The sequence below is a fragment of the Canis aureus genome, chromosome 30 (assembly GCF_053574225.1).
Source record: "Canis aureus isolate CA01 chromosome 30, VMU_Caureus_v.1.0, whole genome shotgun sequence".
Taxonomy (NCBI): Eukaryota; Metazoa; Chordata; class Mammalia; order Carnivora; family Canidae; genus Canis; species Canis aureus.
Genome location: NC_135640.1, coordinates 36992932 through 37065020, shown reverse-complemented (window position 1 = coordinate 37065020; position 72089 = coordinate 36992932). Strand labels below are relative to the sequence as shown.

At 41.4% G+C, this 72089-nt stretch overlaps 1 protein-coding gene and 2 long non-coding RNA genes across 4 annotated transcripts; 2 read left to right on the top strand and 1 right to left on the bottom strand.

The window, feature by feature from the left end:
* Window positions 1-541: 541 nt before the first annotated feature.
* On the top strand, window positions 542-3051 carry LOC144301943 (uncharacterized). The gene is made up of 2 exons (XM_077879195.1): window positions 542-1428; window positions 1495-3051. The coding sequence occupies exons 1-2, from the start codon at window positions 597-599 to the stop codon at window positions 2187-2189; spliced, it is 1527 nt and encodes a 508-aa protein (XP_077735321.1). The 5' UTR covers window positions 542-596; the 3' UTR covers window positions 2190-3051.
* A 26658-nt stretch (window positions 3052-29709) lies between these two features.
* Window positions 29710-41967, bottom strand: LOC144301664 (uncharacterized). 2 transcript variants are annotated; one of them, XR_013368403.1, is made up of 4 exons: window positions 41869-41967; window positions 32683-32844; window positions 32248-32305; window positions 29710-29938 (listed from the first exon to the last, which is right to left on the bottom strand). It is a non-coding gene; the product is annotated as an uncharacterized LOC144301664 (long non-coding RNA). The 2 variants fall into 2 exon arrangements; XR_013368402.1 differs by lacking the exon at window positions 29710-29938 and having other exon boundaries at window positions 31676-32305.
* A 1147-nt stretch (window positions 41968-43114) lies between these two features.
* LOC144301663 (uncharacterized) lies at window positions 43115-63254 on the top strand. The gene is made up of 2 exons (XR_013368401.1): window positions 43115-43911; window positions 62962-63254. It is a non-coding gene; the product is annotated as an uncharacterized LOC144301663 (long non-coding RNA).
* The last annotated feature ends 8835 nt before the right edge of the window (window positions 63255-72089 follow it).

Below are 72089 nucleotides of genomic sequence, written 5' to 3'. Positions count from 1 at the left end.
CCCCACAGAGTCCATGAAATTCTAGACCCTGCCAGTTCCTAAGAGTTTTTAGGATGGGAATCCTGGAGTCTTAATAGCTCTAGAGACACCTGGTTCTCAGCCCTGCAGTGACCAGCTTGCCCACAGGAACCACACCAATAAGGGAGGAAGCCTCAGGGGAGGGAGATCCCTGGGACCTTTGCAGACAGGACCAGGAGTCCCAGCCTCAGAAAGAGGAGTGGGGTTGCCTGGAGGAGGAGGCCCTAACACTCTGCCCTGACTTCTCTTATCCCCAGAAAGGAATAGGGCCTGGCCTTGCCTTGACCCCCTAGATTCCCTGGAGGGAATGGATGCCTCAGGTCCCAGGGGACGTGGGTGCCTCAGCTCCAGGCTGGGATCCATCCTCGCACCTCCCCCAACGCATGTGTGACTGAGATCACGTTCTCCTTCAGAGCAGTTAGGGAGAACTGTTTTCAAGATCCTGCTGGGCTCCCCTCCCCCAACCAACTGACATGCCCTGGTTGCCTGGAACTTGTTTACTTTAGAGATGGAACTCTCCACAGGGTTCTGAGTGGGCAGTTGTGGCCCACAGGACGCTGGCACTCGGAGCCAGAGCTATGGAGCTCTACACAGCCTTGGAGGGCCTGGCTTCGGCCACCGGATCCACTTTCCAGCTGGTCCTGGAGTGCCTGTGGCAAGCGCTGCTGGTGATTACTGGCAGCTGGGGACACAGCCCATGTGGCCCTGTGTTTCCCTGGGCCATGCTGCTGTGTACCGTGGGGCTGGTTTTCCTCGTGAAGAGACGACTCACTCCCCGAAGAGGGAAGGCCCTGGGCAGAAGCTGCTCTGCCCCCCATGGAGTCTGTGGAGCCCCCAGTGAGAAGAGAGCGGCCACCACACAGACAGATGACGCCCACAGGCCTCCCAGGGGGGAGGTCAGTCCGCCCAGGTTACAAATCCTGTGCTTGTTGGCATTTAATAGAAACCTGGACACGCTGTTACTTTGGAACACTCTCAACTTTGTGAAGATGGCACGGAAGAGACAACGTCTTCAAGGTCCCCAAGTTCCTGGGGACAAACCCATCCTAAGATCCTCAGAGGAGGCTGGGGACCAACTGCCGAGCGAAGCCCAGAAGGACGTGAGGGAGAACGTTCACTTTCCAGAAAGTCCAGATCTGCTCCACAGTGAAATTTCGAGATGCAGGCAGAGAGGACAGGACAAGGAGCGAGAAGAAAGGCTGGAGCAGGGGGAGGCAGGCATGGAGCCGGTCCCGAGAGGTCCAGCCAGCCGGTCCCCACCCAGTGTAGACCCGGGCCTGCAGGCCGTCCCCTCGCCCCACCTCCCTGCGAAACTAGGGGGGGCCGAGAACAGGAGGGTCCAGCCAAAGAGAGAAGCAGGACGTGGTGATCACCCCGTCCAGCGGGCAGCCGTTGACCTGAAGGCTGGCCCTGACGGTGGCGGCCTCAGTGTGTCCCCTCGACGACCCAAAGGGGAGCCTGGGGACACAGCCACACAGCCCCGGGCAGAAAGGCCAGAGATCCCAGAGCTCGTCCGACAAATACACAGTCTCCAAACCCAGGAGGCATCTTTGCAGGCACAAAATTCCCAGCTTGAGAGTCAGATTCAGCAGCTGAAGCTCACCCTTCAGAAGCAGGAGGACGAACAGGACCAACACACCCGGCAACTTCACCGCCAATTGTTTCAAGAGGAAGCTCAGTGCCTGGCGATAGAGAAGCGCCTGGCCGGCCTGTATAGAGACCTCAACTGCACCTACCAGGTTCGCAACCTCCACAAGAAGATCGCCCAGGACCTGGCTCAGGAGCTGGAGAGAACCACGGCCCACTATCACCAGGAGGTCCTCTTCCATCGGAACAGGGCCGCCAAAGGCTGGGAGGCAGCTGTGTCCAGGGAGAGAAAGTTCCAGCAGCTGAGGCAAGAGAATGCCCGCGAGAGGCAGAGGCTGGCCGTGTTGGAGAGGACCTGCCGGCCTTTCCCGACTGGCCCCCCTGCTCCTCCCGCAGCCCCCAGAGGCTGGCAAGTGTGCGGGGGGGCCCCGGGGTGGTCAGGCCCCCAGGAAGGAGGAAGGTCGCACTGGGAGGGCACAGGGATCCCGGGCCCCTGCGGGTGGGACGGGGCTCGGGGCAGCTGGGTCCTGAACAGCCACCCCCCCGGCACAGCCCGGGCCTGGAGTTCTGCGCACCAGGCCTGATGCCCTCTCTCCAGCGAGGCTGCTCTTGCTCAGCTCGGGCCACAGTCACGCTGAGCACGACAGCATTATGACCTTCCTGCTGTGCTGTGGACCAGAGCTTGGTTACTAGTCTCCTAAGTACGTAGGTTCCCCATCGGATGCTTTAGAGTTCTATACTATAGGTGTGATATTTTGATTTTAATTAATCCACTATGACTTACCACATCCCTTAAGGTTGACGAGGAGAGAGATGTTCAAAACAAGACCACTTCTGGGTGCTAGGACGGGTTCATGTACAGAAGTAACTCAATATTTATGTGAATCAAATGTGGTTGGTTTTAAAAAAAGAGAGAGAGAGAGTAAAAAAAACAACATACCACTGAAACTACGTATAATTGTTAATGTAGTCCTAAATTTGTATTTTAGTCCTAAATTCAAATTTTAGTCCTAGATTCAAATTCTAGTCCTAAATTCATATTTTAGTGTTAAATCTATATTTTAGTCCTAAACTCATATTGCAGCCCTATTCATATTTTAGTACTAAATTCAAATGTAGACCAAAATTCATACTTTAGTCTTAAATTCAAGTTTTAGTCACAAATTCGTATCTTAGTTCTAAATTACTATTATAGTCCTAAATTCATATTTTAGTCTTCAATCACATTTTATTCCTAAAATCTTATTGTTTAGTTATAAATCATAGGATTAATTCAGTCCTAATTGTATAGATAAAAAACTTAAGAGTTTGCAATAATTTCTTGTTCTATAATTTCTTTTCGTAAACTTTGTTTAGCTTAAGATAGTTTGTTGTAAAAAAAAAAAAAAAAAAAAGATACCATTTGTTGTTTCACATTGGTGAATTGGATGCAGTCCCAATTGCTAAGCTTTCTCCTCGTGGCAAACACACACTCCCCTGCCCCTGGGTGTGCACGTACACACCCCCGATGCAGAATCTAGACACCCTCATCTGCTCTGTGAGTCCCAGAAAATGTAAAACCAGAGTGGAAAATTGTAAACATTGCTTATTGATAAATAAATAACAGGAAAGAAAAACCGTGTGTGTTTACTGTGTGAATAGAGGACAGACTCCCGGATCTTATTCCCAGGGAGCAGAGGCCCTCGTGTCCCAGCACAGACCCCAGGCAGGGGCTCTCCCCCCACAAGGAGCAGAGGAGACAGAGGCCAGGGGACAGTCCCGAGCTGTGGCAGGGAGGAGGCCAGGACCCGGGAGGGGGCCCCCGGCCTCCAGGAGCAGGGGTGCTGGTCCCAGCCCTGGGCCTGCAGGGAGGAGAGGGAGGTGGCCCCGCTGAGCCCCATGGGGGGCTGTCCCAGGAACGGGGAGATGTGCCCCTCTGTCATCCAGTCCCCCTGGGACGGCGGGAGCAGGGCAGCCACCCTGGGGCCGGGGAGAGCAGCAGGAGAGTCAGCCTCGGGCACAAAGCAGGCACACAGGGGTCCAGACTGATTTGGAGAAGGACCAGCGCCCGGGACTCCGTGGATCCAACGTGTGTGTGTGTGTCACTGTCTCATCTGCGCCCACATATGCAGTGAGCATCCAGCAGCTTCTCCGATGGCTTTGGTGCTGGTGGAGTGGGTGGGGTGCGTGTGGGATGGAAGCCACAACCCAGGGAGGCCAGTGGACCCCCGAGCTTTCCTCCTAGTGACTGGCGAGGCCGAGAATCAAGAACAAAGTGACAAGGAGAATTGTCTGCCCTGCAGAGAATTCCCAAAGGGTGGTGGCTAGCGGGGTCAGGGGCCACACCCGGAGGGACATTCAGGCTGAGATGCAGGAGACAGGAGGTGGGGGGGAGGGGCAGAGGTTCCAGGCAGAGAGCCCAGGAGTAGAGAGGCTGAGGGCTGTGCTCCTGGGGCGGGGAAACAAGGCAGTGGGGACAGGGCAGGGGGCAGGGGGCAGGGAGCAGGGCCACTGCACACACTTCTCCCCAATGCAGGGTAGAGACACCAGGGGAGGGTGTAGACCTGGGACAGGGGGTGCTGGCTGGGCACGTGTGTGATGTGTGTTCTACAGAGATCTCCCTAGATGTCAGGCCAGGGGAACCTGGGGAGCGGGAGGGAGGGCTAGATTGTGGGAGGGGACTCTCAGGGTCTTCATGGAGCCCTGGAGGTTGGCACTATGGTGAACTCAGGGACAAGATCCAGGCCTTTCTGACCCAGCAATGACTGCCTGCATTTGTGACCCAGGCTTCCTCCTGGTCCTTGGAATCCTGGTCCTGGGGCCACAGATGCCCTGAGAGTCCTAGGGCTGAGTCCTGAAGGGGCTGCACATGCCTGGCAATCCTCTGCCCTAGGCATCTCTGCAGGGCCCGGAGGGAAGAGGGAAACTGGTCCTGACTGAATCCCCCAACCTCAGACTCCCAGAAATAACATCCAGGTCTGTAGGGGAGGGTCCTCATGGATGCTCACATTCTTCCTGACGGCACTTCTGTGCCAGCGCCCCCATACCAGCCTCTGATCAACTACCTTTGCACCTACTCCCTGGTGCAGTTTTATCGTTCGTTTCAATGGTGAGTGTTTTGGGGCTGGTTTCATATTTGAATCCTAAAGTCAGAGAAACAAAATCTGGTAATGAGAATATTTGTAAGACTAAAGCAAATGAGAGATAAAAGGAAGATGGTGTGAGAATAGGGACCCTCATTTCATCTGGTTCCTTGAATTCAGGTGGATAGCTTTCAAATCATTCTGAACACATGTGAATACATTCTGAGGTGTAAGAAAAGAATTGCTGCACACCTACAAATAGAAAAGTGACCACTTTCTGCAAGGCAGAGGGAGCAGAGAAGTGAATCCAAGACAATACATTGGGAGACAAACCCCAGGGGGAAGGACCTCCATCAGCCAGTTTCAGGAGAGTGATAGAGCAGGAAACTAAAAATCTGAACTTTTAGAAGTCTAGTCTGGTGAGGGACCTTCTGGCCTGAGAGGCACTCAGGAGGCAAAGTGGGTAGAATTCTAGGTGGCACAGTGTGGTCTCAGGATCCTTGTGGTCACAGAAGACTGTGGGTACCCAAGTGTAGCAGGGAAACAGACTGCAGTCAGCAAGCCCAGGAGTGGGCTTTCAGCTTGGGATTATCATAAACCAAATCAGTTTATGATCAGGTGACTGCTCTGACAGCAGGGCCCCAGCAAGTGCAAGAACCACAGGGAGACCCTCCTGCTTCTTCCTGTGAGGAAAGGCGTGGGTATGAGCCCCAGGAGTCTGCAACTGTGGAGCCTCAAAGCGGGGATCATGTGTCTTAGATAAAAAGACTTGGTCATAGGCTTGGTGAACACAGAGTGCACCTGGATACCAGGGAGACAAAGTGTTTGAATGCCTTTCCTTGAGGGTGCACTGAAGAGTGGGTCAGGCAATCTTTCAGGTCTGGGACTGGCGATCAGGGTGCTAATGTTTTTATTTCCATCCTCTATATCGGCAAGGAAAGTTTTCAATAAACAAAACCCACATAGAGTAACCAAGAGTCACTTACATTGAGCCTGGCACCCTGGCAAGGATGGTGCAGTTCCATCCAGGCAAAGACACCTGAGAATCAATGAAACAGGCCCTTCCGCCAGAAGACCAGCAGGAACATCCAGCTAATACCAAATTTATTGGTTGCACAGAATTGAAAAACTCCAATACTAAGGGAATATAGTATATTGAAATTGAGGGTTTTTTTTTTCTTCTGGTTGTTCAGTCATAGTTTAAAATTTCCTTTTTCTTTTTTTCTTTTTTCCTTTTCAACTAGTATCTTCTTATGTCAATTCTTTTTTTAAAGATGTTTTTAATTTTTACATTTTCATTATATATACATATATTCTTCATGTTTGGCTTCCTTTCATTGTATTCTATTTTATTTTGGTATATATATAAATTTTTCTTTCTTTTCAGTTTTGGAATCTAGTGTCTTCTAACAACCAGACCAAAATACACCCAGGACTTGGAGTATCACCCTGTTTTGCCCACCTGCTTAATTATATTCTCTCGTTTTCCTTTTTTGTTTTTTTTTTTTTATTTCTGACCTTTTCTAATTTGTCTAGTGTATATTTCATTGTAGTCTTGGTTGATATTTTTGTATTTTGTTCAACTATTCTTCTCTAGACAAAAAGAAAATCCCCATAAAAAAGAATAAGATGCAGTGCTGACTGTCAGAGACTTAATAAATAGGGATATTAGTAAAATGTCAGAGCTAGAATTCAGAATAATGATGATAAAGATACTAGCTGGGCTTGAAAAATGCATAGAAGACACTAGAGAATTCTTTTCTGGAGGAAAAAAGAATTAAAATCTCATCAGGTTGAAATCAAATGAGCTATGAATGAGATGCAATTAAAAAAGGAGGCTATTACTGCTAGGATATATAAAAGAGAAGAGAGAATCAGTGATATGGAAGATAAATTTATGGAGAATAGAGAACCTGAGGAAAAGAGAGATACTGGATCACATGGGTAGGATTCAAGAGATCAGTGATACCATAAAATGAAACAGTATTAAAATATTTGGGGTCCCAGAAAAGGAGAAAGGGAGGAGCAGAGGTCATACTGGAACAAATTATAGCTATGAACTTCCTAAATCTGGGAGAGGAAATAGACATTCAAGTCAAGGAGCCACAGAGACTGCTCTCAAAATCAATAAAAATACATCAACACCCTGACATATACCACTGAAGATTGCAAATCTTAGATACAAAGAGAAAACCTTGAAAGTAGCTCAGGACAAGAGGTCCTTAACCTACAAGGGTAGTAACACAGAGTGGGCAGCAGACCTGTCCACAGACACCTGGCAGGCCAGAGAGGACTGACAGGACATATTCAGGGTTCTAAATGAGAAAAATATACAACAAAGAATACTTTATCCAGTAAGGCTGTCATTCAAAATAAGGGGGGGAGGGATAAAAAGAGTTTCCAGGATAAATAGAAATTAAAGAATTTGTGATCACCAAAAAACAAGAAATATCAAAAGGAATCCTTCAAGCAAAGGGAGGGCCTAAAACAGACCAGAAAGGAACAGAGATAGTATGCAGAAACAGTGACTTTATAGGTAATACGAGGGCATAGAATTCATATCTATCAATAGTTATTCTGAATGCAAATGGGCCAAAAGACCCAATCAAAAGACACTGGGTATCAGATTGGATAAAAAAGCAAGACCTGTACATATGCTGTCTGCAAGAGATACATCTTAGACCCCAAGATACCTCCAGATTTAAAGTGAGGGGTGTGGAAAACGATTTCTCATGCTAATGCACCCCAAAAGAAAGCTGGGCTGGCAATCCTTCTTCTCAGACAAATTAGATTATAAAATGAAGAACATAATATGAGATGAGGAGGACACTATATCATAATTAAAGGGTCTGTGCAACAAGAAGATCGAAAAATTGCAAATATTTATGCCAACATGGGAGCAGCCAACAATATAAACCAATTAATAACAACATTAAAGAAACACATTGATAATAATACAATAAGGGTAGGGGATGTTAACACTCCACTCCCCACAATGAACAGATCAGCTAAACAAAAGATCAACAAGGAAACAAGGGCTTCTAATGACACACTGGACCAGATTGACATCACAGATATATTCAGATCATTCCATCCTAAAGCAATGGAATCCACATTCTTCTCAAGTGCACATGTAACATTCTCCAGAAGAGATCACATGCTGGGTCACAAGTAGAGTCCCAACTGGTACCAAAAGATTGGGATCATTCTTTGCATATTTTCAGGTCACAATGCTTTGAAACAGGAACTCAATCACATAAGGAAATTTGGAAGGAACTCAAATACATGGAGGTTTAAGAGCATCCTACTAAGGAATGAATGGGTCAACTAGGTAATTAAAGCATTAAAAAATTATGCAAACAAATGAAAAGGATAACACAACTGTTCAAAATCTTTGGGATGCAGCAAAGGCAGTCCTAAGAGAGTAGTATATAGCAATACGACCTTTCTTATAAAACAAGAAAGGTCTCCAAAATACAACACCTAAAGGAGTTGGGGAAAGAACAGCAAATAAAGGCTAAATCCACCAGGAGAAGAGAATTCATAAAGATGAGAGCAGAAATCAATGAAATAGAAACCAAAAGAACTGTAGAACAGATCAACAAAATAGCAGCTTGTTCTTTTGAAGAATTAATAAGATTCATAGACCCCAGGCCAGATTTATCAAAAAGAAAAGAGGGGCAGCCCAGGTGGCTCAGCAGTTTGGCACTGTCTTCGGCCCAGGACATGACCCGGGAGACCCGGGATTGAGTCCTGCATCGGGCTCCCTGCATGGAGCCTGCTTTTCCCCTGCTTGCGTCTCTGCTTCTCTTTCTCTCTGTATCTCCTATGAATAAAAAAACAAAACAAAAAAGAAAAGAAAAGAAAAGAAAAGAAAAGAAAAGAAAAGAAAAGAAAAGAAAAAGAAAAAAGACACAAAAGAATAAAATCATGAATAAAAGAGGAGAGATCTCAACCAAAACTAAAGAAATACAAACAATTATAAGAACATACCATGAGCAACTTTATGCCAACAAATTTGTCAATCTGGAAGAAATGGATGCATTCCTAGAGATGCATAAACTATAAAAATTAAAACAGGAAGAAATAGAAAACCTAAAGGACCCATAACCATCAAGAAAACTGAAGTAGTCATCAAAAATCCCCCAACAAACAAGAATCCAGGACCAGATGACTTCCAAGGGGAATTCTAGCAAACCTTTAAGGAAGAATTAATTTCTATTCTTCTGACTCTGTTTCAAAACTTAGAAATGGAAGGAAAACTTCCAAACCCATTCTATGAGGCCAGCATTACCTTGATTCCAAAACCAGACCAAGACTCCACCAAAAAGGAGAATTACTGACCGATATCCCTGATGAAGATGGATGCAAAAATTCTCACCAAAATACCAACCAATAGGATCCAAAGAGACATTAAAAGTGGGATTTATTCCTGGGCTGCAAGGGTGGTTCAAGATCCACAAATCAGTCAATGTGATACACTACATATATAAAATAACAGACAAAAAAAATTATAATCCTCTCATAAGATGCTGAAAAAGCATTTGACAATGCACAACATTCCTTCTTGATTACAACTCTTCACAGTGTAGGAAACATACCTTAATATCACAAAGCCATATATGAAAATCCCACAGCAAATACCATTTTCAATGGAGAAAAACTGAGACTTACTCCCCTAAGGTCATGAACATGGCAGGGATGTCCATTGTCACTTCTATTCAGTATAGTACTAGTAGTCCTAGCCTCAGGAATCAGACAACAAAAAGAAAAAGAAGACATCTGAATTGTAAAGAAGAAGTCTAGCTCTCATTCTTCACAGATGACAGACTAGTCTATGTAGAACACCCAAAAGACTCCACCCCAAAATTGTTTGAACTTATCCAGGAATTCAGCAAAGTGGCAGGATATAAAATCAGTGCGCAGAAATCAGTTGCATTTATATATAGTAACAAAGAGGCAGAAGAAAGAGAAATTAAGGAATCAATCCCACCTAAAACTGCATGAAAAAAACCATAAGATACCTAGGAATAAACCTAACAAAAGATGTAAAGTATCTGTGCTTGAAAAAATCCAGAACACTTATGAAAGAAATTGAGGAAGACACAAAAAAATGGAAAAATGTCTCATGCTCATGGACTGGGAGAACAAATATTATTAAAATGTCTATGCCTCATACATTGTATAGAATGTACAATCTAGACTTTCGATGCAATCCCTGCTAAACTGCCATTGACAGTTTTCACAGAGCTGGAACAAATAATCCTAAAATTTGTATGGAACCAGAAAAGACCCTGAATAGCCCAAGGAACGTTGAAAACGAAAAACAAGGCTGGTGCCATCACAATACTGGACTCAACTTTCGTTGGACACGGAGGCTCCTTCCACAGTTTGGCTATCGTGGCCATTGCTGCTATAAACATCGGGGTGCAGGTGTCCTGGCGTTTCATTGCATTTGTATCTTTGGGGTAAATCCTCAACAGTGCAATTGCTGGGTCGTAGGGCAGGTATATTTTTAACTCTTTGAGGAACCTCCACAATGGAATATTACTCAGCTATTAGAAATGACAGATACCCACCATTTGCTTCAACGTGGATGGAACTGGAGGGTATTATGCTGAGTGAAGTAAGTCAGTTGGAGAAGGACAAACATTATATGTTCTCATTCATTTGGGGAATATAAATAATAGTGAAAGGGAATATAAGGGAAGGGAGAAGAAATGTGTGGGAAATATCAGAAAGGGAGACAGAACGTAAAGACTGCTAACTCTGGGAAACGAACTAGGGGTGGTAGAAGGGGAGGAGGGCGGGGGGTGGGAGTGAATGGGTGACGGGCACTGGGGGTTATTCTGTATGTTAGTAAATTGAACACCAATAAAAAATAAATTAAAATAAATAAATAAATAAATAAATAAATAAATAAAAAAAACAATACTGGACTCAAGCTTTATGACAAAGGCTTAATTATCAAGACAGTACGGTACTGGCAGAAAAACACACACATAAATCAGTGGAACAGAATAGGGAATCCAGAAATGGACCCTCAAGTCTATGGTATTGTAATCTTTGACAAATCAGGATTGACTATCCAATGGAAAAGAGTAGTCTCTTCAACACATGGTGTTGGGAAATGGACAGCCACATGCAGAAGAATAAAACTGAACCATTCCTTACACCACACCCAAAAATAGACTCAAAATGGATAAAAGATCTAAATGTGAGAAAAGAATTCATAGAAATCCTAGAGGAAAACACAGACAGCAACCTCTGTGGCCTTGGCCTCAGAAACTGCTTCCTAGACACATCTCCAATGACAAGGGAAACATAGGCAAAAATCAACTCTTGGGACTTCATCAAGATAAAAAGCTTTTGCACAGAAAAGGAAACAGTGGACAAAGCCAAAAGACAACTCACAGAATGGTAGAAGATATTTGCAAATGTCTTATCAGATAAAGGGCTAGTAACCAAAATCTATGAAGAACTTTTCAAACTCAACAACCAAGGGACAAATAATCCAGCTAAGAAATGGGCAGAATATGTGAACAGACATTTCTCCAAAGAAGACAGAAATGACCAACAGACACATGAAAAAAAAAATGTTCAATATCACTCAGCATCAGGGAAATACAAATCAAAACCACAATTAGATACTACCTCACACCAGCCAGAATGGCTAAGCCTAACAAGTCAGGAAACGACAAATGTTGGCAAGGATGGGAAGAGAGGAGAAGCCTCTTACACTGTTGGTGGGACTGAAAACTGATACTGGCACTCTGGAAAACAGTATGGAGGTTCCTCAAGAAACTGAAAATAGAGCCATCCTAATACCCAGCAATTGCATTACTGGATATTTACCCCAAAGATACAAATGTAGTAATCTGAAGGGGCACCAGCACCCTAGTGTCTATAGTAGCAATGTCCACAATAGACAAACTATGGAAAGAGCCCGGATGTCTATCAATCTATGAATTGACAAAGAACATGTGACATACACACACATTCACACCCACAGTGGAATACTACTCAGCCACCAAAAATGAAATATTTTCATTTGCAACAATGTGGTTGGAACTAGAGGATATTTTGCTACAGGAAATAAGTCAGTCAGAGAAAGAATTATCATATGGTCTCACTTATATGTGAAATTTAAGAAACAAATAGAGGATCATGGGAAGCAGTGGGGGGGGGATAAAACAAGACTTAAACAGAGGGAGGAAAAACATAAGAATCTTAATCATAGGAAACTGAGGGTTACCGGAGGGGGACTGTGGGTGGGTTGATGGGGTAACTGATTGATGGACATTAAGGAAGGCACATTATGTAATGATCACTGGGTATTACATAAGATTGTTTAATCATAGACCTTTACCTCTGAAACTAATACATTATATGTTAATTAATTGAATTTAAACAAAAAAGGTATAAATAAGTTATGAATAAATTAAAGAACAAAAGAATCAGGTGTTAATGTAGGAAAGAGATTCAATTTTAAGTACTAACTATTGTCAACTATTTTCCACATATAATTTTTATTCCTCTAATCATATCCTGAGTTATCAGGCAAATTGATACTTACTGATTAAGAAGAATAAGCTACCACATTTGACAAAATGTCATGGCCCACTATCTTGAAAAGAATATGCATTTGAAAAGAAAAGAATATGCATTTGATTAATAAATAACGATTAATGATCTTTGTTTAAAAAATCAGTGTACTTCCTCTATATTCAAAACATTTTATATAAATCAGGAATTTCTTTCCTCAACACCTTACAACGTTTGACATTGGACAAAACATGCAAATAAGTCAAAGCAGGTCTATATGCCTAATTTCTGGACCTCAGGACCCCACCCAGGATTTCAAATCACCCTTGGACCTCCTTTTGCAGCAGATCAAGTGCTTCAGTGTTCTCCGAGCAGATAGGAAATGGACCATTACCATGGGCAACCGTCAGATGGGCACCTGAAACAATTGCATCTTGGACTCTTACTCCATGCTCTCCCTTTTGACACTTACTTCATTAATTCTATAAATACTTATTGAACACTATGGCCAAATTGACTGACTTACCATGGCACATATGCAAAACAAGTAGTTTTTGTATGTTTCCAAGTGGTTGTTGTTGGGAGTGACAGGTACTTTGGCATTTATTTTAAATTTCATACTCTCCCTTCCCTTCCCCTGAGATCAGCCCCTTCCTCTGCCCAGTAAAGAATCAAGCACCTGGCATAGTAATTGAGGAGGAATCTAGCAATGAATTTTCTTGACTGATTTTTGTCGTTGAGTAGAACTCCAAGACATTTGTGTGGGGTAAGCACTGCTGTTTTACACACAGAGATGTTGAATAAAGATAGATTCCCTTAGCTCACTAGACATGCTAGCTTAATAAATGCTCAAAATTGTCTCTTATTCTAAATGCTAACTTCACATTTCCCTCTTCTACATATACATTAGTTTACAAGAATGAATCCCAAAGATGAAACAAATGTACTTCCCTGAATGGTGAGAATCAATAGTCATTCTACTACATTTAGATGTCTGTTTGGCCATTTTTATTTGATATGAAAAGATCAATATTAATATCCCATAAACATGTGTAATTCTGTACCCAGTGGCATTTATTTTCAGTATGAAGAGCATGCTTCTGCAAAAAGCTGGCATGTTCATGAATAAACTCCTCTCAAGAGCTGCACCCAACCTCTCCACTAACCTGCAGACAGCCTTCCATCCCAGCGCGCTCTCTGGAAAGGCCTTTAATACTGCAGATAAGTGGAGTAGAAGAATGCCTGGAAATGCTCAAGGCTGCATCAGGCAAATAGTTTTGTGCTGGCTTAATAGCTGGAAGACAAGTAGCTGATGTACAATTCTTTGGCCACAACAACAAAGTGTAACTAGAAGGTCCATTGACTTCTATGCTTCCAAGAGACACAAAAAAGGGAGAGGGACATTTTTAAATAATAAATGCAAGTTATGTGTAAATAACATAATGAGCACATTTTTTAAATTGAAGGAACTAAAAGCTGGCACCAGGATCTTCTCAATAATAGAGTGATGACATTAACTTACTTTTTCAGTCCTTTGCATTCCTTGTAGACCCACTCTCATTCTTACAACAACCATATGAGGATAGTACAGGCTTTATTATCCACAAACATAGATGAAGAATCTTGGATTTCAGACATAGTAAATGATGTCTGTGGCTATAATGTTAGTAAGCCATTGTGCATGAGCCCTAAAGCCCCAACATTTTCCTTTAGGTAGGAGTTTGAGATAGCCGGCCCTGGAGAAGTTGTTTCATTCTCTCTCCCTGCGAATGACAGCTTTGCTCAATTACAGTTCATTAACACCAAGTAGTGTTTAAAAAGGCAGACCTGGCCAGTAGTAAGATGAAAGATGCCATCAGCAGAGGGTAGGAAGTAGCAGCCCACTTGGACTGAGGATACACAGACTGCGAGGTATTCAGAGTCATCAGAAATCAGAGGAGTCAGTGGGTAGGAAATGCAGACTGCCAGCAAGGCTATATGAGATAATGAGGGGCTGGAGAAAGCAGTCCACCAATAACCAGAGTTGTGATTGTTAGGTGACAACAAAGATTGAAACGTGATGAGTGGGTCTCGCATTTTACTGGGGTGAAGTAAGGATTTTGTGATGGCTGTTGCTATTGTGTCTGCCCATGTCCAATGCAGAAAAGACAGGGATGAATCTGGCTCATGGGATTCCAGGTGGTACTACTGACCTTACTGTACATGCTGGGAAGAGGCTGGCAGCACATGCCCAGCTCAAGGAAGCACACTCTTCCAGAAGCTTGGGTAGTGAAGTGTGTCTCTGAACACCATCAGGATTGAGTCACCTGGACCCCCTCTGGATGGGTAAATCAGCGCTCAGGCACAGTGGCCTCATTCCCTTTCCTAGAAGGGAGTTTTGCCAAGGCTTGGAAGCCACCAAACTTTCCTTAGGGAAACAAGGCTCATGGGAGAAGTTGTCCAAAACTGGGGATGTGGACTCCCTTGGGGGCTGAAGTCATGTTAGGCTAGGGCAGGCACATTTGGGGAGGTGGTGGTGTATGGAGATGATCACATCACAAAACCTGTGACCCTGGGAAGCTAAGTGAAAGAGACGAAGAAAGCATCCATGGGTGAAACTGGCACTGAGGGGGTGGGGTGGTCTGTTCTTGCAGATCCAGGAGGCCCACACTGCAGAAGTCACCTTCCTTGACCCTTTTCACGGGAAAGCATTGTTCCCATTTTCATGACCTACTGCTTACAGTTCCGCCTGTTTCCCACTCGGTCCACTACTAACCTTCTCTTTTGACTGGGGCTGCTGGTAATGGACCCAGAACATCCACTTAGCAATTACTTAGCACGTGCTCAGCAAATAGTTCTCCTCCATTGTTTTCTGTTTCCTTGAGAAGGAAAGTTTTTAATCCCTCTTCTTTGCCCCTATTAGGCAGGATCATGCCAAATAGAATCTTCTAGCTATCATTCCTAACTATAATTTGCAGAAATGATCTTGAAACAGAACTTAATCAAAACATAAACATGGGCATATCCTTCACCTTCTTCCTTTTTTGGTTAATCTCTTAGCTAACATTATTGACGAGCCTACTGATTGAGATCCACATCCATGTGGATGTGGCAACAGATCTTGATTATCTAGAAAATCTCTTAAAAGACACCATTATTAACTAGATGTTTTTCTCTTCCATCTTAGGATCAAGAAGGAAATGACAAAACAAGATGATACATCACATTTTGGTTAAATATGGGTTTTCTGCCATCGTGGTTTTAGCTGTGGTCTCCAGAGTACGGCAGACACACATGAATTGATCTATTCAAGTTGGCAATAGAAATATTTGTATTTTTTTGTACTGGAAAAAAAATATGCTTTATTAATATTATATATATATGGATTGAAATGTGGCATTTTTAATCCCACCAAATGCCTGTAGGCTTCTCCGTAATTCCCAGCCTCCCTTGCAGTTACATTGGAGTCATGTGACTAGCATCTGGCAGATGGGACTGGCCAGGGAGGCCTGATCACAGTCTTCTCTTGACTATTACAGTGATCCCAGAGGCAAAGCAATAGCATAGGAAAGGTCTGCCTGAACCACAGTAGTCTTTCTGCAAAGTGAGAAGCAAACTTTCATTTTGTGAGACCCAGAGGCTACTTGTTAACATGGCATAGCCTGCCTCCCTGACTAGCACAGCCTGCCTTCTGAGTGAAAGCCAGATTCTCATGTGTCACATGCAGTACGCAAGATGTCCTGAGGGCACAAGCATGTTGTACTAAAACACCAAAGGTCTTCTTTCATTACCTTTATTTTATTTTTTTTAAGTGGGCTCAATGCCTAGTGTGGAGCCCAACACGGGGCTTGAACTCATGACCCTGAGATCAAGACCTGAGCTTACACCAAGAGTCAGACAGTTAATATCTGAGCCACCCAGGCGCCCCTCTTTCATTACTTTAATACCATATATCACACGATATTGCATTTATACATAGCTAGGTGAAGACAGGGACTATATTATCTCATTTAAACTGAACTCTTCCTGACAAAGTGAGTAACTGTCTTCAAAACCAATCTTAAATACAAAAAAAGAATATTAAAAATGCAATCATGAAAGAACCACAACACAATGACACTTAACATGGTCTATTCCTAGTATAAGCTCTTTGTCACCCCATTACAAGATAAAAAACAATGACAGCCTAATCCAGGTTGAGATGAGAACCATTGGGAAAGAATCAATATTATCAAGAAGGCTACTTGAATGTACTTTTGCAATTAATAAACATTTATTGAGCACCTTCTCCAAGCCAAACACAATCTAGGTACTGGTGATAAAACAGGGACAAAACAGCTCCACTCCTACATAGAGACAATGAGCATGTATATAAATCATCAGGTGAGAGAGGTACTATAGGGAAAACAGAGCAGCAGGGATAGGAGAGTCTGGGGAATGGTTATGTGTGTAGATATGGTGCTAGGGGAGGCCTCTCTGCCAAGGAGAACCTTGAACAGACCCTGAAGGAAGTGACAAAATTATCTTAGAAGGAAAAGAGTAATTACAAAGGCCTGGGTTGATGAAGTCCAAGCACTGAGGCTGATGAGGATGAAGGTCTTCTTTGTACTGGAAAAGGGTCTGTAAGGACTTGTGCTTGTTACTGTGAACAGAATGAGAGGCACCAGGCTGTCTGCACAGGGATGTAACAGAGTGTATTTTTAAATAATCCTCTGGCTGAATGGGACACCTGGGTGGCTCAGTTGATTGAACAGCCTACTTTTGATTTTGGGTCAGGTCATGATCATGGTCCTGGGATGGAGCCCCGTGTCAGACTCTGCATTCAGCAGGGAGTCTGCTTCAGGATTCTCTCTCTCCCTCTGCCCCTTATCCCCCACACCCCCCCAAAAATAAATCTTTAAAAAATAAATTAAAAAGGGATGCCTAGGTGGCTCAGTGGTTGAGTGTCTGCCTTTGGTTCAGGTCATGATCCCGGGGTCCTGGGAAGGAGTCTTGCATCAGGCTCCCTGCAGGGAGCCTGCTTCTCCCTCTGCCTGTGTCTCTGCCTCTCTCTCTGTGTCTCTCATGAATAAATAAATAAAATCTTTAAAATTAAATAAATAGATAGATGATAGATAGATAGATAGATAGATAGATAGATAGATAGATAGATAGTAAATCTATCCACTAGCAGAAATTAACAAAGGGGAGTGGGGAACAGAAGTAGGGAGACCAGACAGGATATTTGCAACCTGGATGTAAATCCACTTTCCTTTACTAGTGCCACTCATCTAAGTATATAATTGAGACTTGAGCTGGTAATTATTAATGCCATCACAATTAACAAAACACTTAAAAACTAGAATTCTAAGACAGTTAAAAACCAGAACGTAAAAGCAGCTGCCTAATTTTTTCTTTGTTGTGTTTAAAGTTACTGGATATGCAATACCTTGAAATTCCCACTAAAATTAATGATAATTGTTTGGAAGTTGCTTTGGAGTCTCTCACTCAGTAGCAAAACTCTCATTAGGGAAATATTCTTCCCCTCCAGGAAAAATGGCTACACTGATACATAGGAACCAATTTACATCAACAGATTAAACCACTTTTCCCTTGCCAGCAGACCTGAGAGGGACTTAGGAAGCATCATTAAATCATAAAGATAAAAGTGTTAGAATAAATTATGTGATGGGGAATATTAGTTATATAGTTGGGTGAAAGCACAAATGTTTCTAATACCTCAGCTTATGTATCTGCTAGATTCCATTCCAGTAAGGAGTTGTATGATAAATGACATCTTTTTAATGAGTCACCAATTGATTTATTGGAGAAGATATTTTCACAAGAGTAATTTTTAAAATAAAAATGTCTAATAGAGAAAGAGTGCTGTGGAGACCCTGATGGAAAGGCTGCTTGGACCAGAATTGTAATAACAATTTTTAGGTGAAGATTATGGAGGTAGCCCCACCCGTGAAATTCATGCACTACCGTCTTCAAAAGCTAGCTACTGTTGCAAGGACTGGTTGCATTTATAAAGGCAGATCCTGTGCATTTGTCGTTTGATAGCTGCATAACAAGTTACCACAAATTTATTGGCTTAAAACGGCACATATGCCTTATCTCATAGTTTTGGAGTCAAGAGTCCAGGCACAGTTTAGCTGGGTCTGATGCATCTGTGTCTCTCTCAAGGCTGCAGTCAAGGGGAAGGTGGGGACCAGCTCTCCTCAGAGGCTAGCCAGGGAAGGGTCTGTGGTTGGCAGGGTTCAGCTCTTCACTGGCTTTGAGACTGAGGGCCTTAGCAACTTGCTGGCTGCCAGCTGGAGGCAGCCCTTGGTTCCTGGCAGCAAAGTCCTCTCCACATGTCAGTTCATCCCAAGACCATCAAGGGAGAGTCAGCAAAGACAGTCTATAGCTGGACAAAAGTTACAGTTCTATGTAACATCATCATGGACTGGATATCCCATCACCTGTGCCATATTCTATTGATTAGAAGCAAGTCACAGGTCCTTCCCACACTCCAGGGGAGGGAATGCACAGGGCAGTGTGTACCAGGAGGCCAGGGTCACATAGGGTCCACCTTTTTTTTTATAAAGATTTTTATTTATTCATGAGAGACACAGAGAGAGAGAGAAGCAGCCTCCATGCAGGGAGCCCGACGTGGGACTCGATCCCAGGTCTCCAGGATCATGCCCTGGGCTGAAGATGGCACTAAACTACTGAGCCACCCAGGCTGCCTTAGGGTCCACCTTAAAGTCTATCTGCCACAACCAGTCAAATGTAGTACAATCTGTAGAGCATGCTGTAACGATTCTGGAATGACCAATAAAATTGTTCTTTCTGATAGTTTTTCTTTTCTTAAGATTTTATTTATTTATTCATGAGAGACACAGAAAGAGAGAGGCAGAGACACAGGCAGAGGGAGAAGCAGGCTCCATGCAGGGAGCCCAATGTGGGACTCGATCCCGGGACCCCAGGATCAGACCCTGGGCCGAAATAGGGGCCAAACAGTTAAGCCACCCAGGGATCCCCTCTGATAGGTGTTCAATGGCTATTTTATGGCAAAATACTTCAAAGGGTGGCCAAAATTAAAAACCAATCAAATGTGTTTTCTTTATGAAGATAATGAGGAAAACAAAGGCAGGAGAAATGTAGCTTAAGTTGAAATCTCCTTACAGCTGCAGCCCACTGATGGATCCCTGAGACATGCGGAGTGTAGCCTTCTTCGAGGAACTCATGGCTGCCTTACAGCTGATGTTTTGCTAGAGACCAAAAGTAACCTTATCTTGACAGCAGCTAACCCCACAAGGTCCTGAAAATCTTGCTTCAAAATTCCTTAGAAACTTACTTTATCTCTATCCTCCACTCCCTCCACAAGCTTAAAAGTATATAATCAATCACTCACAATCCCCATGCAGCTCTCTCTGCCCACAGGTCCTGTCCCTGTGCTATAATAAAAACACCATTTTGCACTGTAAAATGTCTCAAGAATTCTTTCTTGACCATTGGGCTCGAGGATCCCTCATCGTATTTTGGTGGCCCTGGTACAGGAATTCTTCATCTTCCGTTATCTGACTTTGAGTTTCAGTGCAAACTTAGTGAGTTACTCTCGTCTCTTTTTTTATTTCAGAGACTTTTTAAGGGACATGGTCTTATTAAAACACTTTTCTGTCCATTGCTCAGGCTCAGATCCTCTGGCTCGTGGCCCCTTTCCAGGGAGGAGAAAGCCTAGCTTTTGGCTGGAAGTTAGTACCATGGCTAGAATAATAAGACCCAGAAACTTGATGTCCTCTCTTTATTCCTGTTCTTACACAAAGTTGTCTGTCTTGGGCAAAGGACATCCTAAGTGACTATGACTACTATGGCTACCAATCTTAAGACTCCCCTATGAGGTTTCCTCCTTAGTGGTCTAATATGATACCCTTCCCATCCCTGGTCCAGCTGCTTCTAGCTGCGGGACCTCCACTCAGAACCACCTGACACCAGTACCAGATTAAATGAAAACCCAACCAAGACATTTTCTAGGGAAGTTGGCTATAAGGACTATATGTGATGGAATGTCCCTTAGATCATGATGGATTTCTCTTTTTTTTTAAGATTTTATTTATTTATTCATGAGAGACATACAGAGAGAGAGAGGCAGAGACACAGGCAGAGGGAGAACCAGGCTCCACGAGGGAGCCTGATGTGGGACTCGATCTCGGGACTCAGGGATCACATCCCGGGCCAAAGGCAGGTGCCAAACCGCTGAGCCACCCAGGGATCCCCCCATGATGGATTTCTATCTTCATTATCTTTTATTAGTGCCCCCCTACTGATTACTTAAGTTACAAAATTGGGTAATTTCCGGTTGAAAAAATTTTCTAATGTTTTCCATAGGTTAGAAATGGTAGGTTCTTCATGGCACAGCATGGTATTTCCGTCCATTCACCGACACCCATTTGTAGTCTAGGATGCAAAGGGGAGTTGTGGGGGAGAACGGAAAGCATCCTTCCTCTGGGGCTATATGGCAAGATGGTGATCAATAGGGATATCATTCACAGGATACCTCCAGTCATTTTGGCACCCAGAACCTCTGACATATCTGCATAGGATGCCACCTGGGAGTTAGGAGGATTTTTGGTCATGGACCTTCTGTAGGCTTCTTCAGTTCCCAAGGACTCTCCCTTGGCATGCCTTTTAACCCACTGGAATCAATTCGGATTGCAAAATTAAAAAAAAAATAATCTTCTGTAACGTTGCATGGCCTCAGTACTCCTTAGGAGCTGAGGAAAAATGGCCCATTCATGGGTCATTAAACTTCATTCTGGCCTTTCAGTTAGATCTAAGAAACAGAGCAAATGGATGGTGGTGCCCTCTGTCCAGCCCTGAATGGCCTTAAATCAGGACCCCAATCTAAGGGTTCCTTGAAGAATGTTTGGCCACTAACCAGGCTGATAAACTCCCTCCTGATATATTGGATGATTGTCTACACAGGCCTCCTCCAAACAAACCAAGGTTGCTGGAGGAAACATGCTCCATCCCTGACAAAGAGGACGCTGACTCTCTCTCTCTCTCACTGCTCCTCCTAATAGACTCTGGTTACTCTAGTTGTATGTGGATTTTTGGCCATGGACTCACTTCCTTGGGGTTAATGAGTATAATAATTGGACCCAAGTGTCTCTGGTTAGTCTATCTCAATACAGGGACTTTATGGAATACTCCCAAGCAGTTGCCAAAACTCATTTTGTTTCAGGGAAGTTCCCGGTCTTCTCCACCTGACATGAACTATATATTTCCACTTGTTGGTGGAAAAACAAACAAACCTGTCTTTTCAACTGTCCAAGCTGATGGGCTTTGGGACTGGGAAACCTCTTTCTCTGCTCTCTGAGCTTTCATCAACTGCAGTCTTCTAAATGGCACCTCATCTCTTATGCCCTCCCCTCCCCCTTGTGTTTCTGCACCACCTTGGACAACAGCCTGCATAACTAACTGGCTCCTGTACCATCTTGGCTGCCTCCAGTACCAATGGGTCACCCTCCTCCTCCCCTTGCCGTCAAGGAGTGAAGAGTATCCCCTTGGACTACACGGCCCACTTCAGAGGTCCCCACCAGTGTCCCTGGTAAAAACTGACAATGGGTAGAGAACTGAATGACTTTTAAGTGGAACATATTCGGTATTTAAACTAATTTAAGTTTATTGGTTTAATTAAGATAGACTTGTCCTGGATGTGAGGATGACCTGGCTGCGACATCTGTCACCCCACCGATCGCCAGGGTTGATTTGGCTGATCTGGCTGGCTAGATAGGTGTCCCCCTCCTCCCTCACCACTCTATGTGTGTCCCTCCTGACGCTGCATGCTTGGTTGAAGAGGACGACCTTCCCTGATGGAGCAGGACCATTCTTCGGTCAAGGGTATACAAGCAGCTGTGCTCCCCTCCAAGAACCTCTAAACAAGCTCTCAAGATAGACATGTCCTTAAAGTTGTCATCATTAAATATAAAAGTTTTATTCTACCAAGGTTTGCTGATGGGCAAAGAAGTTCTATGATCTCTGTTGCAATGTCTCTGCAAAAAGATGACTTAAAAAGATGGTTAATTGTGTCTTTCTTAGAGTTTTCATAGGTAGCTGTTAAAATCGTTTTCAAAGTCTTTGGTAACCTAAAACTTTAAAGTTTTGCTTAGATGATAAATTGGATTGAATTCATTAGACATCTAAGTCTTTTCCAAATGAGATAAGATACTGAAGCATTGATTGCTAAACATAAGATTTATCTGCTTTTGGCTTCCTAATTGCAGAGAAGCTGAATATACTTGGGTCTGTTGGCAAATATACTTTGTGCTTTATTATAAGATTGTACTAGAGAAGATATGGATTTTTTAAAATTATAAAATGTATTTATAAATTTCATATCTAAGGAATTCTGGTATAATAGACCATTCACAATTGGTTATTAGTTTTCACTGGAGACAGATTTCTAAGAGTTAAAATTCTGCTAAATGTAATTAAGACTGGTGTGGGGGGGAAGGCTTAGGTTAAAATCTGAATGAACAAAAAATAGTTATCGAAGGTTTATAAAGGGATATCTTTGGAAAGGAATTTTATGTGCAGTCAGGATGGATCAAGATTGAAATGTATGAATTTAAAAAATAATTGGTATAAGATTGAAATTCTGCTTTTCTGTCTTAGAAAAAAAACAAAGACAAAGTTTCCCTGTATTGTTGGTCTGCTCTTAATGAGAAAATGTAAACAGAAGTTTTTTTCTCTTTTGTCTGCCCAGACAACCCAGATTAGTTCTATGTTTTGTCCTTATCAAGTCTTTAATTACTTAAGATAGTTAAAACTTCTCAATATTAAAGAAGCTAAACTGCTAACAATATAACGCTACATATTTGCCTTTGGAATCTCTTAATGCCACCACGGTTAAATAAATAAATTTTAAGTTTTACAATGATCCATAATTCTATTTAGGCATGTGCTTTAAAACTTTCTGAGAGTTTTTTTTTTTAATTTTTATTTATTTATGATAGTCACAGAAAGAGAGAGAGGCAGAGACACAGGCAGAGGGAGAAGCAGGCTCCATGCACCGGGAGCCCGACGTGGGACTCGATCCCGGGTCTCCAGGATCCCGCCCTGGGCCAAAGGCAGGCGCTAAACCACTGCGCCACCCAGGGATCCCCTTTCTGAGAGTTTTAACAGACTTCCCCAAGATTTAAATTGTAATTGAAGTCTTTTTGACCAACTAGATTTATTTTTTTGGTATTTTGAGTTACTTAGAAAGTACTGTCAAACAAATAATGATTAGCCTTGGGTTGTATTGCTTGGGTAAATGCTATAACCGCATAAATATATAAACTGTATAAAAATATAAAATAAATGAAATTTTTTTTAAAGATTTTATTTATTTATTCATGATAGTCACACACAGAGAGACAGAGAGGCAGAGACACAGGCAGAGGGAGAAGCAGGCTCCATGCAGGGAGCCTGACGTGGGATTCGATCCCGGGTCTCCAGGATCGCGTCCCGGGCCAAAGGCAGGCGCCAAACCGCTGCACCACCCAGGGATCCCTGAAATTTTATTTTCATAAAATAAATATAAAAATGAAATAAGGTCATTACTTGATATTCTGATTATTGAAGTGTTACGCGTTACAGAAATAACTGAATTTCCTTGTCAATTACAATATATTCTTTTGTCATTTACAAAATGAGTTTCATCTTCAAGGAGATTCATAAAAAGGACTTTGTTAATGCATGTAGGTTTTTGATATCTTTAAAACCATGAAACTAAAATTGACAAGAATTTCCACAACTAAAAGCTGCCTTCAAACTAAACAAGAATTAGTAATATGGAACTAAATGAACTGAAGAAGATAATTATAGTTTTCTGACTCTTGTTAAAACATTGCTGGTTCTCTAATGTTTGTTCTTGCAGAATGAGAAAGCTTTCTCTTAAGATATCCATGATATACAGAAATAAAAGTATAATAAAGTATTCCTTTGTAAACAAACTGAAGCATTTAACTTTTCTCTTTACCTGAACCTTCTAAAACTCAGAAACTCTCAGTAAATATTCTTTCCTTCATGGCAATTATAATCATTTGTATAAGTTCAATAAGTATCTGTTCTTCTCCTAACAGGACCCCATTAGAAACATTGGTTATTGTACCAAGGTTTCAGCAGTAATGTCATATTTGAGAGACTTTGTATAGACTCATATATGACCAGAGAGCTTTAAGGAACTAAAAGGTTGACTTTATGAAGAAGCATGGAGCCAAAAATACCATTTGAAATGTTGGCCTGATACCTTGCTTCGGAGTTCTCAGCTGCCTTACCAGATGAGTAAAGAATGTCACTTCCTGGCAAGTACAGAGACTTCAGTATATGGGGGACCTTGAGGACAGGAATTCACTCAAATCTACAGGTATTGCAGGCATATCAGGTGGCAAGTATTTGGCTTGGCTTCTGGCCTGGAGAGGCTACTAAAAGTTCAATCTAGATTCCTTATAAAAATAAACAATCCAGGACTATAAGCAAAGCAGATTTTAAAAGATCTGTATGGGGATCCCTGGGTGGCGCAGCGGTTTGGCGCCTGCCTTTGGCCCAGGGCGCGATCCTGGAGACCCGGAATCGAATCCCACATCAGGCTCCCGGTGCATGGAGCCTGCTTCTCCCTCTGCCTATGTCTCTGCCTCTCTCTCTCTCTCTGTGACTATCATAAATAAATAAAAATTAAAAAAAAATTTAAAAGATCTGTATGATCAATCACTATTCTTGCTGAGCTTATGTAAATAATTAGGCCAAGTTTGTTAAAATTAAACTTGCTTTTCAAATGAATTAGTCTTGACTTGACTGTCTCTGAAAATAAGGATGATTTCAGAGAGAAAAAATGTTTCAATAATACATCTCTGCAGATGTTAAATTCTAGTTCTGATTGTCTTTAAATGTTTGTTGTTTGCCTAAACTAGACAACTTGAGGTAAACGTCAGAGAAATTGCCACAGTAGCTCATGTATAGACAGCCTTCTTGCTTGTTATTCTGTGGGACTAACAGGACTCCATGGGCCATATGATTATTAAAACAGCTGGAAAATTGAATGGATTCCCCAACAATTGTATAATTCAACTATCATCTTAACCAGTTCTGTGTGGCTGGAATGACAAAACTGCTCCTTAAAAGCCAGAGTGTACCCTGTTCCATGGGGTTAACTATGGATTTGTGGAGATAATGGATGGCCCCATTTTCCTTATGATTGGATTGCATGATGCAGTTAGGCACACCCATATTCCCAGACAAGCCTTCTACCATTTGCCAATGATTCCTTACAATCAGGGTATTGTTTAAGTTAGACATTAGACAAAAAGAGTTCTTTGATAGTTTTATCCCTTAGCCATATTTGCCCCAGGAGCTACCTGTATTGATATAAAATTGCAAACAGAGGTTTAGCCAAGCATACAGCGGCCACCTTTAACCAGTCCCAACTTGTAGTTACTCACAAATTCAAAAGGTAGCCCTCCAGAGCCAAATGGCTTCTGATATCCTGACTTCCGCTCAAGGAGGAATCTATGCTTTATTAAAACAGAGTGTTATGGGAATGCCTGAGTGGCTCAATGGGTTGAGTGTTTGCCTTTGGCTCAGGGAGAGATCCTGGGGATTTGGGATTAAGTCCTGCATCAAGCTCCCCACAGGGAGCCTGCTTCTCCCTCTCCCTATGTCTCTGCCTCTATGTGTCTCTCATGAATAAATAAATAAAATGTTCAAAAAAAAGAGACCAGAGTGTTATGTATGTACTCCAGATTACCACAAAAATGTCGCAGGGCTATTAAAAGATATGAATACCCAAACTGAGGCTCTGCAAAATCCTTCCCTCTCTTTCAAGGGCTGGCTAAATTCCTGGTTCCAGGGAGAACTATGGTCAACTATTAAGGGTCTTTTTGTTGGACTTCTCATTCTTATAGCCATCCTAATTCTAAGAGGTTGCTTTTTCCAATATTTCTCCACTTGGTGCTGAGACTCCATCACTACAATAATTCATGTCAATAGATGGTCCTTACCACCCACAGAGATACTTCTTTGCTGTCCACATTGGACTTGACTGCTCTGCCTTCCCAGACTCTATGTTTCCAGACTGACCAATTTTGACCCAGAGGTAGGGACACCTCTACACCCTTATTCAGCAGGAAGAAGCTACAGAAGATGAAACCTTCCACGTTCAACAACCTTAAAGATTTAAGGGTCAAAATAGTTCAGGCAGAAAAATGATGAGGAAAACAAGGGCAAGAGAAATGTAGCTTAAATTGAAATCTCCTTACAGTTTGCAGTCCACTAATAGATCCCTGAGACATGCAGAACATGGCCTTCTGGAGGAATTCATGGCTGTCTTAATGCTGATGTTTTGCTGGAGACCTTATCTTAACAGCAACCTTATCTTAACAGCATCTAATCCCTCAAGGTCCTGAAGAATTACTTCAAAATTCCTTAGAAACCTACTTTATCTCTACCCACCTCTCACTCCACAAGCTTAAAAGTATATAATCAGTCACTCCTCACAATCCCAGTGCAGCTCGCTCTGCCTATGGGTCCTGTCCCTGGGTCCTGTCCCTGTGCTATAATAAAAACACCTTTAAAAAAAAAAACAAACAAACAAAAAAACCCCACCTTTTTGCACTGTAAAACATCTCAAGAATTCTTTCTTGACCATTGTGCTTCAGAATCCCATGGCAAAGTGACAAGCGGTCCAGACTTAGAACACTATTTAACATATGGTTTGAAAAGGAAAAGTTAACATTCCCTTTGAAAATGAAGGTGATGTTTTAATGACAATTCAGAAAGAAATCTAGGGAGGGTCAACTGGTAAACAGGAAGGCTGATTGCTCACAAGGTGTAGAGGAAGTAGGACAAAGGCAGTTAGAAAGGAGTAGCTCTTCCCTAATTTTACTTAAGGCATACTTTTGACTTCTAGTGACATACTAATGTTCAATATATTTTTTAAAATAAAATTAAACCTATAAGAATGAGAAGTGGAAAATAAAAGGTAAAACTGAAAGTAAACTGAAAAATAAAAGAGAAAGCCCTCCTCTCCCTCCAATACAACCCACACAGCAACATATGACCATGCTCAAAGGGCAAACTATGAAAAGAACTGTTGTTGTTCTGAATCCACATTTCCTTATGTTTTGAGAGGGATAGGAATAGAAAATTTCTTTCCAAACCTACTTTTGTGGTAGAGACTTAAAAAAAAAAAAAAAAAAACAAAGTAAAAGAAAGAAAGAGGAAGGAAAGAAGGAAGGAAGCAAGGAAGGAAGGACTACTTATAGAAAAAGCATTTTAAAAATGGATGTTTGCAATGTTGCTTAAAATTATGCAACTGTGTGATTTATAAAAACCATAATATCTTCAAAGAAAATAAAGTTGGAAAGATTTCTTAAAAATATTTTACATGAAGAAGTTTTGTGAGCTTTAAATCCATTTGTTATGTTTAAATATATATGTGTACTTAATTTGGTTTTTAGGTATGATTTGAGGGAGGCTGCTCTCTTAGAAGAGAGATGTGGAGTGGGGAAGGGGAGGAAGGAGAGAGGGAAGGATGGAAAGAGGGAGGTGGGAAGAGAGAGAGAAACACACACAAACACATATACTGGTCCCCCTAATAAATAATAGTTGAAGGTTAAACTTGACCTGTAGATCCAACAGTTTGCTCTCTTGGTTGGAGCATCAGGGGTGGAGGTAAATTCTGTGAAGCCATTGAAAAACACTACCCCTCCTCCCCAGAGGTTTTGGAATATCAGACCTATGCTGAGGCTCACCTTGGATACTAAATAAGTTGCCCCTGTTTAGCCCCTGGGAAAGGCAAGGGTCTTGAAACAGAAAATAGATTTGCTGTGGGGGTTTAAATGAACCTAATTTCAAGTCCACTTAAGTCTCCAAGTATTTACCATGCTAAATTAGTTCTAGTTCATGCTCTGTTATGATTTGTCCCCTTAATAATGAAAAAGTGAATTGTCTAAGGACCTATTTGTAACTAGATTAATTGGGAGGGCAGAGCTACCAGCATGAATCTCCAAATGCATTTTCTCATTCTCAGAGAACAATCAGAACTGCTTAATTAAGCATTGAGCAAGACTCTGTTATCGACTGTTCCATGAGTACGCCAGTCCTGGCCAGCTTGCCTTCCGGTCCATTCCCCAGGTGCTTTGGTTTCGTGGTGATCCATAATGCACAGTAAGCACTGCTCATTAACTTGTCCACTGCTTCTTGAAAATACGTCCATGCTTTTAGTATTTGTGTGCCTTTGAATTAATGAGTTTTATACATTTTGTGTGAAATTGTACTAGAAAAGGGAACTAAAAAAATCCCTAAACCATGTTCTTCCCAAATATCTGGTTCAGTTACCACATCACAGCTGTTCTTAAGCTGTGTCATGGATGCCAGTGCATGCATGTGCTGTATTCCACACTAACACATTACCAAGTAACTTGGATAGTCTGTCCACTTCCCATCCCTGGAGATTCACTAAGTAAATTAACATAGATGTGTTTTGAAGTCCTACAGTATAGGAAACCTCTTCACTTTTGTTGAGCCTAGCAGTTCCTAAACATATTTGGTCATGAGACATCTTTTCTCCATAGAACACTATCTTAGCTTGGGTTCCCCTGATATTCTACTGCAAGATGTTTATTGGGAAATGATCAGAGGAAACGCCCATAACAGAATGGGCAGTGAGACAGGGAAGGGAAAGCATCCAACGAGGAGTCATTGAGCAAGTCACTAGCAGGTTTCCTGTGGTGAAGAAACTGAAGCATGAGCCTCTCCTCAGGCTTGTCTGGCCCACAATACACATAGACAGAGAGCTTAGAGGCAAGAAGAAGCTCTCTGGCAAAGATGCAGATGTTGGCAATTGGAAACCAGACTGCTACAATGATAGGACCCAAAGGGCTACTGGCTGGCACCAGCATCTGCTACAAATGCCTTTTTACCTTGCAGAATGTGCAGGTTGTTTCAGGTCATGGGAAACACTGGTATCTGTTGGGCATTGCATAGATAAATAATGCTAACAATCTGGATAGACATGGCCCTGGAAGAGGAGACAGGAACAAGTAAAGTTCTATGGAAGAAAAGGCCTGAGCACTGACTGGACAACAGATCAAAAACTGGATCTCAAGTCCAGTGCTCACAAGGGTTTCATTTTGAGTTTTGACCAAGCTGGGAAAGAAGACAGTAAGGTTGATGAAAGATTCTGAAAACTAAAGGAAAAGTATCTCCAGTTTTTTCCATGAAACTGATGGCTAAAGGTACACGGTGTTCTTCTCACATAGAGCAATTGGAAATAGGTAACCTATACCCAATGGCAAAACCGATGGGCAGCATCTGGATATTGAATGTGTTTCAAGAGCTGAATGTAACATCGGAGACAACATCCCTTTCAAGAGCTCCAAATTAGAGTCGCCTCTGGAGGACACCAGAAAGATGTGCTACCAGCCTTGTGCCGGCAGAGCTGGGAGCTTAGAAGAGCTTCCCACTGATAAGGAGTGAGAAGAAATGAAAGAAGCAGTGGTTGCTCAGCTGATGTGGGCATTTTAATGTAAGAAGGCTTCTCAGAAGTTTCATGTGGCGAAAAGATGAGGATGCATTTCATAGAAATTAATACTCGCAGAAGCAAGCACTTTCTTCAGTTTGGGTCTGCCACACAGCCAATGCAAAGACAAGATTCAACATGCAAGAGATGTCTTAGGGGAAAGAACAGGAGGAGATGGAGATGCGACAGACTTCACACCATGTTGTAGGTTTGACACCTGTGGAAAAAGAGAAAAAAGGAGGACAGATTGGATAAGGAAGAGTTTTGGAGTGCAGCAGAGTTCCAAAAATTTTGGAGTAGGCCACTAGGGCCCTAACACCCTGCCATACTCTGCTTTTGGCTGGTGCTGTCCACAAAAAAGTTTGGCATTGGTGTGCACAGTGCTCTCAACTGCACTCCCACAAGCAGGAGATCTCAACAGTGCGTTTCTGTGCTCATCACATGCTCATACGATGCTTACTATGTGCTAGGCTGTTAATCCTCACTCAGTGCTCACATCAAACCTGTGCCATGGCACTAGTGTTAAGTTGTTTTTTTTTTAATTTATTTTTTATTGGTGTTCAATTTACTAACATACAGAATAACCCCCAGTGCCCGTCACCCATTCACTCCCACCCCCCGCCCTTCTCCCCTTCCACCACCCCTAGTTATTTTTTCAAATGATTTTATAACAGAGAATACTAGTGGACTCTGTCCTAGTAGTTATAGTGTCTATATCAATTCTGTTCCAACATTATTCTTTACTGCCATTTTTTACTATTATTGTTTTATTTATATGTTTCCAATTCCCATTTTAAAGTGTGTATTTTCTAGATCATTATTGTGCAATAGAACTTTCTGAGATGATGGGGAAAATTCTATATCGGTATTGTTCAGTACAATAGACACTGGCCACATGAGGCTACCAAGTAGTTGAAAGGAGGCTAGGGAGACAATAGAACTGATTTCTTCATTTTTAAAAAATTTTCATTAATTTCATTTTAATTTGAAAGGCTAGTTTTAAAGCCATATGTGGCTAGTGGCTACTGTACTGGATAGTGCAGCTTTTAACCAAGAAAACATGGAGCACCATGACTGTCTCCCCAAAACCTCAGAGAGTGTCTTTCACCACAAGGAGGAATAAATAGTGATCTGGGTGTAGACCCCTGCCTCATACATTCAGAATAATTTGTCAGGAGATCAAGAGCAAAGCCATGTCTTGGGCATAAAGTCCCATTAGCCAGGCTGAGAAGACTGAAGTACAAAGCCACAGGGAGATTTCAATTCATAATAGAAATAACTGCCATGCCAAGCTTCTGGAGTCAACGTGACCAACACAGTCTTTCTCAACACCAGGTTGCCCAGGAATTGGGTAACCAAAGAACTTACACAAATTTACATTATGAAATTATATCATTCAACCCAATTTTAAAAAGTAGGCAAAGGGCTTGAATAGGCATTTCCCCAGAGAGGATACATAAATGGCCAATAAGCACATGAAAAGATGTTCATTATCAGGAATCATTCCTGAAATATAAGTCAAGACTACAATTGGATGCCACTTCACATGCATTAGAATGGCTATTATCCCCGCTCCAAAAAAAAAAAAAAAAGAAAGAAAGAAAAGAAAAGGAAAGAAGTGTTGGTAAGGATGTGTAGAAATTGGTTTCCTTCTGGGAACGCAAAATGGTGCAGCCACTATGAAAGGCATGTTGGCAGTTGCTCAAAAGTTAAATATAGAATTACCACATGATCCAGCAATTCCCTTTCTAAGTATATACCGAAACAAATCAAAACCAGGGACTCAAACACATGTTCACTCATGTTCACAGCAGCATTACTCACAAGGTGGAAACAACCCAAATGCCCAACAAAAGATTGATGAATAAACAAAATGTAGTATAGATACAGTAGAATATAATCCACCCTTAAAATGGAATAAAACTCTAGGGGCGCCGGAATGGCCCAGTTGTTTAAGTATCTGCCTTTGACTCAGGCCATGATCTCAGGGTCCTGGGATCGAGCCCTGAATCAGGCTCTCTGCTTAGCAGGAAGTCTGCTTTTCCCTCTCCCTCTGCTCCTCCCTCTTACTCTCTCTGTTTCTCTCTCTCAAATAAATAAATTAAAAGAAATATTTTTAAAAAGGAATAAAACTCTGATGCATGCTGCAACATGAGTGAACATTGAAAACATTATCCCAAATGAAAGGAGACAAAGGGACAAGTACTGCATTTTCCACTCATTTTAGGTATCTAGAATAGGTAAATTCAGAAAAGCAAAGAGTAGTCCTTGTCAGGGGCTAAAAGGAGAAGAAATGGGGAGTTAGTATTTAAAGGAGACAGTTTCCGTTTGAGATGATGAGAAAGTTCTAGAAATGGATAGTAGTGATAGTAATTGTGAATACAACTAATGCCACTGGACTGTACACTTGGAAATGGTTAAAATTGTAAATAATAGGCTATATGTATATTTACCACAATAAAATTGTTTTTAAAATAAGAAATTATATGCAAAAAACACTAAAATTCAAAAGGTATATGGCCAAACCATTTCTTCCTGTGGTTAGAACATGTACATGAAAAGCCGCTTCATCATCAGAAGGTTCCTGGGTAAAAAAAAAAAAAAGTTGCTGGGTGATCATGGCATTGGACTGGGGTGGGGGGGCGGGCAGAGAAATGCTTAGTGGAAACAATCTTACCAGTGGGTCAACTCCCTTCCCCTTTATCCATCCTCTCAAAAGCTAGGCCTGGGGCAGTGGGACCAGACAACTGGAAACCCAACTGGCTCCTCCCCAGGCCACAGAGCTTAGATGAGCAGTACCCACATTCCTCTACTGACTTGACTTTTCATTACTTACAGTGGTGACTGGCCTACTTTTTCTGACTGATATGTTCTTTCTTTAATCATGCTCATACTTGCAACAAAATTAAGGTTAACAACCCCAATGCCTGAAAATTGTTCTATCTCTTGAAAATAACATACTTTTATCAGCTCTGATCTGTCTACTGCTTATTTCATCAGTTAGAAGTTCTCATCTGGGGGAGGGTAGGACGAGTCTGTACAGAATCTTAACAGCAGGAAGCACAAGAATCTGTTGACCTCGTGGACTCATGCAAAAGAATTAGAGCCATCTGCATCTTTTGCCTGTGCAGGAGAAGACGGAAGACATCAATGAGGATCATTTGAAGAGCTTCACATGCCACATAATAGATAAAGTGCTGTACAAAAGATTAGGACAGAATTATTGCCATTAATAAATAAAGATGAAACAACAGAGACAGGCCTAATTTGCTCGGTTCCACTCGATATATCTTTCAAATCACCTACACCTTGTCCTCCAAGAGATTTATGATGCTAATAGTTAAGCATTATTCCTGCCATGGGGCACAGAATATTGCACAGAGCCTGGGGAAGGCAGAGCTTGCACAGGGGAATGTTCTCGTTCTTGAAGAAATATATGTCCACCTCAGGAGTTCACATAGAAATACAAAAATTAAATCTAGAGTCATTTCCAGGGCAGTGATTTCTTTAAGCCTGCAAGCAAAGTGTGATATAATTTACAGCAGAAGGATTTATGCCATCACAGCTGAAAAATTTTACTAGAAATGTATATCCATATGTATTGTCATTTTTATTTAAAATGACATTTTTCAGCCGGTAGCACCAAAGCATAATCTGTGGTTTGAACTTTTAGATAAATGTTTAAGTTTCTCTTGTACAGTGTTTAATATTTTGTATGCTATGTGAATGGGGTGTAGAGTTAATAACCTTACTTCCTTAACTAATGCTTTATTTCATTTTCTTACTTACAAAATATGTTTCTTGCTTACAAAATATGTTTATCAATGTGTGCATTGATTTTTGCCACATACATACAGATTTTCACACTCAAATGTTAGCTATGCCATAACGCTTTTGTTCTTTTTAATATTCAAAGTTAATATCTGATTGACCCAATTCTCTACAATTGTGGGTAGAGTTGCATAAAAATCCAGAAACTGAGAAACTTATTTTTCAGCACATTTTACTTCGTGTGTATTTATAAATACTAATCTGATATAGTTTTTAATCTAATTGCTTTTTACTTGTTACAAAATTTAACATCTCAAATCACATCACACACCTAAATTATTGTTTTGCATTTTATGTAAGCCTTTTTGCCAATGTTCTGAACTATTGAAAAAATTGAGTTATCAATAGCATTTTAAGTTAATTCCTCACTTTTAAAACAGTTTAAGGTTTATAGAACAGAACCCTGAGCACAGAGTACAGAGAGTTCCCATAAAACCCTCCCTTTATAGTATCCCCTAGCATTAATTAATACATTGTATTAGTGTGGCCCATTTGTTAAAGTTGATTGAAGTTTCTAGGTTATATTATGGTTTACACTTGGTGTTTTACAGTTCTAATTGTTGACAAATGCAGGGTCACCCTGTCATACATAATAGTTTCACTAAAGCCGTGAAAATCTGTGCACAACCTGCTCCTCCCTCCCTACCCCTCATCCTCAAACCTCCAGCAGCCACTGATCTTTTTCTAGTTTTTACACTTTTGCCTTATCCAGAGTGTCATATAGTTGGACTCATTCAATATGTAACATTTCCAAACTGGCTTTTTCACTTAGCAATATGCATTTAAGTTTTCTCCATGTCTGTAGCTTCACAGCACAGTTTTGAATAATATTCAATTGTATGGATGAACCACATCCTGAAGGACAGTTTGGTTGCTACCAGTTTGGGAAATTATGAATAGAACTGCTATCCACATTCAGTGTGCTGGTTTTGGTGTGAACATAAGTTTTCAACCCATTTAGGTAAATACCTAGGGGTGTGATTCCTTGATCAGATGGTAGGTCTATACTTAACTTTCTAAGAACTGCCAAGCCAATTTCCAAAGCGGCTGTATCATTTCACATTACCACCAGCAATGACAGAGAGTTCCTGTTGCTTCACTTTCTTATCAGATATGTTACTGTAGGTTTCATTTAACCTTTTCAATAGTTGGGTGGTGGTCAATTAGCACTTTATATTAGTAGAAAGACCTGACTGTGGTATTTGTACTTTACTTTTTTAAAGATTTATTATTTATTTATTTTAGAGTGAGAGAGTATGAGCAGAGGGAGAGGGAGAGGGAGAGAATCTTAAATGGACTCTTTGCTCTGCATGGAGCCCAACATGGGGCTGGATATCTTGACCCTGAGATCATGACCTGGGCAGACACCAAGAGTCAAGACACTCAACTGACTGAGCCACCCAGATGCCCAGGTATCTGTACCTTAATTTTTTTTTTTTTTAATTTGAGTAGAGTTGACACAATATTGCATTAGTTTCAGGTATAAAACATACTGATTGAACTTCTCTATATGTTATGCTGTGTTCACCTCAAGTGTAGCTACCACCTATCACCATACTTTTTAAGATATAATGGAAAGGGTGTTTTATTTCAAGTTAAAGTCCTTTGCAATGATTGCAAGTAATTGGTTGTATACGAACACCATGGAGACAGAGGTTTGGGTGTTTTTCCATTCACACTTTTTCAGGTTTTATAGCCATAGTTCATTAACAGTTTCTTGGGTGAGAAAGCCAATGATATGACCCTGCAAATAACCATTGATGGTGTTGACACAAAGCTCTTAGAGAACTTAAATCCTATCTGAATACAAGCTGGGAAATGATTTCATGGCCCCTGCTGAGGATATTGATGACTTTTGACAATATTGTGATTAAGATTATGACCAGGGACCCAAGCATACCTGAATCCTACCTTGCCAGACACCCTTCCTCCAATGGCCTTCCCAAAGAAGTTATTTACCAACAACAATAGCAGATGGAAGTCAGAGAGTACTGTATGACTAACAGCTCTTCAAGCTCTTCCTGTTGAGCTGGTGTGAAGATTAAGCTGGAGGTTTGGAAGAATCACACATCCACAAGTCCACACATCTTCTCACACATGATGGGGCCCAGGGTGCAAAATGACCACCCAGGTCCAATCCATCTCTGCCTTTTGTTTGTCTTCCCTCTAGGTCATCTTCATTCTCCTTGAATCTCTCTGCTGGGGGAGCCTGCATATCCAGGTGTACACCCCACCTGCTTAGCAACCACAGAAGAGAGTGTTCTTTCTCCATAGGCCCAATGTCCTAGGATAATCTTATCTTGTCTGATTTGGATCACATGCTCATTCCCAAACCTATCTCTGAACAGGATTGTGGAGCAACTTATGTCTCCACTCCAGGAAGTAGGTCAAGCTACCTTTAGAGTCACATGGACAAGAAGTGGAGAAATAACAGTTCCCCCAGAAGAAAAATGGTATAGTGCCAGCAAAACAATGAGAAAAGGGGGACAGGAAAAGACAACAGGTAGCTACTATACCCCCCTATCCAATTTTTGGAAATAGCATACTTGGGCATGCAAGAGACAGAGAGAAGAGAGAAACAGAGAGGCATAGTGAGCATCCAGTAAGTAGTTGTTGAAGGTATGAGCCTCTTTTTTGGCTCTGGTGCTTAGCCTGTATCACTGTATTCATCAGGTTATAGATAGTTCAGGGCTTGTGACTGTCCCCTTCACTTAACCCTGAACATCCAGTAGGCAGGGATGTGCTCTTATCATCTCTAGACATTTCACATGGAAACTGATCTTAGTAGATACCCAGCAAGAGTTGTGGAATAAATTTTCTTTTTTTAAGATTGTATTTATTTATTCATGAAAGACACACAGAGAGAGGCAGAAATGCAGGCATAGGGAAAAGCAGGCTCCTTGCAGGGAGCCCAATATAGGACTCGATCCCAGGACCCCAGGATCATGACCTGAGCGGAAGGCAGACGCTTAACTACTAAGCCACCCAGGCATCCCTGGAATGAATTTTTAAGGAGACATAGGGTCTACATGAAATATCCTTCAAGATGTTTGCCGTAAAATTCAGAAAATGATCCAGGGGAAAGTCAACAAACCTGGGTTCTCTCTCAAAGTACAAGCCAAAGGATATCTCAGCACAATGTGACCCTGCATTATTTGTTAGGCATGTTTTCCTAATGCAACCACACAATCTGAATAAGGTGTTGGGAAATATGTTATCTTGTGAATGAGACAGCATGACTTTGTGGAGGCAGTACAGGCTTGAGCATCAGATGGCCTAAAAGCATAGCTTCGCCACTTAGCAGAACTTGGAGAAATGACTGAACTTCTGGCATCTTCTGTTTCCTCATGTGTAAGAATTTGTAGGTTGTATGTAAAGTGGCTCAGTAAATGTTGGCATTTCCTGGCCTTGGAAGGTACCTGCTATGACTTCCTTGTTAGGCTGCTAAGGGACCCAAGATGGCACTGGGGAGACCCCAGATACTCAGTGGCAAAACACCTCTGCTGAAGGAAGCAGTTGTTGGAAGCAGGAGATGACCATCAGCCTGGGAAGCCTTGGTTCCCTGAATTCTCCTTCTCTGTCTACTCTCTGTTCCTTTATTTTCTGTTTCTTATGGAATCAGACTCAATGGGTAGCCTAACTCTCACATGAAGATGAAATTCCAGGGTAAAGAGTCTTTGGATCCAAGGAACACTCTGGTTCATCAGTTTATAGATGTGATCAATGTTCCTTGTTACCTTCTCCTCTCTATTTCTGCTGATGATAATCCCTCTGCCATCCAACCTGAGAAAATTCTGATATGTTTCCAGGACACAATTCTCTCTTTTGCCCCATCTGTCTTTAAGATTGGGGTCATTATATTTTTAAAGTAAACCAGGCAATTTAATGAGGAAAGAGGAATCTGACAACCAGATGATTCTACGGGGAAGAAAAACAAAACAAAACCATAAAATCAATTGGTGGAGTAAATTGGTTGCAAAGTTCATCTTACAAAACAAAACCTGTTGCTCCATTTGTTAATGACTCCTATGTTCATGTTAATCTCCACCTATGTTTCTTGCCTTTTTTGACCACTTCCTTGGTGTGTTGCCCCCCACTCTATCTATGCTATTAATTCTATCTCATCATCATAGTTGTACCTTATGTTATTTCAATCCCTTATTTTTTGATGGCTAATTTTATTTTTTCCATTTTTTTCCAATTAGTTTTGTGCTCCTTCCATTCCTCATATTTCTGAGCATAATGAGTAGGAAATGAGGCTCTGTTTGCCAAGTAGTCCCTTGATGCCCAGAACTTTATGGGTTCTTTCTGTTTCCATGGGTGGAAGCACTATCCTAGGTGTTTGGGACAGAGGAGGACATTGAAAATACAATCAGGAGATCAATGGACCCAAGTGCCACAAGGAAGACCAGGTTCCAGGAGTGTGATCAAGGCACAGGTGTAGGTTGGTTTGCTAGTGGACAGAAAATGTTCCAAAAGGGAGTGGCTCTCGGCTGCTACTCCTTCCACAGTTATTGGTCTTAGCCGGAGGAAGAACTATCTTGGAATGGACAGGGCATTTAACTATAATTCCAAAGAATTTCTGCATAAACAAATCAAGGTACCATTTGAGAGTTCTGCTTGGGCAGAGAAAAGTTGTTTCACTCTGTTAGGAGGGACCCAGAATGGGTAGAACCCAAAAGGTGCACTCAGGGCACATGGCAATTTTTCTCAGAGGTACTGGGCTGTCTCATTTTCATGAAGCGGGCTAGAAAGATCTCTAGGACTTCTCTATAAGAGGTAAGGTCACTGCAGACATTCAGCTGATGCCATTTATTGTGGTTGCAGCCCCCTCCACCTTATAAAGAGGGCAAGCAGTCTTCTCTTCCATCCAATGGGTATCTGTTTGCACAGCATGATCCCAAATAGGGGACGGCTAAAACCCTTTCATGGGAACAGACTCATTCAGAGCTTACAACTATGATCTCTAGGTCTTGTTCAGTATCGTTGTCTCTTCTCCGACATTGATAAAGCACGCATAAAGTGGTAAGTCCAGTAGGAAGTGCAGAGAAGACCTAAATCTTCCGTTCTATTGGTTTGTCCATTAATATGGCCACTATATTTGCCTATAGTGCAAATGTTCCTATATTATCCATTAACAGGAGATGCTGCAACTGGAGCATCCCTGACCTAGAGATCGTGGGTGATAAATGTCAACCAATCAAAAGCAGGAAAAGCTAGATGCAGAGTACTTTCTTCCAAGGGGCATACATGGGATTGACTATAGATCCCACCACACAAAATAGACTTTTCCTGCAAAAGTTGCCATAGCTCATGAAGAGTGCTTTGGGTAAAACTGAACTTGCTTTCCGAGATGCAACAGTTAGACCCAGGTCAGGAGCTTGATCTGAAGCAAAAATGTGGTCTGTGTAGGTGGGGAGCCAATTGCTCCCAACGGGACAATGGAACTCAGCTTCTGCCTAAGGTTAAAATTTGCCTGTGCAGAGATGCAACATGTTCCTCCATAGCAAAACCCAACATGCTCATGATCCCTTATTTCTTCTGGCAGTGGAGACAAAATAAACTTGACTCTGTCAGGCAGCTCAGTAACTTCTGGTTTAAAATTTCTGGGAAAATGCTCAAACAATTCAGAGTTGTGGTACTTAATCAATAGCTGCACATCACATGTTTTGATATGAAAATGCACTATTTCCCAAGGGATCTACTATACCATCAGGCAGTCTTTGCACATCTGTACACACTCCAATGGGGAAGGAAGTGCTGAGTGACTGGCGCTGGGGCAAGGCTAGGAAGGCTGCCCTGCAGAAGCTCACAAACTGGAGGGAGGAAGCAGAAGGAGCAGTAGAAGGTGGTGGTCTGGATACAGAGTGAAATCAGAGTAGTTTCCTCTAATTTACCACAAAAAAAAATTAAGTGCAAAGATTGGCATCTTATAAACTAGAGTTTATTAAAGAAAAAAAGTAAAACAATTTTCTTTAAACAAGAAATGAATGTATACACTCTAGAAGAATACCAAGGGTGGGAATCTACTCAGTTGAGGTGGCAATCTGGAAACTTTTGGAACAAGTGTCCCAAAAAATTCTGAGAATCTTGCTGAAAATGACAAGGATGCTGATCGGCAATGTCCAGGACAACTTGTCCTCCCAGGAGCCCTCTGGTCAGGTTTCCTCCTCTAGTGTCAAAGAGAGGCACTCTCAGAGGGCTGGGCTTTGTTCTCCCAGTTCCGATGGGGAGCCATGGAAGATTGCACAGCCGAAAGGACAATAGACTCAGAGCCATGAAACCACTTCTGTGGTCAGGACACACAGCATCCATGTGGCCATGGTCTCAGTTTAGAGTGAAGGGCAGAGTAAAAGTAAGAGAGGTGCTGAATCTCAAAAGAAAGCAAGTTTAAACCATAAAAAGCTAGAACTTTATGCTAAATGTAACAGGAAGCCACTAAAGGGATTGTATTGGGGCAACAATGGATCAGATTTAGGTATGCGAGTCTCAGGCGAAAGAGGACAAGAGAATGGAAAAAGGAGATTCTTTCCCAAACATTTTTAGTGGAGCATAAAATGGCTTAAATTTCCAGTTGCATATGGGGGCATGATGGAAGAAGGGGAGTCAAAAGTCACACCTTTTCTTATTGTGTATAGGGCGTGTCATGATGATGCCATCCACAGGAAGGCAGAGTAAGTTGAGGGGGTGGAAAGGGAAATGAAGATGAGATTCACTGGGGACATAGAGGATGGGGGGAAGAGGAGGAGCACTATTTTTGCCCCAAGCAAACTTTCTCCATAATGTGTACAAGGGAGGTGGTGGGTCAAGGATGGGTCATTTTGTAAGCAACAATTTTGATCCCTTGTGACCTTCCTGCTCTTTCCTCCCCAAGGGAGCTGGATTGGAAATACGAAGTTCAAGAACTGTATTTACTAGTGGGCAGGGTCACTGTGCCTCAAAGACAGATCTCTTCTTTGCCTCCTCCTCAGTGCAAAAGCCTTCTGTTTGCCTGTCACCCCACTCCTGTCTCCTTGCAGCTGGCCTCCTGGGAATGCATACAGGAGGTATGCATCTGGGTGCATACACCAGTGCACCAAGGATGGATGCACATGGCATAGAGGCCTCATTTAGTTGTAACAATTAAAAAATGTATTCATTTTTGTCATTATAACAAATTACCACAAATTTGGCTCAAAATAACTGAAATCATTCTCTCACAGTTCTGGAGGCCAGAAGTCTGAAATTAGAATCACTGGACCATAATCAAAGTGTCAGTGGGGTTGTGCTCCAGGGGCTTAAGGGAGAGTCTGTTTCTGGCTTCTTCTACCTTCTGGTGGCGGCCAGCATTCCCTGACTTGTGGCCACATCATTGCAATTTCAAAGCCAGCATCTTTGAATCTCTCTCTGCTCTGTCTTCAGGTCACCTTCTCCTCTGCGAGTTGTCCAACCTTGCTCTACCTCCTTCATATAGAGAATGCATGTGATGCCATTTAGGACTCACCTGGATAATCCAGGAAAATCTGTCTGTCGCACTATCCTTAATTTAATGATATCTGTAAGGATGCCTTCTTACCATACGAGGTCACATTCACAGATTCCAGAGATCAGGGCACAGATGTGCTTTTGGGGAGCTATTTTTCCAGTCTCCCCCAAAAGCCCTACTCTGAGCACAGGTCAAACCTGTGTCCCCATTAAAGTGTCCCAGAAGCCATGCATTTGAGAGGGCACTGGGAATTTGTCTAGCCATTAATATAATATTTTGGTCTCTATTTGGAAAGCAACCCTTTGTGTGTTTATTACATTGACCAGAATCCAGGAAGGAAGGAAGGAAGGAGGGAGGGAGGGAGGGAGGGAGGAAGGGAGGGAGGAAGGAAGGAAAGAATCTCAGGCCTGGAATTCTTTTTCTAATCTCCTTGACTGAACCATAGAAAATTCTATTAGAAGCTGCCACTGGTTGTGAATGAAGTTGGTCCTGAGAACTTTCAGATCATTGATACTTTCGTAAAATCGGTATGATAAGAACTGATAAAGATCATTTCTAGGATTGTTTTCAAATTACAAATCAGTGCAAACTTCCACTCAACGGGCCTCGAAAAAAATTTTTCTAGAACAAGAGCCCTCTGTATTGTGAGGGCTACATTTAGTTCTGGAACAAACTTGCCCTAATTAGATTAGAAAAGAATTCTGACTAGATTTTACTACAAAGAAGCAAGGTAACAGTTATGGAAGAGCCAAGTGGAACTTCAGCTGCGAAGAGTCTTTTTTGAGCTCTGTGAAAGCCAGGGGAGAGACGAAGACTGTTTGTCGTAAATTCTGTGCTAGTGATATTCTCACCTTCAATTCTTTCCACATGTTTGTGAAGCCTTTGTTCTACCTCACTGACTTTCTGACTTCTGTGGCACATCTCGGAGTGTCTCTGTTTGGAATAGTAAGACAAACACTTGTGACATCACTTTTCCTCAAACCATCATCAGAGAAGTTCCAGTCAACCAGGCCAGTGCTTTTTAATTTTTATTTTTTTCTATTTGTCTAAATTTGGGTGGGGCGGGGGGAGAGGGGATAAAAAACCCCACATAACATAAAATTTACCACCTTAATCATTTCTAAGTGTCTAGTTCAGGAGTGTTAGGTATAGTCACCCTGCTGTGCAACCAATCTCCAGAACTTTTTCATCTTATAAAATTAAAACTGTACCCATTAAACAGCAATTCCTCACTCTGACCCCCCTCCCCTCAGCCCCTGGCAACTACCACTCTTCTTCCTGTCTCTACTTTCTGTCTCCAGATACTTCATATGAATAGGATTAGTATTTGTCCTTTTGTGACTGGCTTATTTCACTCAGCACAATGTCATCAAGGTTCATCCACATTGTAATGCATGTCAGAACTTCCTTTTTAAGCGAATAATATTCCGTTGTATGGAGAGACCACATTTTATTTATCCATTCATCTATCCATGGACACTGGGTTGTTTCTATCTCTTGTCTATTGTGAATGGTGCTGCTATAAACACAGGTGGACATGGCCTCTGAGTTCCTGTGTTCATTCATTTAAGAACTTACTTAAAAGTAGAATTCTAAAAAAAAAAAAAAAAAAAAAAAGTAGAATTACTGGATCATATGGTAACTGTTTAATTTTTTGAAGACCCGACAGACAATTTCCCACAAAGGCTGTACCAGTTTACATTCCCACCAACATTGTCCAAGGGTTCCCATTTTACCACATCATCTCCAACATTCATTATTCTCTGGGGTTTTGTTTGTTTTGTTTTGCTTTTTTTTTTTAATAGTAGCCAACCGATTGGGTGGGAGGTGATACCTCATTGTGGTTTTGATTTGCATTTTCTTTAGGATCAGTAATATTAAGCATCTTTTCATGTGCTTATTGCCATTTGTATATCATCTTCCGAGAAATGTCTGTTTAAATCCTTTGCCTGTCTTTTAACGGAGTTGTTTGAGGTCTTTTTGTTGTTGGCTTGTAGTTCTTTATATATTATCAGATATATGATTTGCAAATATTTTACCTCATATTTTATTTTTTATTATTTTTTATTTTTTATTTTTTTTTATTTTACCTCATATTTTAGATTGCGTTTCACTCTGTGGAATGTGTCCTTTAACACACAGAAGTTCGATTTTGATCTATTTTGTCTGGTTTTACTTTTGCTGCTTGTGTTTTTGGTGTCCAGACTGTGCTTTCTTTTCAGACTTAATTTTTTTAGAGAAGTTTTGAATTCACAGCAAAACTGAGCGTCAGCGAAAGATTTCCCACATACCTCCTGCTCTCACACATGCACTGATTTTGCCAGTATCCACAACACCCTCCAGAATGGTGCACATGTTACAATTGATGAACGTGGATCGAAACATCAAAATCATCCCCAGTCCATAGTTTCCATTAGGGTTTTCTCTTGGTGGTGTACATGTTATGGGTTTTGCAAAATGTATAATGACGTGTATCTATAATTTAATATCTTACAGGGTTTTTTAGCTCCCTAAAAATCTGTGTTCCACCTATTCATCCTTCCCCTCTTCCCCAACCCCTAGTAATCACTGATCTTTTTATTGTCTCCATAGATTTCTCTTTTCCATTATGCCATATATTGGGAATCATATAGTATGTAGCTTTTTCAGGTTGGCTTCTTTCACTTAGCAATATGCATTTAAGTTTCCTCTGTGTGTTTGCATGGCTTGATGACTCACTTCTTTTAAATGCTGAGTAATATTCCATTGTCTGGATGTAGCATAGCTTACTAATCCATTTCCTTTTTGAAGGACATCTTGGTTGCTTCCAAGTGTTGATGATTACGAATAAAGCTGCTATAAACATCCATGTGCAGGTTCTTGTGTGGACGGACCTAAGTCATCAACTCCTTTGGGTAATTACTAAGGAACTAGAATGCTGGATCCTATATAATAACTGTATTTTTAATGTTATTTAAAAAAAAAATACCAACTGTCTTCCAGAGTGGCTATATCATTTTGCATTCCCACCAGCAATGAGTGAGAGTTCCTATTGCTCCACATCCTCGCCAGCATTTGATGTTGTCAGTGTTCTGGGTTTTTGACATTTTAATAAGCATATAGTGGTATCTCACTATTGTCTTTTTTTAATATTTTATTTATTTATTTGAGAGAGAGGGAGAGCACAAGTGAGGGGATGGGGTGGGATGGGATACAGGGACAAACAGGCTCCCTGTTGAGTGGGGAGCCCAAAGTGGGGCCCAATCCTGGGACCCCAAGATCAGGACCTGAACCAAAGTCATATGCTTAATTGAGCCACTCAGGCACCCCAAAGAATTTACTGCTTTATTTTTTTATTATTATTTATTTTTTAAATAGGCTCCATGCCCAGGATGGAGCCCAACATGAAGCTTGAACTCACCACCCTGAGATCAAGACTTGAGTTGAGATCAAAAGTCCAACACACTCAGCTGACTGAGCCACCCAGGTCCCCTTTTCACTATTGTCTTAAGTTCCATTTCCCTGAGGGACAATGATGTGGAGCATATTTTCATATGTATAGACCAGAAGAGAATGTCATTTTTTATTTTAAAAAGTTTTTAATCGGGTACAATATAACAGTGTTATATTAGTTTCCAATGTAAATACAATGAACAATTGTGTACATTACTCAGTGTTCATCACAGTAAGTGCGCTATTAATACCTTTTATCTATTTTTCCCACTCCCCTGGCTCCCACAGACCTTCCATCTGGCAACCACCAATTTATTCTTTGTATTTGAGAGTCTGAGTTTTGCTTGTCGTTTTTTCTTTGTTTTGTTTCTTAAATCCCACACATGAAGAAAATCATATGGTATTTTGTCTTTCTCTGTTTGGCTTATTTCATTTAGCATAATACCCTCTAGGTCAATCCATATTGTTGCAAATAACAAGATTTCATTCTTTTTTATGGCTGAGTAATATTTCATTGTATAAATACACTACATCTTCTTTATACATTCATCTATTGGATTGTTTCTATTGGGATATTGTAAATAACGCTGCAGTAAACACGGGTATATATATCTTTTTGAATTTGAGTTTTCATTTTCTTTGGGTAAATACCCAGTAGTGGAATTACTGGATTATATGGCAATTCCATTTTTAATTTTTTGAGGAACTTTCATACTGTTTTCCACAGTGGCTGTACCAGCTTACCTTCCCACCAACAGCGCATGAGCATTTCTTTTTCTCCACATCTTTGCCAACATTTGCTATTTCTTGTCTTTTTTATTCAAAGCATTCTTTGTATATTTTGGATAATAGTCAGATATATCTTTGTAAATATTTTCTCCCAGTCTATGACTTGCCTTCTAACTCTCTTGATACTGTCTTTCACTGATAAAAGTTTTCAATTTAATAAAGCCCAGCTTATCAATTCTTTATGACACAGATCATACCTTTGGTGGTACATCTAAAAATTCATTGCCATACCCAGGCCAGTGCTTTTAACAGTGTATTTTGCATACAACTCATGTGTGGACCTTGCCAAATGCACATTCTGATTGAGAAGATCATATATAGGGACCGAGATTTAGCATTTCTAACAGACTCTCAGATGATGTTGATGCTTTTGAATGCCACAAATGACACTCTACTGGCCAGGTTCAAGGAAGAAGACAAATCCCACCAGTACTGTTAACCATAAGTTATTAGGTGCTTACCATTCTTCAGATACTGTGCTAATTAAGCATCTAATAAATATAATACTTAATTTAATGCTCAAAACCCTATAAAGTAAATATTTTATTTTGTCAGGACTTTTTTTTTAGTTTTAGTTTCTAGTGCTGGAAACCCAACCAAAACTAATACAAACAAGAAAGGAATTTTGAAGAAACACATTGAGAGAGAAGTCTGGGGGTAAATGCATCCTTGGGGATGATGACAAAGGAAAGGGTCTCCTGGAGTCTCATGAGCCTGGTACCCCTTCTCCCCTCCTCCCTCTACTTATATTTGGCTCTCTTTGGTTTATTCTCTCCTTCCAAACATGCTTTCTTTCCCCCTGTGTAATAGGAAACGCGGATTCAGCAACTCCCTTTAGTTCTTGATGCAAGGAATAAGACAGGGTTTGCCACTGTCACTAGAATGAATAAAACTCCAGAGAAGGATTCCAATTGACCTCACTTGAGTCACTTTCCCAGCTTTGGGCTGCTGTCTGTGGCTAAGAGAGTGGATCACTATTGTTGGCCAGGCCTGAGTTAAATGTCCAGCCCTGTGGCCAGAGATGTGTGGCTGGTGATTGGCAGCCCTTCCAGCACCAGATGGTGTTGAACCACTCCCCAAAGAAAGAGACACCTAGCAGACAAAATAACAGAAACCAATAACAGAGTCAGCATCTCTACTTCATCAGGGGGAAAGAAATGAGATTGGCAAAGTTTCACCAACCTGCTTGAGTTACACATCTAGTAAGAGAAAGAGACATGTTTTCCCAAAAATGTTGTTCAGATATGCACTGGAGGGCCTAGGAAACCGATACCCTCTATTACTAGGTTATGCTGACATGGCAGTGTCAGCTGGTCACTGCTACACGAATTTGACTTTAGCTCTGTTGGAGGAATGTTCTCACCTGCAATCAAGGGGCCTCATTATTGTATCACATATTTTATTGAGCAAGAGTGTCTTCACCTCCTACAAGTGGTAATGAGAAAAGAAAATCCCTCTCCTCTCCCCTATTGAGAAAGGACCTGACATTGGAGCAATGTTGAAAAGAGAAGAATGCATAATAGGACAAAAAATCTGGACAGCACAGTGAAGAAGGCTTGGAGCCAGACTCATGGATCTCAAGGCTACTCACCCAGTAAAGAGGTGTCAAGGGAGGAAGGAGAGTAAGAAGAGGCTTTCAGTCCATTAAGCCTGTGACTCTTCATTTCAGCTCAGGTCATAATCTTAGGGTCGTGAGATCAAGCCCACATAAGGCTCTGTAGTCAGCATGGAGTCCACATGGGATTCTCTCTCTCTCTCCCTCTTCCTCTGTCCCTTTCCCTGCTCTCTCTCTCTCTCTCTCCCTCAAAAAATAAAATCTTTAATAATAAAAAAGTTCCCAGACCTTTCTACAACATAGTTACTAGCATTCCATCTTCAAAGCTGCCTCTTATTTCCCAGAAATGCACACTTCATTTGGGGAATGCAGATGGTCAAGGACTCCCGCATCCTGATGCTTGCATTTTTGTGCATCCCTTGCACTTATGTATCCAAAGCATAAGTTTTCTAAAATATTACTATAATTTCAGCAAAATCTAAATTGGTCCTGAGTCACCTCACCAAGTGGAAGGAGTCAGACAAAATGCCTCCCAGTTTCACACTTCCTAAGAGGCTGGGTTCCAACTGCAACATGCCATTAAAAAGAGATCACTCTGTCTTCAGAAATGTCTGGCCACCTTAAACTTTAATTAAGTTTCCAAGCAAAACAAATGAAGATGTCAAAAATAAAGGTAAAAATCAGCCCAGCAAAAGATGGGAATAATGGAGTTGGGGTAGGACATTCTTCATGGGAGTTGACGGAGGTATACAAAATGAGTTGCTCATTCCCTGCTCAGTCATGCAACCCTAAATCACACTGTGGGTCCCAGCATAGTTATTATCTTCAGAAGACTTTTTGCTGGGACAAATATCACAGTCTGCCAACTATCCAAAGCTCTTTCTACACTGCATTCTTTGCTGTATTAATACATATTTCTGTTTCTCATCATATGAACACAAAACTTGAACTGATTGACAATAGATGGAGGTAAGCCAAGAAGTCCTGGGTAGTGAGAAATCTAATAAGACATGAGTAACCTACATCCACAACAGAGTTTGATTCCATAACCTTATTTCCCTTTTTACTTTCTCCAGTGCCTAAGATTTGAATCATTCCAGAAGGTAACCAACTCATGTTCAGCTTCCAACTTTTCTTCAGCTGGATTTCAAACTCTTAATAAAAATATTTCCTTTTATTGGCATCTGAGTGGCTCAGCCGGTTAAGCATCTGACTCATGATTTCGTCTCATGTTCTGATCTTAGGGTTGTGAAATCAAGCCCTGGTCTAGGTCCGCACTCAGCAGGGAGTCTGCTTGAGATTGTCTCTCTCCCACTGCTCCTCCCCCCATTCACACTTAATAAATAGATAGATAGATAAATAAATCTTACGTAAATAAAGATCAAATTAGCAATTCACCACTCTACCATGACTTGTAGTGATGGAGAAAAGATGTGTGCATGAGGGAATCCCACACACTGATCTGGACCAGGATGCACTGCTACAGAGCCTGTTTGTAATGAGGAAACTGACCCTATGTTTCCTATCTGACTACTGATGGCTCTGAAGCCTCACCATCCTCTTCCCCTTGTGCCTTTTTATGAACACGAGCCTAGAAAGCCTGGGGACTCCCTCTGCTGGGGGGAACCTTTGTCCTCACATTAAAAGACCAGGTTGGGCTCCATCCCTTGCTCTTTCAAGCCATTTGGGGCCTACTCAAGAGGCCTGCTCTGCTGCCCAAAGACCTCCACTATATGAGCTATACACCTTTCCATATTCTTTCAGTATGTGTGTGGCATCGTCACATGTCGTCGAAATTCATCAGAAACAAACTTTGGGTAGCATCCATCTTCCTCTGCAGGAGACCATGATGCTATTTGGTTGAGATGCCTTGGCAAGCCATTGGCAGAAGGAAGCCACAGGGACTGAGGAGGGCTCCTGGGGTCTGCGGGAAGAGTCAGTGATGAAGCCTGAGAAGGAAGGGACCACACCCGCTCCAAAGAAACTGCTCCACAAGGAAACAATCTCTGAACAAAGCAGCTCACTAGAGAAAGGCACTACCTTTGCACAAATTGCCCAGAAGGCATGATGCTGGCCTCCAGCAGTTCCTGGTAAGGAAGATTATTTCTGCCTCCTTTATCATTCTCCCCTCCCCACTCTCTATGGTCCAGGGGGGCCACGCCAAATTTTTCAGAAATGAGAAAAGAGAATTGTAAAGAAGAGAATCCGTCCAACCCCTTCACCCCCAAGTTGGAAGTTTTCTGCTCACTAAGACTTCCTACAGAAATACCTGTACCTTGAATGGATGGTGAACACAGAGATTCTTACGTAGGACTCATCCTTCTAAGTACAAAATTGAGACTGGACTAAAAGTGACCGTAGGTTTTTTTAATACCTCAAGTTGACCAGAAATATGCAATGACCTGAGTTTTCCTCCAAAGGCAAGGGGAAACAAGCAAAGTTGAAGGTGTACAGGGAAAAGCAGTGAAATTGTCCCTTGTATCTTCAACATTCTTATTGCAATAATAAATAACCCCTGCCACCATCATTCCCCAAAGTGAAGAAGGAGACAGTTCATGACAGTTCATGACTGGCTGGCTGGACTCTGACATCAGCAGACCACAGAGATTGATCTAGAAAGTGTATAGTCCTCTCAGAGGGCTCTAGAAGTCAGAGCCAGTTACTTTCCAGTCTAATGATGGTCTATGAATTAATTCTAGAGAAACAGTTCCAGATCATCACAGACCACTTAGGGCCTGAAGTTACCTGGTTTCACCTCAACTTAGGACACACCTTGGAGATATCAATGATTACATTACAAGAGTTTACTTATCTAAATATATATAAGATTGTGTCCTTTGAGGTAGGAATTGAGATTTCATTGATGAATCTGGCAAAGCTTCAGATAAACCAGTTAATTTGTTGGGCTTACCCAATAGCCACTGACATAAAGTTTCTAAGTTTGGCAGTGAATTTCAAGGATCTATGTGCCATCACCCTCAACCACCCTCTGCCATTGGCTATTGGTTCATCCAGCCTATAGCTGAACATTGTGTCTCTCACACAGCTCTTTCTTACTAGGGCAAGCCAGGCTCTTCATTACCCCTTCTGTGAAGCAAATCCTGACTCCATCCTGCACACATTAACTCTGGCTCTAACTCTGCAGTCACAGGTACCAGTCTGACTTTCCTTCCTTGAGGAAGCTCTAGCTATGTGAAAGGAAGCATCAGCCTCAGCAAGTCTTTCATTCTTCATATGATCTTGGTTTAGCTTTCTCACTAACCCAAAGACCCTCCTATAACATGTTCCACTTTCTCTATGCCCAAGCAAAGTATGATGCAAGCTGTGTGTGCCATGTTCCAAACACATGGTGTGGGCTCTAGTCAAGAACAGGAAGCTCCAAGTCCCTCCTACTTTTATGAATATCTATCACTGAAGCAGGCATGTATAGGAATATCTTGGAGATATTGTATATTCAGTTTCAGACTACCCCAATAAAGCATAATACTACAATAAAGTGAATGAAATCAATTTTTCTGGTTCCCTGATGTATATATAAGTTATGTTTGCACTACACTCTACTCTATTAAGTGCAATAGAATTATGTCTAAAAAATAGCATACATACTTTAACTTAAAAATACTTTATTGATAAAAAATGCTAACCATAATCTGAGCTTTCAGCAAGTCATACTTTTTCTTCTGGTGGAGGGTCTGGCCCTGATGTTGACAGCTGCTGACTGATCAGGGTGGTAGTTAATGAAAGCTGGGATGGCTGTGGCAATTTCTTAAAAAAACACAACAATGAAGTGTGCCCATCAATTGACTCATTCTTTCACAAATGACGTCTCTGTAGCACACACTGTTTGATAGCATTTTACACACAGAATTTCTTTGATAATTGGAGTCAAGCCTCTCAAACTCTGCAGCTGCTTTATCAACTAATTTGGTGTAAAATTCTAAAATCTTTGTTGTCATTTCAACAATCTTCACAGTAGCGCCACCAACAGTAGATTCCATCTCAGTAAACCACTTTCTTTCCTCATCCATAAGAAGTGATCCTCATCTGGTCATGTTTTATCAGAGATTGCAGCAATTCAGTCCCATCTTCAAGCTCCACTTCTAACTCTAGTTCTCTTTCTGTTTCCACCACATTGGCAGTGACTTCCCTCACTGAAGTCTTGAACCTCTTGAAATCATTCATGAGGGTGGGAATCAACTTCCTTCAAACTCCTGTGAATGTTGGTATTTTGATCTCTTCCCATGAATCATCTATGTTCTTAATAGCATCTAGAATGGTGAATCCTTTCCAGAAGTCCAGAAGGTTTTCAGTCTACTTTGCTCACATCTATCAGAGGAATCACTGTGTATGCCAGCTATTGCCTTTCAAAATGTATTTCTTAAATAATAGGACTTGAAAGTTGAAATTTCTCCTAGATCCATGGGCTACAGAATGGATGCTATTAGCTGATGTGAAAACAACATTAATCTCATTATCCATCTCCATAAGAGCTCTTAGGTGACCAGGTACATTGCCGATGAGTAGTAGGTTTCAACACTGGGCCTAAAATATTCAGCAAACCATGATACAAACAGTTGGGCTGTGATCCAGGCTTTGTTGTTCCATTTATAGAGCACAGGAAGAGTAGATTGAGCATAACCTTCTAAGAGCCCTCAGATTTTCAGAGTAATCAATGTACATTGGCTTCAACTTAACCTCATCAATTGCATTAGCCCCTAACAAGAGAGTCAGCCTGTCTTTTGAGGCTTTGAAGTCAGGCACTGACTTCTCCTCTCCAGCTATGAAACCCTAGATGGCTCTTCCAATAAAAGGCTGTTCTGTCCACACTAAAAATCTGTTGTTCAGTATAGCCATAGCCACCTTCATGAACTATCTTAGCTAGATATGGGTAACTTGCTTTGCAGCTTCTACATCAGTGCTTGCTGTTTCACCTTGCACAGATGCTTTCCTCAAACCTCAGGAACCAACCTCTGCTAGCTTCAGACTTTTCTTCTGCAGCTTCCTCACCTCCTCAGGCTTCATAAAATTGAAGAGAATTAAGGCCTTGCTCTGGATTAAATTCTGGCTTAAGGAAATGTTGTAGCTGGTTTGATCTTCTATCCAGACCATTCAAACTTTCTCCATATCAGCAATCAGGCTGTTTTTCTTTCTTGTTTGTGTGTTCACTGAAATAGCACTTTACATTTCCTTCAAGAATTACTCCTTTGCATTCACAACTTGGCTTAAATCTTTGGATGCAAAAGGCTTAGCTTTTGGCCTATTTCAGCTTTCAACATGTTTTCCTCACTGAGCTTAATCATTTTTAGCTGTTGACATTAAGTGAGAGATGTATGACCTTTCCTTTCACTTGAACACTTAGTGGCCATTGTAAGGTCATTAATTGGCCCAATTTCAATATTGCTGTGCCTCAGAGTAAGAAGGCCTAAATAGAGGGAGAGAGATTGGGGGATGGCTGGTTGGAGGAGTCAGTACACACACAACATTAAATATTAAGTTCACCATCTTGTGGTCTGTGGTGCCCCAAAACAATTACCATAGTAACATCAATGAATCATAGATCACCACAATGAATATAATGATGAAAAAGTTTGAAACAGTGCAAGAATTACCAAAATGTGACACAGAGATACAAAGCAAGCAAATGCTTTTGGAAAAATGGCACCAACAGACTTGGCTCAATGCAGGGTTGCCACAAACCTTCAATCTGTAAAAAAAAAAAAAAAATAAAATAAAATAAAATAAAATAAAAAATAAAAAAGTCTGCAATAAAATGAAGCTTGACAAAATGAAGTATGCCTGCACACATCTGATGTTGTGCAGTGATTTACAAAACACTTTCCGTACACCATTTCTAGCTTTTATAGCAGAATCAATATCGACAATGCAACATGTATGTACACATGACATTGTACAGTGATTTATAGTTTACAAAACACTTTCCCATATGCTGTCTAGCATATATAGCAGCCAATTTATGGTAGACTCACTTGAAAAATGCTAATCGTTACCTCTCATCTTTTTTGTAGATGTTGATACTGAAAATCTTCTCCCCTTTGCATATTTGCATAGGGAGTTTGAGCGCAACTTCGGTAGGAAGTTAACCATGTGAGACGTTTCATTTTGCAAGGTTATGATCATTTGGGGTTGTCAAGATTCTCACAGACATACCCTCTTCCAAACCTGCATGAATATGAATCATGACTAGATAACAGAGTTAAGACTGGGCAATGGAATCAGAAAAACTGGGTTCACATTTTGCGCTCCCCGCCCCTGCCATGATCTTGGGCATATTTCATTTCTTAGCCTCTGTTTCCTTATATAAGAATGGGTTCGGGATCCCTGGGTGGCGCAGCGGTTTAGCGCCTGCCTCTGGCCCAGGGCGCGATCCTGGAGACCCGGGATCGAATCTCACGTCAGGCTCCCGGTGCATGGAGCCTGCTTCTCCCTCTGCCTATGTCTCTGCCTCTCTCTCTCTCTCTCTGTGACTATAATAAATAAATAAAAATTAAAAAAAAAAAAAAAGAATGGGTTCATTATAAGGCCTATCTCTTGTGGGAATCAACTGAGATCATCCTGTGCAATGCTTAGCACGAAGCCTGGCAGATGGCTAGCGCTTGATACTTGTACTTCTGTTGCTGGCGATGATATTTTGGATGTCATTGATTTCTGTTCCCAGAGGGTTGGTTGACAATGTCGAAGACAAGTACTGCAGCACACTGAGAGAAAATTTCCCCGTGGAGACATGGATTCATTTACCAGTCATTAAACATAAAAACTAACTTCCCTAATTTATTTGTAAATGACCTATCTTTTTATATTTGTCTCATCTACAAGCGTAGTATAATGTCTTCCTTTTCAACCTTTTGAAAAATTTCAAATGTTTTGTTTTCATAATAAACTCATAACCTCCTAATGAAATCCTAAAATAAAGCTATTCTACAAATTGGTTTTTTATTATGACAATCAAAATGGAATTTCATCCAGTTACCGATTATTTGGTCCAAAATGTCTTTGTCAAAACATGAACATGTGAATGAGTGAAAGGAGAATGAACTCATTCTTCGATCTAGCTGCCATTAGTCTGCACACGCTCTTCAGCAGCTTTATCCTGGTTGGAATGATGACTTAAAAATCCATGTCCTCACGTTGGAGATCAAACAAGAAAGTTTTTGAAAATCACGGTGGACTTAATGAAGCTCAACTGACATACAAATTGTCTGACAAGGAATCTAAGAAGTTTTTTAACCCAAACAAGGAGAAGTTACATAGGAAAGGAGGATGTATACCCACTTACAGTGTTCATAGACTGGAAACCACCACTGGCCACATGAACACATGAAAGGATCTACCGCCAATATCCAGAGCAGAGGATACCCAGGGTCACTATGTTTTCACAGTGTAGCGGAAACCATGAAGCCGGGGCAGCTCAGTCTACACCAAAGATGTTGGCCATCCTAATTCTAGAAAACTCTCAAAGCTCTGACATGGCTGCCATTAGGCACAACATTTGCCAGGAAGGGCAGAGAGTATGATCCTAAAGTTGAACTAGACGTGTTATCCTTTATTTTATCAGAAGTGTTGATTTCTTTCTGTTCAGCTCCACACAGCTGATGTGACAACAGCATCTAGACTAAATGCTGTAAATAATTGTGGCTAAACTATTTTAGAAATCTGTCAGAACACAGACTTCAGTGTTGACTTCATTTGCACTCATGTTGCCATCATTTCTTACAATGGATCTTCCTTGGAACCTCAAGCCTGGAGGTTACAACAGCTCTTCACTGCTATTGCTCCAGAGTGTCCCTCTGTCCCCCAGCGTGTCCTTTAACTTGCTCGTAGCTTTGTAAGTCGATGGCTTATTAAAATATCCTCGATCACCCCACTTGAGTACGTCATCTGCTCCCTTCTAGGACTCTGACTGATACAACTCCTCTTTCTTTTTCTTTTAAAATTACAGAATAAAGAAAGAGGAAGAACAAAATAATTGGAAGGCATGAAAAAACTTAGATTCATTAGGAACCTCACTAAACGGGATTGCTCACTAAAGATGATGATAAGCATGACAAGGAGAGCCTATTGAGTTGTGACTTAGTTATTCTACTCAGGCTATCACATACAAAAGCACCTATTGGAAATAGTAGGAAGCATTCTTTCACAGTGCTGATGAGTTCCAGAAATTTGAGGCAGGTGTTTTAAAACAGGCAATTGTATTCAGGAGTAAGGGATAGAAACCCTGTGACCTTTAATGCATGCTCCGGAAAAAAAATGGATGCGGAGGGAGGTATCCTGAGAATCTGAAAGTAAACCTGCATGCCAATAAAGTCTGTTTAGTTTGGTTAACAGTAATGTTCTCGTGTTGGTTTCTCATGTTCAACAAATGCACTGTGCTAACGTGACCTGCTGTCATTGGGAGAGGCTAATGACATCTCCAGAGGAACTCTCTACCCTGTCTTGGCAACTTTTCTGAAGATCGAAAACTACTTCAAATTTTAAACATTTATCTGTAACAAAAAAATTAGGCTATGAAAATATAAAACTTACACTTTAATAATTTTCATAATAAATCATTTAACAAAATCAATGCCCAGAAGTCAATGGCATTTCTATACACTAACAATGAGACTGAAGAAAGAGAAATTAAGGAGTCAATCCCATTTACAATTGCACCCAAAAGCATAAGATACCTAGGAATAAACCTAACCAAAGATGTAAAGGATCTATACCCTAAAAACTATAGAACTCTTCTGAAAGAAATTGAGGAAGACACAAAGAGACGGAAAAATATTCCATGCTCATGGGTTGGAAGAATTAATATTGTGAAAATGTCAATATTACTCAGGGCAATTTACACGTTTAATGCGATCCCTATCAAAATACCATGGACTTTCTTCAGAGAGTTAGAACAAATTATTTAAGATTTGTGTGGAATCAGAAAAGACCCTGAATAGCCAGGGGAATTTTAAAAAAGAAAACCATAGCTGGGGGCATCACAATGCTAGATTTCAAGTTGTACTACAAAGCTATGGTCATCAAGACAGTTTGGTACTGGCACAAAAACAGACACATAGATCAATGGAACAGAATAGAGAATCCAGAAGTAGACCCTCAACTTTATGGTCAACTAATATTCGACAAAGGAGGACAGACTATCCACTGGAAAAAAAGACAGTCTCTTCAATAAATGGTGCTGGGAAAATTGGACATCCACATGCAGAAGAATGAAACTAAACCACTCTCTTTCACCATACACAAAGATAAACTCAGAATGGATGAAAGAGCTTAATGTGAGACAAGATTCCATCAAAATCCTAGAGGAGAATACAGGCAACACCCTTTTTGAACTTGGCCACAGTAACTTCTTGCAAGATTCATCCATGAAGGCAAGAGAAACAAAAGCAAAAATGAACTATTGGGACTTCATCAAGGTAAAAAGCTTCTGCACAGCAAAGGATACAGTCAACAAAACTCAAAGACAACCTACAGAATGGGAGAAGATATTTGCAGATGATGTATCAGATAAAGGGCTAGTTTCCAAGATCTATAAAGAACTTATTAAACTCAACACCAAAGAAACAAACAATCCAATCATGAAATGGGCAAAAGACATGAACAGAGGTCTCACAGAGGAAGACATAGACGTGGCCAACATGCACATGAGAAAATGCTCTGCATCACTTGCCATCAGGGAAATACAAATCAAAACCACAATGAGATACCACCTCACACCAGTGAGAATGGGGAAAATTAACAAGGCAGGAAACCACAAATGTTCGTGAGGATGTGGAGAAAGGGGAACCCTCCTGCACTGTTGGTGAGAATGTGAACTGGTGCAGCCACTCTGGAAAACTGTGTGGAGGTTCCTCAAAGAGTTAAAAATAGAGCTGCCCTACGACCCAGCAATTGCACTGCTGGGGATTTACCCCAAAGATACAGATGCAATGGAACGCCAGAACACCTGCACCCCGATGTTTCTAGCAGCAATGTCCACAATAGCCAAACTGTGGAAGGAGCCTTGGTGTCCATCGAAAGATGAATGGATACAGAAGATGTGGTCTATGTATACAATGGAATATTCCTCAGCCATTAGAAATGACAAATACCCACCATTTGCTTCGACGTGGATGGAACTGGAGGGTATAATGCTGAGTGAAATAAGTCAATCGGAGAAGGACAAACATTATATGTTCTCATTCATTTGGAAAATATAAAAAATAGTGAAAGGGAATAAAGGGGAAAGGAGAAAAATGAGTGGGAAATATCACAAAGGGAGATGGAACATGAAAGACTCCTAACTCTGGGAAACGAACTAGGGGTGGTGGAAGGGGAGGTGGGCGGGGGGTGGGGTGACTGGGTGATGGGCACTGAGGTGGGCACTTGATGGGATGAGCACTGGGTGTTATTCTATATGTTGGCAAATTGAACACCAATAAAAAATAAATTTGTAAAAAAAACATTTAACTTACACATCAATGTCTAAGAAAACAGTATTCTGAACAAAATTTAATTTTCGGAAAGGAAATTGTTAGGGTGCCTGGGTGGCTCAGTGAGTTAAGTGTCCAAGTTTGGTTTCAGCTCAGGTCAAGATCTTGGGGTTGTGAGATGGAGCCCTGTGAGGGGCTCCAAGCTCACCATGAAATCTGCTTGATATCCTCTCTCTCCCTCTCCCTCTGCTCCCCCCTTAAATAAATAAATACATAAATTTTTTAAAATAGAAGGATCATTCTTAAGAGAATGCTTCTTATACACACCCACTAATCTTTTTTTGTCCTGCTTTACCTTTAGGCTACTTTTCAGGTTTTATACAGTAAATATGTATTACTCTTATAAGAAAACAATGTTATAGTTTATGATAAAATCCATTTCAATTTTAGTTTAAAAAAACCCACCAGCTTATGATGGGTTAATGAGTGTCCATCACCAGGGACACCTCCACCCCAACCTGCTGTCATCATATAATGCAAGATCATCACCTGTTGCCAGAAAGTTCTTTCTCAAGTACAAAGCTCTTAGTTTCTATCTCAGAGGCCAGGACCAGACTGCTCCCTACACCCAAGGAATCAAATGTTCCATTTCTTGCCCACCTCAGTCCCACAATCTATTCCTTAGACCACTGATGAAAGTGTGATGTCACTATGAATGAAGGTAGATGGCACCATGTCCTCAGCCTTGCCACTGCAGCTAGCATCCTCCTTATTCCTGCCAACTGCCACCACTTTCTCTCTCCCTTCCAGCATTTATTACTGTCACTCATCTATGTTTCTCAGCTTTGATTGAATTGAGGATTTTTTTAGTAATTTTTAGCTAACAAGAGAGCTACCTTAGCAAGTTGACCAGTCATACTGTGGCATCTATATCCTCCACATTTAAGGATTTTCCTTAATCATTTAGCCATTTCTTGTGTAGCCAACAAGATGCTAAGAGTTTAATGCTTAATATTTCTCACACTAATCATATTTTATAGGGTCTTAGTGGACATCCCAATCAAAAACAGGGTAGAGAGAAAGAGAATCTATGGTTAAATAAATTTATTACTGCTGTGTTAATCCAAGATAAAGAGGTTTCTTTCCTATAAATACTCTCAGGAATTTACTAGGCTTATGCACTGAGTCACCAAGATGGGGCCATAATTCTACAGAAAATAACCCTAGGAAATGTTGGGTTAAGTATTACCACTGTATTTTCTCAAAAAAAAAAAAAAAACCTAAAAATAGAATTACCATCTGGAGATATCCTATATATATCTCAAAAGAATTGAAAGCAGACTTGAATAGATACTTTACACTAATGTTCACAGCAGCGTTATTCACAATATCCAAATGGTGGAAGTAACCCAAGCATCCACTGGCAGATGCATGGATAAACAAAATGTGATCCATCTATACCATGGAATACTATTTAGCCTTAAAAAGGAATGAAATTCTGACACATGCTGTAGCAGGGATGCACTTTGAGGACTTTATGCCAAGTTGAAATAAGCCAGATACAGAAGAACAAATACTATATGATTCTACTTATATGAGAAACCTAGAGGAGTCAAATTCATACAGACAGAGAGTAGAATGATGGTTGTCAGAGGCTGCATAGGGGGAAATGAGGAGCTAGTGTTTAATGGGGATGGACTTTCAGTTTGGGAAGGTAAGAAAGCTCTGGAGATGGATGATGGTGATGGCTACACAACAGTGTGAAAGTACTTGGTGCCACTGAATTGTATACTGAAAAATGGTTAGAAGAGTAAATTTTATGTTATACATATTTTACCACTATACATCTGTGTGGGTACATACAAAACCCCTTTCTGTGTCATATTGATGTTCTAGGGAATTACACAGGACACATTATGGTCTCCTTCAACTAAGTATCAGAAGTCATCTTCCGCTTCTCTCTCCAACAAAGGAGGCAAAATGCAACTCCTTCCTTCCTGGCAAAACCCAAAATAGCACAACCAGTTCAGCAAACAAGGATATAGGATGGAGTGCTCAGGGAAGTGAGAAAAAGCGCAAGCATCATGCATGCCTTCCCATTGGCCACTGGCAGTGGTCAGTATTGCTCTTCACTAGATAATCCCAGGCCTCTAATTTCTGCTTACATGAGTGATTGCACTCTTCTTACCTCCTCTTGAAGTTACATGTCATGAGACTGACAAAGCCATGTGTCACTTTCAGATAGAAGCTTTAAGAACTGGTGTTCCTTTTCCTGTTTAAGCTATTGTGGCTGCACAGAGCTGGAGCTCTTCCAGCCAGGATGTGCCAATGAAAACAATGTGCAGAGAGGTGCCAGTTAAACTGCAGTGGGCATGTAGTAGAAGGAAACAGTAAGAAACCTTTGTTGTTTCAGTGTCTGAGATATTAGGGTTGTTTGTTACTGCAGCCTTGCCTAGCCTATCCTGACTGATATATTACTAAGATTGATCTACTACCCAACATTTGGCAGAATGTTTTAAAGGAAAGCAAAACCTTTAGTTGAAGATTATTGTTAAAGAAATTTTAGGCTTCTAGGGGTACCTGGGTGGTCCAGTTGGTTAAGTGTCCAACTCTTGATTTCGGCTCAGGTTATGATCTCAGGGTCATGAGATTGAGCCCTGGGTCGGGCTCCACACTGGGCATGGAGTCTGCTTAAGATTCTCTTTCTTCCTCTCCCACTGTTCCTCTCCCTCACTCTAAAAATAAAGGAAATAAAATAAATATTAGGCTTCTAGCATATGAGATACAAAGTCTGAAAACTCTCCATATAAGAGCCATGAAGGAAGAAACAACCAGTTCTACACTGAACAGTCTTAGACAAGAATGGCATATGAACAGAAGAGAACAGTGCCTGTGGACAAAAAGAGTGAGACAATACTGGATAAAAAATGGTAGTTTCACAATCATGCTATTTGTAGTTAACCTGGAAATCCCTGCTCCCAAAATGAGATCAAACCATGAAGAGAGACATTTTGGATCAAGAGAATCTTTTTTTAGCTCTTCTCCACATATATCCAAGTTATACCCCTGATGCTTCCAAAGTCAGTCTATACATAAGGTTGGTACCCTTTCTATACTTCATATTACACATGGAGTCCTTTTACGACTTCCTCAAATGCTTAGGAATATTCCTATAGCCTCCCAGTGAGGCTGAGTGTGTCTACTTATGACTGGTGGTGATGATGACAAACTTTACTCATCTTAGACTTAATACCAGGTCAACACTTAATACCAAGTGTTGTCTCATGTCCAGCATACAGAGAATCTAGTAAATGTTACTGAATGAATTGCACATTCAATCAAGGATTTCAGGCGAGATGTAGAATGGAGTTGTCTTCTCCTCCACAGGTCACTAATGCAGGCAGAGACATTGGTGGCTTCAGCTAAAAATCAGTAAATGATATAACTACTTATATCCCTTAAGGAAGAGTGGTAGGAAACCTGAAATATTAGGTTGAATTATATGAGATTGCCAATGTGTATCACTTCTAACCTATATAAATGACCACTTCAACCATTCAACCTAATGCTTGATCAAAATGATTCACCCAGTAGATCGGGAAACCATACCTGGTGTCTCCTGCTCTACCAGTTGCTACCACAGCCAATACTCAGTAGGCATCTCTAGCGGCTGCCTGAGACATGTACCATGGGTGAGTGGATGAACCCATGGCCCCATCTCCAGCATCCATGGGCATCATTGGGATTTGTCTGAGGTTTTTCCATCCCTCCTTCAGCTACTGACCAGGCTGCTGCCCATGAAAAGGCTCCTCCTTCCAGGAAGACTGGGAATCGTGCAATTTGTATAAAGCACAAGGAAATCTGTAATAAACAAGAAACACACTGGTTAGCTACAAACCATTGGAAATGGATAGAAAAGCAGACCTCTGGGCTCACAGCCAACATTACAGAGTACTGGCTGCACCAAAGCTAACGATCATCCTCCAGCAACCCTGTGAAGTAGACACCGCCATCACCAGCATCCCATTGTACAGATAAAGAAACTGAGGCACCTAGAAATGAAATGGGAGTCAAGTGAGGAGCAGGGATGAAAGCAGAGGCAGCCTAGCTCTAAGACACAAGCTCCTCACTTCTCGGCTAGAAGGAGAATATTTTCAGTACCTGAGGGTGAGGTATATAGCTTTCCCAAGGAAAAATAAAATAAAATCTAAATCAAAGAAACATTTTCCAGTTACTCAAAATGCCATATGCCATCTCATTTACCTATTCTGAAAGAAGAGCAGGTAATCAATTCCCATTGTAGCTAGAACATATTTACTGGTTTTAACGCACCTCTTTGACAGGATCCTAATGTATTAAATTCAAACATCTATAGAAAAGCCCCTCTGACCACTTTATAATTCAGCTTCCACACTGTAATTAAGAGTGGTTTTCCCCTCCTCCCGACTTTCCTTGCACACAGATTTAATATCAGGGTTTGATCCTCATTACCATGTCTCATTTTCCAGGCAATCTGTCATATGCATTGTTTATCGTCCCATCATCGGAGCAAAGCCAGGAGGTCCTTATAGCAGTTAATATTTCACAAGAGGGCAATTGGTTTATGAACTGGAACAAAATTGTTGAGCTCAATCTTATGATCAGTCAAATGATGACAAACTAGTTTCCCCTCTGCATTTTAAAAGAGAATCATTGTCTGCTTGGTCCAGCCTCACCTCCCTCCACATCTCCACGTGAAATTGACTTCAGCCTCAGTTGTAAATCCTGACTTCCAAACCACAGCCTCCTGCCCTCTTCCTGAATCCCATCCACCTCCCCACGTTCAGCCCTGCCTCCTGCCTCGACGCTAGTGCAGTGCTGAGTCATATACTTGAATTCCTACAGCAATTAGTAGTTTCCATTCATTCTTGCAATACATCTAGTGTTCTCCAGAACACCCAATTGAAGTCTTGTACTCACTTACCTTTTTTTGAGTTCCTAGGATGAAACTTGCACTGAGATTGCAACCCTTCTGAGGCAAGGGTGGGATCTGGTCCCTCTGCCTGTTGTGGAACACCTAGCACACTACCTTACCCTACAGGTGGGCCATGAGATTGCTCATGACGGATATGTTCCCACTCTGTCTCAGGGCATCTATCCTCACAATGGAGTGAGAACACAGCCCCATTTGGTCCATCAGCAAATCATCTTGCCTTGGACCCTACTTCTCACCTCCTCTACTATCATCCAGCCAGCCAACATAAACCCCAGACCATAACTCCATCATGTTGGAGTTTTATCTGTGTTGCTCACTGCTGTATCCTCAGCACCTGCAATAATAGGTGTCTAGGATTTGAAGCAATAATTGTGTTTCTGAAAACCTCCAAGGAAATCAAAGTTTAAACATTCAAAATGAATTTTAAGTTCAATCAAGGAGCACTTTTCTTAAAGTAAATGTCTTCTTAATTACACATTCTTTTTTTTTAGAGATTTTATTTATTTATTTAGTCATGAGAGACACAGAGAGAGAGAGAGAGAGAGAGAGAGAGAGGCAGAGACACAGACAGAGGGAGAAGCAGGGTCCATGTAGGAAGCCTGACCTGGGACTCAATCCCAGGACTCTGGGATCACGCCCTGGGCCAAAGGCAGATGCCCAACCACTGAACCACCCAGGCGTCCCTTAATTACACATTCTTAGGTAAGGAGGTTCTTCTAAACCTTTACATTTTATATTTTCTCATAGATATTTTTTGCTTTATTTTCCACAGAGTGCAGTTGAACCACCCCAAAGAGGAAATTATAAGAATCAGGAAAAGGGGAGGAGGAAGGAAGAGAATATATAAGACAGAGAAGGAATCTGAATTTTCCCTCATGCTAACGAAGGAAATGACGGTGCTCTGTTCTTGGCCCATCCAGAAAACCAGCTACAGAAGTAAACAAACACAAATGGTTTTCTGCCTCACGGTTCAGGAGCACCTGTGTGTGTTTGCTCACTGAACTGATATGGTGTTTTTCCTTCCGTGATTTGGAGACCAAACGAATAAAGCAACTTTATCCTCTCCATTTACTAATGTTGCTTTTTCGCCACCATTTACAATGAAGCCAGCAAGCGGATTAATTCTGCAATTTCATAGTAGATGGGCAGCTGCAATCCTTTGGTTAGGACACCAGCCATTTTCCTTTGCTGTGTATAAACAACACCCAGCAGCCTGCCCATGAGCCAGACCTCCTCTCTACATTGCTTCTCTCTGGACTTGACTTGCCCACATTTTCTCTAACTCCATGACAAAACCTTGCACCACTTGATCTGCCTCCTCTTCCAAGGGCATTGGCAGAGACTCTTCGAGTCACCACCTGCATTGTGGTTGCCTCATCCAGGATGTCACCATCCCCTGCTGGATTACTGCAACAGCCTCCTAACTGATCTTCCTGCTTCCCCTTGTCCTGAGTACCAGAGAGCCAGCAACTCTATTCCCCATAAAATAGATGGCAGGGTCCTTTTAAAACCCAAGTCATACCTGTCCCTCTTCTGTCCCAATTCTCCACAGCTCCCCTTTTCATTCAGAGGAAAAGCCATTACCCACAATCTCCATAACCAGTCCCTCTGGTCTTGCTGCCCCTGAGGTGTGCCAGCCACAAGTCCATACCTCAGGGCCATTGCACTTGTTATCCCTTTGTCTAGAACATTCTTCTTCTTCTTTTATTTTTTGCAGATATCTGCCTGACTCTCTTCTGCATCTCCTTCAGGTCCTCATTCAAATTATACCTTTTTCCAGCAAGGATTTCCCCAGTCATCACACTTAAAATTGCAATATCTCCCTTGACCCCAAAATCTCCACCTAACTTACTACTTATTCTATTGATGTAGTGGGCAGTCTGTGACCCTCTCCCCAGTGGCTTGTAAGGTAGATGAGTACAGGGCTTTTTTCCTATTTTTTAATACTGTTTTCCAGTGCCTGACTCATGGTAAAAACTCAATATTTATTAAATGAATGGATTATATGAACAAATACATGTTGACTCCCGATCTGGGAAACAACTATAATAGCTCCTAAATAACTTTTCCAGCATCATAGAAGAGAGCACGGTCTTGTTCTTCTTGGGTATATACCTGGGAGTGGAATTGTTGAATCATATGGTAATTCTATGTTTAACCTTTTGAAGAATTTCTAGACTGTTTTCTAAAGCTCTGCACCATTTTGCATCCCACTAGCAACCAATGAGAATCCAAATTTACCCACAGCCTTGCCAATATCTGTTACCATCTGTCTTTTTTATTATAATCATCCTAGTGGGTCCAAGGTCATTTCTCATTGTGGTTTTGACTTGCATTTAACAAGTCATGAACAGACATCTACTGGGCAGACATCAAAGGGACATAGAGACATAATTGGAACAGCTTTGATGATCCTGGACTCACCTCCCCCAGACCCTTAGTCAGAGGGGAGCATGAGCCAAAGATGACCATGGATGGGTCCAAATATAGCCTCTGGTTTTCTTCCCTGGCATTGTGAAAAAATACCCATGAGAGAGAAAGGAAATCCACCTGAAATGGCAGACCCACATCCTGTCCTTTCGGGTTCCCCTTTGGCAGTTGGGGGGTAGAATGTACAGGTTTATTTAGTGGTCTTCCAGGGAACAGCTCTTATTTGAATGATGGGAGTGGTGAAAGTTTAATTGGAGACACCACCTTACAAATATTTGGAAAATCTCTCAGTCTCTAGAAGTCCAGCTTGTCAGTTGTTTTTGGCCTGGTCAATCTTGTCATCATTTAGAGGTCATCTTCAAAGAGCACTGAGCAGCCTCTCCCGGGCTTCAAAATTAAGACCACAAGAGACTGACATTAATACTGCTTGGGTTAATATCCTCACTACGCCCCGGTACTGAAGGGCCTCACAGCCTCTCTTGTCTCTGCAGTTGCTTAACTGCTGAAAAGGACCACCAGGATTACCTATCACTTCTGTTGATTAAAGAAAACTTGGTCTTTTCCCTCTTATTTGATAAGCAACTTATGTCCTTCTGCTCAATTAATGCTAGACCCTGCAGAAGGACACTCCAGCCAAGTCGGTAAACTGACTCTCCCAAAGTGGGCCTTTCCAGCAGAGTTAGAAGGAGATCTCCCTGAGTAGACGCCTCCATAAAGGTCAGTGACATAGTCCTCCCAACCTCTGCCTTAGCCTCCCCACTGTCCTCGGCAAATGGAGAAAAAGAAAAGAGAGTGAAATGAAGGAATGGGAATGAACATCATGGTCTCACTTGACTCTTGTTCTGAAGGTCAGTCAAACCTGCTAAGGTTCTGTGAGCCAGAGCAGCAAAGCAACACTCCTGGATCCTTGTAACTCTGCCTACCCCTTCATTTTCCTAATCAGTACACCCCACTGTGTTTTTGTTGTACTCTTCCTGGGCTGGCATCTTCTCTCCACAGTGAGCTTGGAAACTCTTCAGGTTTTCCCTATCAATCAACATCTTGTCGTTCTCTGTTTTTTCCCTCAGAGTGCCCACCAGACTCAGTGCCAGCTTCCCAGTGGGTGTCCAGCAGGCTCTTGATGAATTAAACCTACTAGTGCCATCCACCTCACCTCCCCTGCATACACCAACTCCTTCAAGCTCACTGTGATGTGTTGTAGAAATATGTGGAAAAATATGTAGAGTTAGGAGCAGTATCTTTGCAAATGAAGCATATGAAATAAATGGAAAATGGAGGCAGTGTCTTATTCCATTTGGGATGGACAATAATCTGATCTGCAACGAGCTCTGGCCCTCAGTTGGTTTCCATGTGGCTGTTTTCCAGACACCTCTAAGCATCCTTTGCTTAGACAACAACACAAGATAAGTTCCCATTTTCTTGCTTCAAAAACATGGATCTGAAATTCACAGAAGCTACATTCTTGGCTTGATCTCAAAAGACAACTTAGTTTGAGGGTGGCACAGGTTTTTAGCCTCCCTATTTTGGGCCTTGCTCCCTGCCCCACGCTATTTTTAAATATTTTATTAAAAAAAAAAAAAAGTTCTATCATCCCTTTCTAAAGTCTAGCTCAGTGCTCAACAACAACACAACTCAAAAATGAGCAAAAGACTAAACAAACATTTTTCCAAAGAAGTTCTACAAATGGCCAATAAGCACATGTAAAGAGGTTCAATATTACTTATCATTGGGGAAATGCAAATCAAAACCACAATGAAATATCACCTCACCCATTAGGACAGCAACTATTATAAAACAGAAAACAAATGTTGGCAAAGATGTAGGAAAATTGAAACACTTGTGCACTGTTGGCAGAAATGTAAAATGGTTCAGCCACTATGCAAAGCAGTATGAAATTCCTCAAAAAATTAAAAATAGGGCAACCCTGGTGGCTCAGTGGTTTAGTGCCACCTTCAACCCAAGACCTGATCCTGAAGACCTGGGATCAAGTCCCACATCAGGCTCCCTGCATGGAGACTGCTTCTCCCTCTGCCTGTGTCTCTGCCTCTCTTTCTCTCTCTCATGAATAAATAAATAAAATCTTTTTTAAAAATTAAAAATAGAAATACCATACAACCAAGCAATTCCACTCCTGGGTCTATATCTAAAAGAATTGAAAGCACTGTCTCAGATATTTGTACACCCATGTTTTTAGCAGAATCATTCACAATAGCAAAAATGTGGAAACAACCCAAGTGTCCATCAACAGAGGAATGCATAAGCAAAATATGGTCTATACATACAATGGAATATTATTCAGCCTTTAAAAAGAAGGTGTTTCTGACGTATGCTACACCGTGGATGAGCCTCGACAGCATTATGCTAAATGAAATAAGTCAGTCCTGAAAAGACAAATACTGGTGATTCCATTTATATCAGGTCTCTAGAGTAGTTAAAACCATAAAGACAGAAATTATAAAAGTGGTTGCCAGGAGTCTGGGAGAGGGGAAACGAGGGAGTTAGTACTTAGTAGGTATGGATTTTGATCTCACAAGATGAAGAAAGCTCTGGAAATGGATAGTGATGATAGCCGCACAACAGTATGGGTATATTCAACACTATTGAACAGTAACTGAAAAATGGTTAGGATGGTAAATTTCATGTTATGTGTATTTTACCACAAAAACGAAGTCTAATTTGGTCCTCAAAGGCTCTTTCCTATTCACACTGATATCCCTTTAGCTTATGGTCTGCAGTTTGTTAGTAGACCCTTGGAGTGAACTCAATAAAAGTGGTGAGCACATAAAAGCTGCTGGACATCCTGGGTGAATTCACAAATTATCCATGACGGGCAAGCATAGTGCCCCATGTATCTGTGACAATGAGCTGGGCCCCAGCGGATCAGACGAAGCAGCTGTCTTCATGATTTGTTTTTCTCCTTCACTGTCCTTCAAGTGTATTTTCCTTCTCTAGTTGGATATTCTTCCCCTATTTCCCAGCTTTTGTTTCTTGGGGAATTAAATTGCACTTGGGCCCTTGAATTGACCACCTGTCAGGTCATAAACATTTTTAATTTCTCAGCCAGGTATCCTAGTACTGAGATCCTGTTTTAAACAGTCTGGGTCTGAGCAAGAGGCTGGTGGTGGTTTCCATGGAGCCGGCTGTGCTCTGGACTCCAGAGGCCACAGTAGCTGTTTTGTCTTATACTCCGTCAAGTCCCTCAGCAAAAAGCAAGCAGGCCCTTTACTTTAGCCATTTTTGCCCCAAATTGGTGGTCGTGTATCCCCAAGTCCAGAGCAGGGTATGTGTGCAAAAGGAGAGGAAGTCAACCAGAAGGAGAAGCCAACTGCAGCCTTATTTGAAGGAGTGATTTGAAGCCTTTATTTGAAGGAGTGATTTCCCAAGTGGAAGTTCATGGTATCATGGCCACAGTTTATCACCCAGAAAATCCATGGTCCCATGACTCAAGCAAATAAACTGCATCTTGCTTGTGAGTTTGACATCAGTTCAGAGAATGTGTCAAAAAGATTGGAGTTGCCTGTTTTTGTCACTTCTCTGGGGAGATCTTAGAGTGAGAAGCATTTTCAAGCCACAGTTCTATTGTTTCCCTGTCAGGAGTATAAGCATTGTTAAGGTAGAAAAAGGCTCACTAGTTTTAAGCTGCATCCTGAGGACTGGCTTGTGATGCACCAGCATTTCTCTGAACCTACTAAGCATTCCCAAGCTGGCTGTTTGACGATCTCATAGGCCACTTGCATCTCAGCCAGCACATTTCAGTAAGAATGCTTTCTCCTGTCTACAAACTATAATTCTCTGTCTGTTTCTCTCTCTCTCTCTGTCTCTCTCTCTCCCTCTCTCTCTCTGCTCAGCCTGTCAGTAAATTGCCTATTTTATTCAGCTTTGATAACAACTGTCCTAGATGTTAGGTTCTCTCCATGACGCACTGCACATCAACAAGAGTATGTAAAACATAACCACTGAGTTCCAACATGGCTTGTCCTTGGATGGGATATTTCAGACCACAGAACTGATGGTTTCATCATACCTGAATTTGGGCTGCATTCTCTACAAGGGGCAAAATTCAAAACTTTTTTAAACGATTTTTAAAAAATTATTTATTCATGAGAGACAGAGAGAGAGGCAGAGACATAGGCAGAGGGAGAGGGAGGCTCTCTGCAGGGAGCCCAATGTGGGACTCGATCCCAGGACCCTGGGATCACAACCTCAGCCAAAGGCAAATACTCAACCACTGAGCCACCCACATGCCCCAAATCAAAACTTTTGACACAAATACAAAAGCAATTAAATGGAGGAAGGATGGCTTTATCAACAAATGGTACTGGAGCAATTCAGTTTCCTGTGGGCAAAGGAAAATGAACACTAACTAAAGTTCATATCATATGCAAAAACTAACTCAAAATGGACCACAGGTTTAAAGGTAAAACGTGAAACTATAAAACTTTTAGAGAATAAGAATAGAAAAACTTCATGACCTAGGAATACACAAAGAGTTCTAGACAAGATGTCAAAAACACAATGCATAAGAGAACAAATCAATAAATTTAACACCATTAAAATTTAAAGTTTTTACTCTGTGAAAGGCCCCATTAAAAAGATAACAAGACAAGCTATAGTCTTTGAGAAAAACATTCGCACACCACATATCTGACAAAGCACCCAAGTTTAGAATATATAAAGAACTCTCAAAGCTCAGCATTAAAAAGGGAAACAATCCAATTAGAAAATAGGCAAAAGACACGTAGAGACATTTCACCAAAGAAACTATGTGAATGGCAAATAAGCATATGACAAAAATGTCCAATATCATCAGCTCTCAGAGAAATTCAAATTAGACCATAACAAGATATCACCACACACCTGCCAGAACAGCCAAAAGGAAAAAATAATGACAATACCAGATGCTGGTGAGGAACTGGAGAAACTGGATCTGTCATACATTGCAAGTGAGTGTATAAAATGGTACGACTATTCTGGAAAATAATTCGGCAGTTTATTAAAGAATCTGAGCATAGACTTCCCCTACAACCCAGCAGGAGAACCCCTGGGCATTTATCCCAGAGAAATGAAGAATTGCGTCCACACAAAAGGCTGGACTTGAATTTTCATAACAGTTTTATTTGTTATAGCCAAAAATTGGAAGCACCAAAATGTCCTTGGGTAGGTGAATGGTTAAACAAATTGTGGTATGACTATAGTATGGAACACTTCTCATCAATTAAAAGGAGTAAAACACTGATACATGTAACAACTTGAATGGATTTCAAGGGCAGGATGCTGAGTGAACAAAACCCATCTCAAAAGGCCATGCACTACAATGGAATATTCCTCAGCCATTAGAAACGACAAATACCCACCATTTGCTTTGACATGGATGGAACTGGAGGGTATTACGCTGAGTGAAATAAGTCAATCGGAGAAGGACAAACATTATATGATCTCATTCATTTGGGGAATATAAAAAATAGTGAAAGGGAATAAAGGGGAAAGGAGAGAAAATGAGTGGGAAATATCAGAGAGGGAAACAGAACATGAGAGACTCCTAACTCTGGGAAACGAACAAGGGATGGTGGGAGGGGAGGTGGGCGGGGGGTGGGGGTGACTGGGTGACGGGCACTGAGGTGGGCACTTGACAGGATGAGCACTGGGTGTTATGCTATATCTTGGCAAATTGAACTTCAAAAAAAATATTTTTAAAGGCCATATACTGTATGATTTCATTTGCATAACATTCTTGAAATGACAAGATCACAGAAGTGAAGACTAGTGCTTCAGAGAGGTTAGAGATGGGGAAAGGAATGAGTCATAACAATAAAGGGATGGCATGAGAGAGGTCTTTGTGTGGATGGAACAATTCTGTACCTTGATTGTGGTGGTGGTTACAAGAACCTACACCTGTGATAAGATGACTTAGAACTGCACACACACAGTATTGTCATCAGTTTCCTGGATTTTTATTTTTTTAAATGTATCCATTTATTCATGAGAGACACAGAAAGAGAGAGGCATAGACACAGGCAGAGGGATAAGCAGGCTCCCAGAGGGAGCCTGATGCAGAGCTCAATCCCTGATCCCAGGATCACACCCTAAGCCGAAGGCAGACGCTCAACCAGTGAGCCACCCAGGAGTCCCAGTTTCCTGGATTTGATATTTAATGATAGTTCCGTAAAATGTAAGCATTGAGGGAACCTGGACAGAGGGTACATGGAATCTCTCTTCACTATCTTTACAACTTCCTGGGGATCTATAATTATTTAAAAATAAAAATTTGAAGCAAATAAATCCAACCTTAGTATTTGTAAACCTGGGAGCATGAGGGATCTATGAAAAAAAGGCAGGAGCATATGAAGAATATGTCAATATTGCCTTAATAGAGAATTGGGATGTCAAAATGTAGGACCTCTTCTGCTTGGAGTCACACAAATTCTGAAAACACAACTCTGTCCCATTAAAAAATGACAGGGTATGTAAAGTTTTGATTTATGGTGTTCATAAATCCAGCTCTTATTTTTATAGCCATGAGCTGCAGTCTTCATGGTACTGCCTGTTTCCAGCACTAGCCTTTGAGGGGATATAACCTGGCCAGGTAGAGCTGCATCCTTCACAGAGCCATGTGAAGTGGTGGGCCAGCTGCGGAGCCACATGGAACTCCCATCCCTGTGTTCACTGGACCTTTCTGGAGGTCCAAACCTTTCTGGAATGAAGACAATTGAATTTATCAGAATTCTTCTCAAAATGAGTAGCATGCACAGCTGAAAGGAGTTCTTGCATTGGTGTTTGGTGTTGAAGGATAAGGGGATGGATGTGAGACCCCAGGTGCAGATAAGCTAAACCAGTCAAGTGGCCCGGGTCTCTTCATCCACAGGGTTTCCTGGTACAGATTTGGGGATGTTTGCAAACAAGATGGAATGCCTCAAGACCACTCAGGGCAGCTCCTGGCTGCAATAGATGACCCTCCTTCTCCTTTGTCCAGCACTGCACTGAGGTTCCCCAAAGACAGACTCGCTGATCAGAGATCACTGACCAAGCCCAGCACTGGCCTTAGGGAGGACAAACACAGAATACTAAGGAACCCAGTGTGTCCTGGCTTTTGCTCTGCATTGTTTACAGAGCAAGAATGGGTTTGTGACAATGACCAAGGGGAAAACAACAGGCAATTAAAACCCAGAGCCAGTTATTATTCCCAAAACGCAGCCTTGTCATCTTTATCTTCCCTCAATACTTATACTTTTGAATTGCCCTGAATATGTAAATGAGAACCCAGTATATTATATAATATGGCAGAAAAATCATTCAGAAAGAAAAATAATTATTTGATGAAGTAGTTTAGAATAACTACTTATTTAGAGGGAAAAAATGTACAGTCCCAACCTCACACAATAGTCCAAAAGAAATTCCTAGTCAAAAAAAGTTAATAATGACAAGCCTGGAAAAAAAAAATGTGTCTGATCTTAGGATGAAAAAGTGAACTTC

Excerpts from the sequence above, each read along its gene's own strand:
- LOC144301943 (XM_077879195.1), top strand. The coding sequence starts at position 597 with ATGGAGCTCTACACAGCCTTGGAGGGCCTGGCTTCGGCCACCGGATCC. Across the intron at positions 1,429-1,494 it reads CGTTGACCTGAAGGCTGGCC|AGCCCCGGGCAGAAAGGCCA; the intron begins CTGACGGTGGCG and ends ACACAGCCACAC.